Source organism: Magnolia sinica, chromosome 13 (genome assembly GCF_029962835.1).
Source record: "Magnolia sinica isolate HGM2019 chromosome 13, MsV1, whole genome shotgun sequence".
NCBI lineage: Eukaryota > Viridiplantae > Streptophyta > Magnoliopsida > Magnoliales > Magnoliaceae > Magnolia > Magnolia sinica.
In genome coordinates, this window is record NC_080585.1 from 66,209,391 (window position 1) to 66,281,479 (window position 72,089).

Consider the following 72,089-nt stretch of genomic DNA (forward strand, 5'->3'; position numbering starts at 1 on the left):
AGGTCCGATCCAAAACTTCCAAAAATTCTCCGGAACAACTGGATTTAGCGATGGATCCCAGATTTCAGAGCAACATAGCGCTAACTAATCTACAAGTTTAGAGCCATGTAGATACAATTTAAAGTGATTGATGCGAATTTCACAAGCAATCGAGTATAGCGCTAATTACCCCAAAAACAACTACTTAAGGAAAAATTAGCACAAAATTTCCAAGGTCGTTACAATTCCTCCTATGGTCAGTTACACTTTCCGCGTGATAGACCAGTTCGGTTTTCCCCACAACAAATCCTTTGTTGAATTTTTAGCAATTCATTAACCATGGGTTGTGATCAAGTCATCAATATAGATCAATGGTACTGAGATATAGTCTCAACCTAATAATCAACTCTCATGGTTGAATAAGACTTGTCCTTAGAGTTTCAACCAATGAGAATCTCACACCGTCGAATATCACATACCAACATCACGTTTCTCAACAGACCTCTCGATAAAAACCTAAAACTATTTTATTGATTTATTCCCATATATAATCGGTGAAACAGACTAACAAAGATACCTTCATTATCATAGCTTGCGTGAGAGTCAGGTCACCACCAGTACCTTGTTGACATGGACCCAGCTTTGTCAGTATGGTGTACATGGTACAGCTACACCCAAAGGTCCATTCCCATATTGTCAATCATGCTAACTCCCTCAGACTCCTCATTGAGGGCCCTCACCAATTTTGGGGAACTCTTCGAGCTTGTATTAGTCCAATGTTACGAGGTTTCTGTCAACTACAAAACTTTGTTGTTATCATTGTACACTACCTCATTCTCAGCATTGTCATCATGACAATCATATATCAGATCCCCAAACTTCAATCGCCTTTAGCCTTCTGCATACAACGAATGTGATCCACCACATCACCCGACCTTTGGATCGGGTTGTCAGCAACTTAATAAGATGCTTCTCCAATATTTCATTGGATTTCAAGATCCATTTTACCACCTCAAACCATTCTTCATACCCTTTGGCATTGATTCCGTGAAACTTCCGGATGTCATCCTCTTTTATCTTGATTGCATAATTCCTTGATCCGCCATTGTAGAAATTCAATCTCTTTATCTTTTGCATCAAGTCTGTATCTTTTGTAGCCTCTAACTCAAGGCACCAAAAAGATGTACAGTGATACATTTGGGATGGGAAATTGTGATGGAAGTTCTTAATGGTCATTTTAAATGGTTATTGAATGAAATCAAGTGGAAAGGGATAGGAAGACTTTGTTGTGGTTGTTGTAGTGTGTCATGATATGGTTGTAATTAAGTAAAGAACGAGCAGGATGGGGATGGCATCATAGAGTTTTTTTTTTATGAAAAGGAAATGAAAACGAAGGTAGGCAGATGATGATACCTTCAATCGAGAAAGATAATGTTTCAAAGCCTCAATGGACTCTTTTAACAAGCAAGACGTGGATTTGGCAATTTGTAGACACTCGTGAACAAGTTCGCATCGATCTCTTTATGCCTTTAAATCAGAGGATCCTTGAGCGTCTCGAGCTCAACTGTATATTTATAAAAACAAGTCGTGTCTCAAGCATCAATCTTCATTCTCAACTAATTAAAATTAACTCTAATACTTATTCTAACTTCCTAATTAAAAACTAACAAGTAAAGGAAATGACAAAAATAATCTACAAAAGCTCAAAATTACAAAGAACACAAAATTCTCCAAAATAAAGATGATGTGTATGGCTCTTCCTCTCTATTTCAGCCCTCGAGATAAGTGAGACCCACCTTTCCTATATCACTCCCCAATTGGGGACAACTTATCCTCAAGTTGCCACAATCATCTCTACTCATAGAGTCACTACCGCGGAGGACGGGAGAATTGATGAACTTGACATGTGGGTGAACATGAATAAAGAAATAGAGTTAAGTCTAGGTGCTTATATGTAGATGCATGGAGCACATGATCTCTTCCGGTTGGGAGCTATGGCGGAGTAGTGAGAAAAATGTTCAAGAAAGTAGAAAGAAAGAAATGCAATCGGGAAATCGGAAGATCAAGCAGGATGCCAACCTGTCACATACAAGAAGACGACTAATAGGGAACGAGGGAGAAGTATCAGAATACGTGACCCTCTCATCGAATCCTTTCCACTAATTAGGTCACTGGTAAATTTTGAGACGATTTTCGAGGGTTTTGTTCTAGTAATGGAGGTTGTCGTGCCGCAAGATAGAATCTCTAAGTCCCCACATCACATGGTTCCACATGACACAATCCACCAGCCTCACATAGGCCGCCCACCCCGAGTGTGCCCCCGTATCCCACAGGCCACCTCACTCAAACTTGGTGTGAAAATGCCCCTGCATTAATAAGAGTTCAAAAAGCAAAGTACAGCCTAGAGAGAGAATAAAGAACAGAAGGTTGCTACCAAAATCAAGAATCTGAAAGCAAAATGTATGTCTACGAAGGGGAATACAGAGACAGAGATGCCTATGCTAGTGTCAACGTTAAACTGATCGAGGGGGAAGATGGGAGACAGATCATATAAGGATGTGGTGTCTTCTTCATCAGATATGAAAGACAATCACACGGAGTTCCTGCCAAAACAAGAAGAAAGGTGGGTTTGGATGGATCGGTTAGTCGATGGACCAGTGTTAATGGTACATGAAAAGGTGTTACAAGAATCCCTTACTGTAACGCCCCGAATCCATAGCCCGAGTATACTACTTGTTTTCTGAAATCCCGAGTATTAACCTTAAAGTTGAAAGTCTTAATTCAACAATCTAATCAACATTCAGAGTTGGCAACAATTACTAACAGAGTAAACCATGCATTGAGTAAAAGTTTCCAATCCAACATCATAACGAAAATCCAAATGCAGTGCCCAGAAAGGACTTATACAAATCAAATATCAAAGGTTCACTAAAAGCATAAATGAAAATCTATTAACTAATGATGAAGCCCAATATGCTCCACTGGGACCTCACCTAACTCCTCAACTACCTGATCCTTTCCAGCAACCAGGTAAATAGCGTCGATTCTCTCTACACATGCATCAACCGATATGTTTTGATAGTGTTAATGGCTATCGCAGTGAGGAATACCCTCCAAGATTACAAACTTAACATTCATAATCAAGTATAGTTCACAAGACATAGAAATGGATATACTCAACAAAGAAATTTTAACTGATGAACGTAAACACAAGGGTATATCGAACTAACATAATTCCACCAGGGTCCATCTTGAAAATTAATCAGATGGATGACTTGATCTATGGACGAAAAGTGTTCTTAATGGTTAGATTGATACATGATTGAGTTTATAAGCTAATCTCAACATTGATTGCATGATTGGCCTTATTTCATGGTTACAATGAAGATTGTTCATGTTGGTTTAGGACCAAAATAGAGGGATTGGTTTATCTTTGTACCTAGATCAATCTGAGGTGTTTAAGTGAGATATAACATGCCTCAACAGCCAAATTTAGTTTGTGGGTTGAATAGTCATTAATGATGTAACCTTACGTTGAGAAGTCAAGGGTTAATCAATGGGTATATTGATCTCAAACTTTTCGGTTGCACTATGGGTTGTCACTACCCAAGATCAAGTGGTTGAGATGGGCGAGTTAATGGATTATTAGGCATGGTGTGCAAAGTACATCTTGTGTGCTCCCACACACACACACACATATACTAAATAAATTTCTAAGGTAACACCCAAGTACTGAAAAATACGGGGTGTTACACTTACCTCTTTCAAGTCTAGCCTCATTGCAATAGTTAAAGTGGAGGTATTAGAAGATGTGTGGCTGCTTGATTTACTGAAAAATGCAATGGGGTAGCAGAGGAGGACATTGTCGTAAAAAGGTTCCACTCTGATAGGGTGCACTCATTTCGTTTGAAAACAAAGAACATGCTGATAAGGTATATGCAATCTGTAAAGAGGTGCAGGATGATTCCATATGGGAGATTCAAAGATGGGAGGAATGGTCCATGTTCGGTTGGGAAGAATGTTGGTATCACTTGTGGAATATACCACTCAAGCTGTGGATAGATGATATAGTCAGAACCCTAGGAGCTTGTATTGGTGAAGTGGTGGAAACAAAGGAAGTTACAGAGTATATCGATGTTATGTAGTTCGCCTGGTTGAAAATTAAGAAGAAAAAGGCCCTTCAAGCTCTAAATAAGTTATGACTTAGGGTTGGTGATGTGGAAATACCTATTCCAGAAATGTAGGAGAGGAAAAAGTCCCTTTGTATAAAAGACGATAATCGGATAATGTTTCTCGGAGCTGCTTGTAATGAAGGAGCACCAATTACAAACTCCTGCGCCATTCCAGATGTTGCTCTAGGGAGCTGTCATGCAAAGATTGGTTATGTAAAAGGGCTTGCAGTGGAATCATCTCCTTGAGAGATGCATGGGGCTGCTTCTCTCCTTATTGTGATAGGTGTCGATCGTTTGGAGGAGTCTGCCGGTTTTTCTCATTAAAGGATCGAGAGGACAAGTGTTGATTCGGGAGTGTCTAACATGGTAGCTTCTTCGATTTTCATTGGGAGGGAGGAGGCGGGTCTCTCTTGTCACTCAACAGGTGGCGAGGCATTACATGGGAGGGAGGAGGCGAGTCTCTCTCTTCTTTTGACAAGTGGCGAGGCATTTAAAGAGAGAGAGAGAGAGAGGAGGCAATTACAGAAGTGGGACTATCGGTCGAATGTGTGGCTCGTGCGAATGGTGAGTCTCTTTTTGTGCATACGGTTCATATGGCGCTCCTTCTGCACGTCTTTGTTGGGGCACAAAAAAAAATCAATGTTCGCACACGATGGTTGTGTTGCGCGGTCACGCAACAGAGATGGGTTGCACAACCACGCAATTGAAGACAAATTGCTAGGAAGGCTAGCGAAGAGTAAAGCTGACCAATTCACAAAAAAAATGTTGATTGTGTGACCGTGCAACAAGGATATGTTGCGCAGGATTTGGTAGCTTACACGTGTGAAGGCCTATAAATGTCCCTTCTCCCTCTCATTTGGGACACTAGAGATAAAGGAACATCAAAGAGATTAGAGAAATATATGGAAGCTTTTAGAGTCAAGAGTTGCAGTATTCAGGTATCCCGCGGGATGTAGTACGGGAGAGGAAGGAAGAAGATTCAAGGATGCAGAAGACTGGCCTATTGTGCGACCACGCAATAGGACCTGCTTGTGCGACTGCACAATAGGGGTCCCCAGTAGCTTATATGTTATATGACTTTGCAAATTCATCATGGATTAGTTATCCCATGCGCATGTCTTATGCATACTGGCGCGAAGCAAGGGTTTCAAACCCGCACAAATCTTCTATCATTACAACGGCGCTATACAAGCCAAAATATTGCCAAAATCATTATTGAATTATTTTTAATTACACTGATTAATTGTAATTTGTTTTATAATCAAGGGCAATGTGGGGGATGTAATAAGGATTCAGATTAATGAAATAAAATGATGATGATTATTCTTGGACCTTTCTTTTGTTATTATTTAATATAGATATTCCAATCTCCAACACATGTTTTTGGTCGAAAAAGTCTTCCCATCTAAGTCGTCACATGTGTGCATCAGAAGTATTCAATCCACTTTAGCTAGTTGTGCCGAATAGAGTTTTCGCTCCCGATTTCTCGCTGAAAGAACGCGATATGTAAAAGGAGTTGGACAACTCGTACGATCAGCCAAACATTGATGCATCTTAGCTCAATCTTCTTCTCTGCAGTGATAAGAATAGCAATGCGTCACCTCAAATGGCGCCTCTTGAAGGCCCATTAAAGGATGGACCTCAAAATGAGTTGTACAAAAGACATAGCCTCTTAGTATTAGGGAGTGCGATAGATGTAGAGTGTGAAAATTGTAGAAGCTTATCTCAGTTGCCAGAACTGGGAGATGCTCAAGTTATAAGCCCGCTAACGGTTCTCAGTGATAACAGATGTTTCGGTAAAGGTAATCGCCATCTCGAAGGCAGCTAGGGTAAGGTCAGGAAGAGGTACAACTTCGAGGAGAGGCAATATGAAAAAGATGTCTATGGCTCAGGGAATGAAGAATGTTAAGAAGGTGGCAAAATACATTGCTCGGCTTGTAGGGGTGTCTTTCGAAGATGATCCAGAAGATTATAAGGCTCTCTTGAGTGGGTGGAAGACAAATGGCAACAAAATATGGCACGAGCCCAACCGGATATGGCTATTGGGGAGGTTGTAGAGGGAACTAAACTAATTGAGGCCCCTTGACAGTAGTTTCAAGCTTTTAGGGTAGCTAGGTATTCTTGATTTATTTATGAAGATTGTCAATTGGAACGTTCGTGGGCTGGGATGCTCCTAAAAATGGCTTCAAATCAGGGAACCATGTAAGAATTATAAAGCACAGCTGGTGGCCTTTCAGGAAACTAAATTGTAGGGGGTTGATGGCAGGTTGATAGACTTGTTGTGGGGAGGCCAAAATAAAGCATGGGAGTCGCTAGATGCAGTCGGCTCCTCAGGGGGAATTTTGGTGATCTGGAATACTCAAATATAGAGTGTCATTAATTGTTTTAAGGGTCAGTTCTCTTTATAGTTGGTGATTAAAGAATCTTCCTCGAGATTTATATGGTCATTAATGGTGTTTTATGGTCTAAATAAACCTAGTTTGAGGTAGATATTTTGGACGGAGCTAAATGTTTACAGAAGTAAGTGATCATACCCTTAGTGTGTGGGAGGAAATTTTAATGTAATTAGATTCCAATATGAAAATTTTAATTGGGGTAGAATAAATCGGAGTATGTATGACTTTTCGGATTGGATACCTACAAATGACTTGGTAGATTTGCTGATGGGGTGGCAAGGTTTATATGGTCAAACGGGCAAGATCGTCTTATTCAATCCAAGATAGATAGATTTCTTCTGTTGCCACATTTGCTGGGCAAGTCCCGTTGGTGCATCAAAGGGGGCTGTCGAGACCTTTGGCCAATCATTTTCTAATTTTAAAAGAGTTAGATGAGGAGGATTTGGGCCTGGGGCTGTTAAGATTTGAGTTCTTGTGGCTGAAGGTAGAAAGTTTTTTGGACTTAATTAAAAAGTGGTGGGCGTCTTTTCTGGATCGCGGGGGAGTAGATTTTAACTTATTTTAGAAATTGAAGCTCTTAAAGGGCAAGATCAATACATGGAAAAAAATAAGTTCAAGTGTGTAGGAAAAGGAATACTTGGTCATTCTATTAGAAATTCGGAGACTAGATATAAAGGAAGAAAATTGTGAGCTGTTAGATGAAGAAAGAGCTGGAGGAAAGTCCATTCGGGGAAGTACCATGCTAGACTAAGGGAGGATGAAATCAAATGGAGGCAAAAGTCAAGGACTTTATGGCTAAAAGAGGGCGACAAGAATACCAAGTTTTTCCATAATATGGCAAGTGCGTGAGCAAGAGTAAATAAAATAAAGTCAATTGTGGTGGAGGGTGAAAGACTAGAAGGGAATCGCATGGTTTGGGCTAAAACTTTTCTTTTTATAAGAATCTATTAAAAAGGGAAGGGTGGTCTCAACCGAATCTAGACAATCTATCTTTTGATAAAATCTCATCGAAGGCCCCGGATAATTTGGAAAAAGCTTTTTGAAGAAGAAATCAAAAGTGCTACGAGTGACCTGGGAAGTGAAAAGGCACCTAGCCCGGACGGTTTTCCGATCTTGTTCTATCAACTACTCTGGGAGGTTGTGAAAAAGGAAGTGCTTGATTTTATTAACGAATTTTTTCTTTCAGGTTAAATCTCATCAGAGTTAGGTGCATTGTTCATAGTGTTGATTCCAAAAAAAAGGTGCGGAAAGCTAAAAGGACTACAGGCCTATAAGTCTTTTGGGTGGGCCATATAAAATCCTAGCTAAGATTTTGGCATCGAGATTCAAAGAAGCAATTGGTGGTGTTATTTTCAAGTCCCAATGCGCATTCATAGCAAGGAGGCAGATTGTAGACAACATCTTGGTGGCATATGAAAGTATAGATGCTTGCCATAGGAGAAAGGAAAGGGGTGATGTACAAGTTGGATATCGAAAAGGCGTACAACCACGTGGATTGGGTTTTCTTGGATTACACGTTAAGTCGTTTCAGTTGTAGAGAGAAATGGCGTGCTTGGATGAGAGTGCGTAGCGTCAGCAAAGTTCTTGGTGTTGATTAATGGTTCACCGAACGGTTTTTTCTCTACATCTAGAGGCTTGCGACAAGGAAATCCCTTATCTCCATCTCTATGGTGGTGATGGAAGCTTTGAGCAGAATAATTAATAATGGGGCAAAGGAAAGGTTGGTGAGGGGTTTTGCCGTTGATAACTCCGACTATCACTTGACGCACCTCCAATATGTGGACAATACGCTTTTGCTTTGTGCGGCAGATGAAGACTTGGTATATAATTTGCAGCTGATTCAAATATGTTTTGAAGTAGTTTCGAGGGTCCGTATTAATATTACTAAGAGTGAACTATTATGAGTGGGAATATCAAATGTCAAAGTGGCTTCCTTTGCAACCTTATTTGGTTGGAAGGCGGGTTCTTTTCCGTCCACTTATCTTGGGCTTCCTTTGTATATAGGTAAGCCCCCCAATTGTGTTCGGGACAAGGTGATTGAACATTTTCAATAGAAGCTTTTGCAATGGCAGACGAGATCTCTATCATTAGGGGGGAGGCTCACGTTCATCAAGGCAACAATGTCAATTTTACCGGTATACTTCGCGTCTCTTTTCAAATGCCCGAAATCGATTGTCGAGAGGCTAGAGAAAATCAGGGGAGATTTCTTGTGGAAGGGAGCGGAAGACACGCAGAAGTTTCATCTTATGAAGTGGGCTGATGTGTGCAAACCTTGGGACCAAGGGAGTGCTGGATTGAGGTGTTTGGAGATTATTAATGATGCGTTAATGGGTAAATGGGTTTGGAGGTTTGGGGTGGAAGAAGCTTCCTTATGAAGGGAGGTAGTGGGAAGAAAGTATGGTGTTGATGACAGGGTTGGTGGACTTTTTGTTCTTCATTATATAGGACTCTTTGCTCTTCATTATATAGATACTCCTCAGTATGGAAAGGGTTGGCATGGATTAGGAGTTAGGTGTGGGAAGGCATTCATCTCTCTTTAGGAAACGGGCTGAGGATCAAGTTTTGAGATGATGTTTGGGTGGGAGATTGGGATTTGAGGGAGGCTTTTCTGCTAGTAGCTAGGCCAGCATCAGGGGTGGGGAATGTGCTGGCAAATTGTTTCTCGATCATAGATGATGAAGTGATCTGGGCTCCGCCATGTAAAAGGTATTTGGCCGAGGGTGAGGCCGATGAACTTGCGAATTTGTTGTCCCTTCTTGCTCATGTGAGGCCAGAGGTATCCATTCAAGATTCGTTGGTGTGGTCGAACGAGAGGTTCGGTAAATTCTCAATTAGATCCTCCTATAAGTTGTTGGAGGGAGGTGATTCTAGTGATGGGAGAAGTCCGACGGCTTTTGTATGATGCTATGGAGCACCCTCTTAGGTGGCGGCATTTGCTTGGCTAGTTGGGAGTGGCAAGGTAGTTGCAGTTGATAATCTCAGGAAAATGAAGATGATTCTCTCTAATGTCTGCATGATGTGCTTTCAAGAAGAGGAAATGGTGGATCACCTTTTCACCCATCGTGCGTATGCGAGGCAGTTGTAGCATAAATTCTTCAACCTTTTTGGTGTTTTGTGGGTCTCACCAAGCTCTATCGGCTAGTTTTTTCTCGTGGCACAAAGGAATGCACACAAAGGCGGGTCAAAAAAGTTTGGCAGCTTGTGATGTTGGCCGGCCTTTAGTTCCTTCGGAGAGAGATGAACAAAAATCAATCAGGGCAAGTAGAGGAAGTCTTTCAGGTAGTGAAAAGGAATGTAATTGATTGGGCCGTGGCCTGGAAGGTTGTAGTCCGTTCCCCACAAAGTTAGGCGGTCCTGTAAGGGCTTCTAGGCTGTTGTATTATTTTTTCTTTTGTTGTTTTGTCTGGCTTTGGCCTTTTTTCGTAATAAAATTTTTTCGTTGTTCAAAAAAAATAAAAAATAAAAATAATATTCTAACCTCTCAAGTTGAATATGACAACACTTGTCAAATTTTTGGCAATCCAGTCCAATTGGTCATGATCAGAACATCGACATGGATAAAACGGAGGCCGGTTTTTACCATAAAACTCTCTAATCTTGATGAGTGAAAGCAACTCATGGTGCATGGAAATGAGATGGGTGACAATATGGGACGTGATCTTGCTAGTCAAGGTAATGAAATCATCCTTGAAGCTAGCATCAGCAATCGCCCGATGTATGACCATTATGTTAATGACATTGGTGTTTGAGAACCACTGAAGAACATGCCCGGTCATCAAAGCCAATCCAGTCCCCCCCATCAGGTATTCCGCATGTCTACACCGAATATATGTCATTGGTGATTATCAGCCCCACGTAAATTAGTCCCAATATTGGACACACATGCCATGTTATTAGGCACACCACAAATTATTTCTTGCACATCTTTTACGAGTCTCTATAGCATTCATCCTGTGTATGGTTCTTGAAAAGGATGCAGCTACATCAATAGTATCTAGTTAAACTACATCTCTAGTAGGGCCTACAAATGATAGGCCAAGATCTCCTAAATGGCCACATGATCATAACTTTGAATCTCATTTATTTGGTGTTTTATACAGACAGTACCTTCTCTAAACCCACTTGGTGGCATTGACCCATTGTAGTTTCTCAATTGTTATTGCATTCTCTGACTCTTTACAGCAATTCATCAACCATCTCCAACCATACATTGTAAACATCATCTGAGAACAGAACAAAATGCACCTACCAACAACATTTACAAAGGTTAAGTATATATTTTTTTTTCTATGATGGCAATCTCATTCCATTAGAAAGCAGAATATACAAGAGGAAGTTATATCATTAAACATGCCTTGAAGTGCAAGTTTGTGTGTGCATGTTGTACACAGGTGTTAATATAGAACCTCAGGCATTGGGTTTTGTCCAAGTGGTCTCAGAATTGGAGATTTAAACCATTGATCTGATAGACCCACCATGGATGGACCATAACTAAAAATCTCAGTTTTGAAGATCCAAGCAATCCAAGACTACACTTTTCCAATCGAATGTGGACTGTAGATGTATTTCTTCCTGACCTCACTGACCAAAGTGTTGGGACTTGAGGAGTGTCCCCTGGGGGGGTTTTTAGGGCATGGTCAGATCTTTTGTCAGGACAATTAGTTCGAGAATGTGAGTAACCAAACCATGGGCCCTATTACAAGGGACATGCCAATACAATCATATCAGGAGCTGGGGTCAGGTCGACCCCTGGGCCAAGACACCTCAGGCCAAATTATGCTGGGCATCCAGTCAGTCAAGTAAAAAATGCGGCCCATCGAAGTATGCTCGGGTTGACTTCTGCCAACCCTACTCCCCCATTACTATATTAATTAAGAGAAATGGTCCAAGTATTCTCCTAGTTTTACATTGACACTTGGACAGTCCAAGAAGTGGATCCGGGTAGGTTTGAAACACAATTCCTGAGGTACCGTGAAAATATCAAATTGATTGGATGGCTCGATCCATCCATTTTCTAACCCAGTGATGGGATGGCAAAGATTGCCGAATAAGATTGATTCTTTGGAAACATACTCAAACCATGATGGACTGGACCCAATAAAATATTGTTCAAATTGTTGATTGGAGTTCTTTATTTATAAACACCTTGACTCTACATTTTATAGGCTACTAATTGGATGGTTGGAATCATCTGCGGTCAATGTGACCTTTGCATGGCAGCCCATGAAAAATGTGCCACAGCTAATCAGATCAATTAATTGGATTGTCTGAAAAGATTGGACCTGGGACCACTATAACCTATAGTGCTAGGAGATCACTGGATTCTCATTTATATAGAAGTAATTAAGCATTTTAGAGAATTGGGTGTTTGTTTTATGTGTAAAGATTTGCAACATGTATCAAAGGTCCTCCCCAACTTTTTATAAGTAGGTCGAGAAGGGCCAGGCTGGGCCGGTTTAGAATCACCCCCATGAATATGATTATGCAGAAAAAGAATCTGACATTTTCAGTCAAGACCCATCTCAATCATAGAAATAACTCGGACATGTATTATGTCTGCAGTTTCAAGCTTCCAACACTTTGAATTAATATTTTGAATACTTAACATACTCAGGACCAAAAGCCCTCTGCTGACAGGTGCATTCTCTTCCAACACTCACAGCAGATTGAATGCTAACTTACAACATTTTAATCTCTTGAGTAATTCTGAATGTATCGAATCAGATTCAAAAGTAGGAGTTAATGGAGAAGGTATCAAGAATAATAGCTAACAGAAAAAATCCCTAAATTTGAAATCCTAGAATTTTCCGAATTCCCCAATTTCCACGCCAACTTTGAATCCAAACTCCCTGATTTCCTATAGCCTTTGGAATCTGAAACCCATGATCCGTACATTCATTTTGTAGCCCAACCAATTGTCTTTCCAACGTAGAAATTGGGGAATTTTCCGAATTCCCCAATTTCCACACCAACTTTGAATCCAAACTCCCTGATTTCCCATAGCTTTTGGAATCTGAAACCCATGATCCGTACATTCATTTTGTAGCCCAACCAATTGTCTTTCCAACGAGCCTACCATCATGACAATCTGATCTACAGGCATGAAGTTATGATCAAAATACCAGAGTGTGCATGATTGGTTGGCTGTTGCACAAGGAATCTGCAACTCATGGGCCCACATCTCCCTAACCACTAGGAATTTGTCCCTAAAATCCCATCAGGTCAACTTTTCAACAAGCTATAGATCACCCAAATCTGACGCCCAAACACCAACTTGCGAACGAAAAACTGAGAGGTACGCATGCTGGACTGTGTACAGAAAACAAACCAACTACCTTATATAATGAAATTGCACAACTACCCCTCCTTCAAGCCACAATATTCACCCAAGTGTTTTAAGCTCCACCATTCATTCCCCAACTCTAGAAAACCAAATTACCCGTCAAATCTCTGCAAATTACACTCTAACCACCCAATCAATCTCATAGGTCATGCCACCCATCAAATCCCAATCTTCCTACCATTTAACATACTCCTAACCTTCTCTCAATTTACAACGTCGCCACCCCTCTCCTCTATAAATAGGCCTTCTGCTAGAAGAGAGTGGTCTTGCCTCTCCAAAATCTGTGTCCCATAGCTAGCACCGAAGAGAAGTTCTAATACTTACAAAATTTCTGCAAGACCTATGGAGAAGTGAGAAAATGAGAAGGGGATCAAGAGCTTGGGAATTCCTTCATACCCAAGGCCATGGAGTATAACTCTACTCCTAGGAGTGGTGAGCAAAGGCTGTGGCAACCTTCAGGGTCAGAATAATTCTGATGGGGACATCATGCGCACGCGCACACGCACACGCACACCACCACCCTTACGCACGTATAAACGCAGAAGGATGACCCCACCATCAATCTGTCTCGATGACGATGTCCAGGGAGGGCCTACGAAGTAGAAGACAAGTTTTGGTTCAAAAAAAGTGGGCCCGATAGTCAAGAAAAGCCCATCATGAGATCTCATGATTGTGGCCCACTCGTCAGATTGATTTCATATTTTAGCTTTTGCTTATTGTTATTATTTAGAACATCGTGAACGCTTTAGATTTTTTTTATTTGGTTTTTATTTTAGTTTACTTCATCGCCAAGTAATAGGTTGCGCACATGGTGCGAGTTTTTGGGATATAGGGTTTTCCCTATAAATAGACACCCCTTGTAATTCTTTTCATTCATTCAAGTTTAATAAAAATTCCTGCTTTATTTTTTTGCTCTCTTCATAAGTTGTGGAAGAATTCAAAAGTGGGTGCGAAGCCCTCCCTTCTTCGAAGGGCTAACTATCGTGGTGCGAAGCCACATCTATCCCCATCCACCTCTACCCTCTTCCATCCATATCTTTCATCTTCTATCATTATTATTGCTTTGAATTTCCCAGCTTTTGCAACTATTCATCCCCCTACAGCCAATTTCTAAAATCTGGACCTATAGGAGAGCTGAAACTTCGGCGGAGCACTACGCCTCGACCTTAAGTCGGATCGTCGTCAAACTTGGAGGGATTAGAGGTCTCCCCCGGCCGACCAAGGCCTAGGTGTCACTTTGGGGAGGCGGGCTTCCATCACACGTGCGGCCAGCCCACCCGCGCACATGTGTCAACTCCGGGTCACCATCTGCGCCCAAGAGCTTTCTTCGAGTCAGGTTTTCCTCTTTTCATTCCTATTTCCTAGACCCTACCCTTAGTTTGCATTAGCCCTAATTTATTTGCCCAATTTTTTCACCCTAAGGTTCCTTGAATTGAGATTGGGGAATCCCTTGGATTAGGGACTGATTCTTATTCATGTGTGGTTGATTTCTATTTCCCTTTGAGATCGTTTGGGTTATAATTTTTATTGGTCCAGCTCTAACCTATGTCGGCCTGGACCCGCATAGATTCCCATTTAATTGAATGTTTGGATTTTCATGTGGGATGTGGAATTTGTATAATTGTTTCTGAATTGGTATGATCTAAAGCCTGAAATCTTGCATATCATATTTAAATCTCATGTCCTGCATCAAATTTGGTATCAGAGCTTAGGGTTCTTATAGGGGAATACATTACATGTTTAGGATTAGTTTGTTTGAGTCCATCATGCATTCAGTTCATCATATGTAGCTTTTAGGAGTCCATAGTCCCTGATATTAGTTACTGAAATTTCTGTTAGCAGGAAGTTACCAATTTACATTGCTGTAACTTTCTGTTATTCCTTTATTTTGACAACTATATTGTTGGATTTTAGTAGCACTGCGTAATTTCCCTCATATAGAGTCTCATAGGATCATTTAGTCTCATATAGTAGTCGTAGAAAGTCCTTAGGTGGAGTTGCAAGTTGTACGTCCAACACGTACGAGTTATGGTTTTGGCTAGCACCCTACACTAAACATGGAACAACTGCTAGAGTCACTAAACAAGCTGTCACAGCAAATCGAGTCTTGGGGTAAGCATTTGGAACAAGACATAGATCAACGCCTTGACCAAATAGAGGCCTCCCTCAGGACAAACTCCACCATTAGGAAAGATGGCCAATCTCAGGCAGGTGGCCAGGAGGATAGACCAATGAATGGAGGTGGCCGAGGAATCAGTCATGAGCATGCACCCGTACCCCTACCCCATGAAGGACATCAAGACCATAATTTTGAGGGGTACAACATGTGCGGCCTCGTGGCTAGAGAGAGTGCACCAGAGGCTATTGTAGAGTTACCTCCTGAGGCCATTCCGGTAGTGAATGAGTTTCATGATGTCTTTCCTAATGATCTACCAGATGAGTTTCCCCCTAAGAGGGATATACAACACGTCATTGATTCAATCCCTGGGGCAACTCTAGCAAACCTCCCTTATTACAGAATGAATCCAAAGGAGCATGCAGAGTTGAAGAGGTAAGTTGATGAGCTCCTGGATCACTGTCCCATAGGCCGTTAGAGCCTGCAGAGTCTTTTGTGCATCACATTCATTCATGGCATCAAGAAATCAGGCAGAAGATCACTATTAGTAATGAACATTACAAATTTTTTGCAGACCAGTATAAATGTTTCAAAGAATTCAATATAAGGGACTCTGTGATGGTCCGCATCAAGCCCGAGCGGTATCCTCCAGGGTCTGTTCGTAAGTTACACGCATGTAGCGTTGGACCCGTCAAAATTATAAAACGAAATGGTCTCAATGCGTATGTGGCAAATCTTCCACCCTCCATGGAAATTAGTTCCACATTCAATGTGGAGGATCTAGTTGCATTTCAATGGGTCATTGATGCATTGTCCAGCCTTTCGCCTAACCATTCTGATTCATCAGACCTTTTCCTTGATCCATGGCCCCCTCTCAACCCATTTTCCCAGCCTCTACCTCTCATACCTGCCTGTCCTGACCCATCTTCCCAGCTACTACGTCTCATACCTACCCTTCCTAAACCATTTTCTCAGCCTCTACCTCACATACCTACCCTTCCCACACCTAGAGAGGAAATAGAGGATATTCTGAACCATCAGATAATATCCACGTCGGACGGCGGGTTTCAAAAGTACCTGGTTAAATGGAAGTCACGCCCAGCTTCAGACAGCACGTGGCTCACTGAGGAAGAGTTTCAAAGATTTGATCCTGACATCCTGGATCGGTTCAAGACTTTTATTTCGCCAGTGGCGAAATCTTCGTAGCCAGGGAGAATTAATGGGGACATCATGCGCACACGCGCACGCACACAACCACCCCTACGCACATACGTACGCAGAAGGATAACTCCACCATCGATCTGGCTCGATGATGACCTACAGGGAGGGCCTCCTAGCTAGAAAAGTTTTTGTTCAAAAAAGTGGACCCGATAGTTAAGAAAAGCCCATCATGGGATCTCATTATTGTGGCCCACTCGTGGGATTGATTTCATATTTTAGCTTTTGCTTATTGTTATTATTTAAAACATCGTGAACGCTTTAGATTTCTTTGTTTGGTTTTTATTTTAGTTTACTTCATCGCCAAGTAATAGGTTGCGCACATGGTGCAAGTTTTTGGGTATAGGGTTTTCCCTATAAATAGGCACCCCTTGTAGTTCTTTTCATTCATTCAAGTTTAATAAAAATTCCTGCTTTATTTTTCTGCTCTCTTCGTGAGTTGTGGAAGAATACAAAAGTGGGTGCGAAGCCCTCCCTTCTTCGAAAGGCTAACTATCGTGGTGCGAAGCCACATCTATCCCCATCCGCCCCTACCCTCTTCCATCCATATCTCTTATCTTTTATTATTATTATTGCTTTGAATTTCCTAGCTTTTGCAGCTATTCATCCCCTTATAGCCAATTTCCAAAATCTGGACCTGTAGGAGGGTTGAAACTTCGGCGGAGCACTACGCTTCGACCTTACGTCAGATCGTCATCAAACCTGGAGGAATTGGAGGTCTTCCCCTCCGACTAAGGCTTAGGTGCACTTTGGGGAGGTGGGTTTCCATCACAAGTGCGGCCAGCCCACCCACGCACGTGCATCAGCTCCGAGTCATCATCTACACGCAGGAGCTTTCTCCAAGTCAGGTTTTTCTCTTTTCATTCCTATTTCCTAAACCCTAGCCTTAGTTTGCATTAACCCTAATTTATTTGCTCTTTTTTTTTTACCCTAGGGTTCCTTGAATTGAAATTGGGGAATCCCTTGGATTAGGGACTGATTCTTATGCATGTGTGGTTGATTTCTATTTCTCTTTGACATCGTTTAGCTTATAATTTTTATTGGTCCAACCCTAGCCTGTGTCGGCCTGGACCCGCATAGATTCCCCTTTCATTGAATGTTTGGACTATCATATGGGATGTGGAATTTGTGTAACTGTTTCTGAATTGGTATGATCTAAAGCCTGAATTCTTGCACATCATACTTGAATATCATGTCCTACATCAAATCCACATGTTCTTCCTCCTCCCTCATTTCTCTTTGGAGACTATAAAGGTCAAAACCCTCCTTCCACAATCACGTTGAAATTCATTACAAGGAGAACCAGTTCAAGCATTAAGAACTTTGAAGATCAAGCTCACCTAAGCCAAGAGGAGATGTTTCAAGTGCCCAAATCACTACATTCCCCTCTTTCTAGCTTCTTTTTTTTTTTAGAAAGGTCCACACTTTCTAGCTTCCTTTCTCTAACCCTCGAACATTCTTATTTTTCTACTTTCTATTCTTTTTGGGGACCCAATCAACTGTTTGTTGAAATTCCAATTGTTGGAATCTTATTCTCCTCAGATAGAGACCGTTATATTGTAGGTAGAGTGGGGAGACTAACCCCTTACTCACCCGTGATCCATACTAAGGATTTTGGTGAAAACGCCTCCATGGAGTCTCCTTCTTAGAAATAGAAGGAATTATTGCCATCCGATTCTGGGTTACAAAAAAGGATTCTAGCCATCCTTGAAATATACAATGAAAGGCTGGTGGTGACTCCAAATCCGACCCCATGTAGGCTCTACCAGACCCCATAGACATTTGTCATTATGTCGACAAATACTCGAGGCCCTAAACCCAATTCTTGACTTTTTTCCCTGAAATTATAATGAGGATGTAGAGCCGAGGAGACCTTTAAGTTTCTCGTACAGTTGAGTGAGAAGTTTTCTTTATGAAGCTATGATAAAGTGAAACTTGTTATTCGTCATGATTGTAACCAATGTTTTAAATATCGACAATATCGGCCAATAAATCTTGTATCCCACCTATGTGATACAAAACGCATAGGTAGTGTTAATTTATCCCACATGTTTGATCCGGTGAGCATTTTCAATTTTTGATCCTTTTTTTGTTGAAATTATGTTAAATCAGTGTCAAATGGTTACAAATCGATTGGTTCTTCATAGTTTCCTTGAAAAATCATGGAGTTGGTTCTTCATGTTCTCTCTGTTTTTTTCAAGATTTTCCTTTAACTAGTCGTCAATTGAAACTAATTTCGAAGTATTTAGTAGTATTTGATGAAATGATCATCACATACACTCTAATTTCGAAATTTGAGAGTAGGTGGTCCAATTTAGGAAAATTTTGGAAAAATTCGAAATTTCCCCAATTCCTCCTAAATTGCTTACAATCTTGCACTCCAAACATGAAATCAAGTATGTATGAGGGTTGATCTACTGATTCGTTAAGTCCTTGCCAATTTTCAGAAAATAAAAATCATTTTTCCAGTAAAAATTAATAATAATAAATTATTAAAATATTTATTAAAAAAATCAAATTTTCCCTTCAACTAGCTGTTAATTGAGACTAATTTCGAAGTATTTATGAGTGTTCGATGAAATGATCATTACATACACTCTAAATGTTATGCATTTAATTTGAAAATAGTTTGCATTAGTTCAGTCAGACGGCACATAACTTAAGACCATATACAAAGGAAATCTGTTATGTGCACTTTTTGGGGGGGATGTTATGATTTAAAAGACAAAGCATAGATTAGGACCCTACTCCACTCCCGATGGATGCACTCAACCCATGAGGGTACCAGATTTCACTATTGGAGGTTTTAAATCAAATTCATATCTAACCTTTATAATCCTACAGAAGGCTCGGCTCCCTCAAAGACTTACGTGGTTTTCTATAGGCTAGCCACGAACCTCGGTCTTACACAAGAACCTACACGTACGCACGTGTTAGTGGCCTACACAATGACTTGATTTAGGTCCTATACAAGAACCTAATCGAGTTTGGCAATCAAACTCTTACACTCAATCCTACACAAGAAATGAGTGTACATAGACTCTACAAATGACAACCTTGTCGGATTGAAACCTGTTGACGTGCCTTCTTGATATGCTTCTTCAATGCTCTCCTGTGCCTTGAATCAGCTTCTCGATTGCTCCCCTGATCATTGATGCCAATACTTTGCCAAAGCTTCAGCTCCAAGATCAAACACCTTGCATGTAATGGTCCATTGAGGTGACCAAGGTAATGGGAGATGAGTGAATCTCCTACAACTAATGATAGGATTGGGTTCCTAGTTGGGATTCACATAGATGACCATTTTAGAGGTTGTTTAGACAAAGGATACACCTATTGGGTTTAGTCTAGCCTTTAGAGAATGTGAGATGCCAAGTTCTTACACGAATGGAGCATATGAATGCCCATAGAGTGATGAACCACTTGGAAGAGGAAATGGATCTCAATGGGTGAGAGCCTAGAAGGATTTGGAAGTATTAGGACACTCTAGGATCTTTTCTCACTCAAAACCATCCTCTCCACAAAGATCTGGTTGCTAGATTTATAAGAAAAAAGGCTCCAACGAATCTATAATGGCTAGTCTTCAGTCAGACTGAATATAGTCTTCGGTCGGACAAAACATGGTATTCGGTCGGACCGAATATGGCATTCAGTTGCGGCCGAAATACCTTGGATTTCAAGGCATGCTTGCTCTCCTGTTTTGATCATTTTCAGTCAGACCGAAGGTGGATTTGGTGGGACCAAATATGCCTGAAATTCCTCTAAAGCCTAACTAATCATGTTCAAATGAATTCCTAAGGCTTTTAATGAGCAAACAAGATTTTCTTATTATGAATGGATCATCTAGAGGTATGTTGTTTTGGACCTAAAGGGTTCTAAGGTTAGGATACACCAAGGCACTGCATGTTTACCTATTTCTTCACTCATTGATGCTCCATGCCTTCATGTGTCTTCAGTCTTCAGCTCCCAAGGGCTCAACCGACTCCCCAACACACAGACGCACGTGATTGACAAATAATGTGCACAAATAAGTGCACTAACATAATTGGTTGGTGGCTTAATTTTTGAGAAAGTGCAAAGGTTCTTAAAACAATAACAATAGAAGCTTTAAGCCAAATAACTTCTAACCCTAGCTGCAAGATGAAATTAGGCTATTTTGTGTTGATCCATTCAAAGCAAAGAAATAGATTATAGGCTAAGACATAATTAACTTGCATACACGTATTATAACACAAAGTTGAGAATACGAAATGCAAAATAGGAAACCAAATTCAAGAAGGGAACTACTATCCAATAAATTTAGACTATATTTATGACGAAGATGGTCCACTTCTACCTTGGTTGGAACCAAAGGAGCAGCAAGTAGAAGAAGAAAATGAGAAAGTTGAGGTGAATGACCCAGAATTATGCATGTGCCAACAACGGAGTCACTCAGCTATTCTGGAGAGGGTTACTGAAGATTTAAATTAAGAAAATGGTAGCAGCGAACCAAAGATGGATGATGATGATGATGATGCATATGGTCCTATTGTTAATGTCGTGCAGTACACGAGAATACGTTCGTCCATACAATCTGAGCCTGATGAGCATCAAGGGAGCAAAGGAGGCTGCAATTATACGTGTACTAATTCACAATATAACCAACTAGAGGAGGAGCATGATGGGCAAGCCCGGTCCCAGTGGCACTGGAGGAGATGGAGCATGAAAAAAACAGAAGGCGACTTAAGAATATGATTTTGAACAGTTTAGGGAGGCTCCTGCTGAAGCACTTTCTTGTTGGACTAGTCTTGGATATGCTCCATATGAAGATATGGAGGTTATAAATATCCAGATTTGGATCCAAGCCATTTGTCGTTCACAATCGCAGTCTCAGTACTAGTATGGATATAGGTCTACCTTTGGCACCTATTTGAATTCAACACGGTGGTAGTGATGATCATTATCAGTCATCCTTGTCTTTCATTGATATGGTTTTCCCCTTTGGCTATTATGCATATCGGCGCTATGCCACAACCAAATGACGACGATATTGAAGTTGAGCAGCCACAGGCAAGAAAATTTTCTTCCGGGTGGTTAAGTAATGGTTAGTAATGTTAATGCATTTAATTGTTTACTACTAGACAGACAATCTCTTTCTGATTTCTATTTATAACTTTATCTTCATCATGATACGCACATTATTTATAGTTGTGGTTGCATCATCATAGTTTATATAATTTTGTCATCACACATCACCAGTCAACTCATCATTATGCATATAGTCAACTAATAAGATATAAACTTATAATCTTATTTACATATTGATATTAGATATTTAGAATATTAAATTTAGGAGTTTTAGAGTTAGTCTCGGCCTCTCAGGTTAATAGTATTATTAAGCAGCCAAGACAACATTCATGACAATCTAAGACAGGTCACTATTCTCAAGAGCAATAAAATCTGTAACAAATCGAGTCACAATAGGTCGAAGTAACCCTATCCCATTCGTGAACATTCCCACCATGGTCAGTGTTTTCAGTATTGATGATATTGGCTGATATATCTCATGATATAGTGTGTGCCCCACCTAGGCAATACGAAAACCAAGTTAGTATATGAAATTCTTCGTATCGCAAAAGATATCGCATGATATCTCAATGTGTCACATAATATCAAAGATATCACAAAATATTGCAAGATGCGTTGACCAATCCCTTTATGAAATTCTCGATATCAACTGATATCGCAAAGAAACGTGAGAAGTTCAGGGCTTTCTTCAGAAAATTCGGAAAAAAAAAACTCATTCTAAATCACTCTCTTTATTCCTCTCCACTTCTAACTAGATCTATTGTGGATTTTGACTCTCCCTCTTGAATCCCTTAGAAGAAAAACACAAATTTCGAGTCGAAATCAAGATCCAAGCCAATTTGGGGCCATTTTCGATACGGCAAGCATTTTCGAGTTTCAATGTTTTTTTCTTCTTTTTTGTAAAATCATGTGAAATTAGTGTCAGATTGTTAGAAATCCATGATTTTTCATTTTATGCATTAAAAATCTTGGATTTGGAGCTTCAATTTTGAGATTTGGGAGAGATGGGCCAATTTGCAAAAAATTGAGGAAAAATCAAAATTTCCCTAATTTCTCCCAAATCAGTTGCAATCTTAGGTCCAAACACGAAATCAAACATGCATGTAACCTGGTTTAGTGATTCTTGGTAATTTGTGGATTTTTTTGGAAAAAAAAAATGATTTTTAATTTTATATATAAATATATATTATTTTTTTCAAAATTGCACTTCGATTAGCAGTCAATTGGCCCCCATTTCAAAGGGGTTTTTTTTTTTTATTATCAAAATTCCACTCTTAATGTATGCACGACTTTATGTGGGGTTTAAGCCACAACTACACACATCATTCATAGATATATTTCTAGTTTTCTACTTCTTTTGCTTTTGAATGTATTGCTTGTGTTTCCATACATTTCTTGCATTTGTAAATTATATGAATTGGCTTTGAATATACTTACATCAATTCAGTCAAACAACGCATAGATTAGGACCTTATACAAAGGAAACTTATTATGTGCACTTGTCTTTTGTGATGTTTTGATTTCTAAGGAGTCGTTTGGCATCTCTACTAATAAGAGCTTATATTTTTATTCTATTATTTTTTTAAAAAATTAAAAAAAAAAAAAAAAAAAAAAAAAAAAAAAAAAAAAACCCTCTTATTTTAAAAATAGACCATTTGGTAAAGCTCTAATTTTACCACTTAATATTTAGAAACTAGCAAAAAAGCACTTAAAAAAATAAGTGATGAAGAAGTCACTTTTTTTAAGAACTAATTTGGCTCAGGCGGGTAGACATGTTTTGCTAATTTTTGGACAAGTTTGTCCTTAAGCTTTTTAAGTAATTCCCATCGTGCGCCTTCTTCTCCTCTTTACAATTCTCTAAGGTGGGCCCACATGATGAACAACCCATATTGAAGGTTTGGCACCACATGATGAAGGTCCACACATAATGTACAGTCACGTCAAAGGTGGGCACCATATGATGGAAGACCCACATCAAAGTGTGGCCCCACATGATGGACAGTCCACATCAATGGTGAGACCCACATGATAGCTAGTGGACATTGTAGGTGGGACCAAATGATGGAAGGTTGACATCAAAGTTGGGCCCACATGATGAACGACCCATATTGAAGGTTGGGCCCCACATGATGAATGGTACACACATAATGCACAGTCACGTCAAAGGTGGACACCATATATTGGATGACCCACATCAAAGTGTGGCCCCACATGATGGACAGTCCACATCAAAGGTGGGACCCACATGATAGATAGTGGACATTAAAGGTGGGACCACATGATGGAGGGTTGACATCAAAGGTGGGCCCACATGATGAACGACCCATATTGAAGGTTGGGCCCCACATGATGGACGGTCCACAGCAAAGGTGGGTCCCACATGATAGATGGTGGACACCAAAGGTGTGTCCCACATGATGGATGGTCCACATCAAAATGTGGCCCCACATGATGGACTATCCACATCAAGTGGGGCCCTACATTATGGACAATCTACAACAAAGGCGGGACCCACATGATGGATGTTGGACATCAAAGGTGAGCCCATATGATGAACGACTCATATTGAAGGTGGGCCCCACATGATGAACGGTCCACATCAAGGTGGTCCCACATAATGCACAATTCACATCAAAGGTGGGCCCCACATGATGGATGGCCCACATCAAAGTGTGGCCCAGCATGATGGACCATCCACATCAAAGGTGGGACCTACATGATGGATGATGGACATTGAAGGTGGGCCCACATGATGAACAACCCATATCGAAGGAGGGGCCCCATATAATGAATGGTCCACATTAAGGTGGGCCCACATAATGGATGGAGTGGGCCTCACATGTGGATGGCCCACATTAAAGTGTGGCCTCTTGTGATGGACAAACACATCAAGTGAGTGGCCCACCTAATGGACAGTCCACATCCAAGGTCATGCATGATGACCAACCCATAACCAAAGTGGCCCAACATGATGGATGATCCACATAGAAGGTGAGCCCCACACAATGGATGGTGGACATCAAAAGTGGGCCCCACATGATAGGCAACCCACTTCAAAGGTGGGCCCACATGATGGACATATCAAATGTGGACTCCATGTGATGTGTAGTGGACATTGAGGGGCCCCACATAAAGGATAATTAGCATTGATGGTGGGCCCCACATGATGGATGACCTACATCAATGTGGGCCCCACATAATGAACGGTCCATGTCAAAGGTCAGCCCCTAATGACGAACGCCACATCCAAGACAGGCCTCTCATGATGGACAGTCCACTTTGAAGGTTTAGCTTACATGATGGACAGTCCACATCAAAGGTGGGCTACAATATGATGGATAATCCACATTCAATGTCCGACATAATGGACAGCCCAAATGTCTTAAAACATGAAGATCACGGCCATCCATTATTTTGCCGTTTGGGGCACGGTCCATCTATGGTGAGATCCACCAAAACAACCATATGGATTGCTCTTATAATGGAGTTGTTGCAATCATTAAAAATAACATCAACTACCCCTAAATAAGAGCTTTTTTTTTTTTTTTTTTGAAAAAGTGATTTTACCAAACGATCTTATTTTGGCGAACGGCTAGCGTCATGGGTTTGCTCCCCAGTCCCCATAGATGGGAGATTGATTCTCCTCCCTATGCTTTACCCAATGCACGTGGTTTACGGGTGATTGTATACATCCACAGGGATTAGTCTCGCCTTTAAAAGGAGTGGAGACACCATGTCGTCATTAAAGAGAGAGAGAGAGAGAGAGAGAGAGAGAGAGAGCTTATTAGAGAAGCTCTAATTGGAGAGTAGAGATGCCAAACAAGCCCTAAGTGTGTATTGATGTCTGTTTTAATATTCATTGAAAAATTCGATCAATTTCTCATTGTTTCCCCATACATTATGCGAAGCAACCGATGATCCCACGCGATAACCGATATGCATCCATATACCAAGGGTGCAATACATTACGTTATAACGATATAGAAAACATTGACTCTAGCAACTATTTGGTTACGATTATAGATGTAAGTAGTGATTTACCTTGCCTCTTCAACTAATTTTAACTATATTTTTCTTCTTTACTATCTTCAACTAAATTTACTATATTGTTACAAAAATAGGTATTTACACTTCTCCATCGACATTCTTCCAACTGCTTTGTAGCTTGTCCCATTGGAAGAAACAACTCGCACAATAATCTGCTCCCCAATTTCATCTACCGTCATATCTATAAGACCAAAAATATTAACCGATTCTTTCACTTCCGCGGATGCATCAAGGGTATTTCGTACGCTATTCCCAAGTCACAATTACCCATTAAGTGTATCATGCTCATCTGGTTAGGTCACTCCAACCATCGCACATGATAGTGCATCTAGTATGACATATATCGATTTTAAAAATGGCCACATACGCCCTAACATCTATATCCATTTCTCCCTTATCTCATGGCATGTGGACGCACGAACCCTTTCGCCTACCTCTGTTGTTGCATCTATTACCACTGTTTCAACTTCTACTTTGTCGTCTCATTTCTAAATAAAATGAATTACATGGTCGCCTAGCTTCATATTTGCATCATCCAAGTCCTCAACATGAGCTCCACCTCCTTCAGTTGGAGCAAACGAAGGTTGTCGTTGGCTAAAGGCATGTCATAGACCATCGAAGATGCCATGACTCCCACTCCCAGTCCTAGTCCCACCCCTCCCCACTAACACTCCCATTCTCACTCCCACCCCTCCCCAACTAACACTACCAGTCCCAATCCCACTTCCATTACCTACCCCTGCCATATTTTTCTACTCATGATCACAAACAATACGTACAAGTACCACCACCACAATCCTCACCAAAGCACCAACCAACAACTCCAACTCTCCAATTCTCAAACTAACAACCCTTGGTCGTAACCTTAAGTGACTCAAGTCGTTAAACCCACACTCCTAAAATATAAACATATAATGTTAAAACTGCATTATCTTAAAAAATATAAAAGAAAAATTGAAAGAAAAATCAGATGAGAGCACTTGCTGTTTACGGATACACGCAACCACAAGAGAGCACTTACTTTTACGAGTATGGAGGACATATTCGGGGTATCCATCGTATGATTGGGCTCAGTTCTATCTAGGAGTCAAAGTTGGAGTCAATCCATTTCCTTAAGACCCTAATCAGCCACAATCGGTTACCATCACGCAGTACCCACATCTAAGCTTACTCATACAGTTCGAAGAGGATGAGTACCAGAGACACCTGAGAGACTATCTCCATTGGTACAACCAGATGATTATCATGCACAGTACCACCAACCTGTGGAGCAACAATATTATGGATGTTTAAGACAACGACTTCGAATCACATCGTAACTCCATATGAATATGAGGGATGGTCAGATAGATATGTTTTTCCGTTCCTTTAGTTTTTGGATGTCGTAGTTATTATTTATTAACAGCATTTGTATGATATGAGCCCATTTTGGTTATTATTGCACTGATTTTTTTTTTATGACAACACATGTTTCAAGCCCCTATTAAATGGAAACTTACTAATGTATGCTTCTTTTTTGCAATTTTTTTTATTCATCAATATGTAAATATGTGTATTTTAGCATTCTCCTAAAGTTTCATTGAAATATCCACTGTTTTCCCCATGTTTCCCCAATGTTCCCCTCAGTCGGCAATACATTTCCTGGTATGCGTCTGTGATAATATTGGCAATATCGATATATGTTTCCATATTCCCGATCAACACTACATATAATGATACCGATACTATGAACATTAGGCCCACTTGGATGGTGTTATGGTGGAGGGATGGACAGTTTGTGACATTATATGGAAAAGCTTGGATTTGTGTGAAGACTGCTTTAGATAATAGTTCTCATAGCACCAATGGCATCCCTAGTAATTAAGTGGGGGCCTTGGGGCTTTTACCCAAAGAAGCTCTATAAATAGCCCGCAAAGATCCCTGCCCAAACATTCCAGTAACTCCTCTATTCGTAAGTTTTCTAGGGTTCTGAGGAGAGGATGAGGCCATCATCCTCCGTGAGGAATTACTCTGGGATGAAGTTGGTGAGAGACTTTAGAGATCAGAGTTTGGAGTTTGCAGCTATTTAGATCTTCAACCTTAGATTTGCTTCCCTAAAGAAGGTAAGAGCTTCCCCTTTGCTTATGAAATCTAACTTTTATGTTTATGCTCTTGAATCACATGAAAACAACCCCAACGCATTTGAGCTGGGAGGCTTCAATCATACATAAGCCTACAAATACATCTTTTCAAGGACCCTTTCATCTTCGCCACCCACCACATGACCTCCCTAAGTACCATATCAATTGCCTTCTCTGGATCTACAAAAACCATGTGTAAATTCTTCCTCTTCTTTCCATACTTTTCCATCCTTGTGTAAGTATGAAACTACTTCAAATCATTGATATCACTGATATGGAGTCAAAACTGATTCTTTAATATCCCCATTTCTTTTCATAGTCTTGGCTACCTACACAACAATTGCAGTAAAATTAAATGCATAACATCTATACTGCAATTAAATGTTTCAATTTTATATTTCATAATTATTTTAGGCTTTTAATTTCCTTAATTTTAACTGAGGTCGTTCAAACAACAGAGGATTAGTCAAATAGAATCACATTAAAGAGAAGAAATCCTATTGGAATTCTGAAAGATGATCAGCAAAAGCTTAGCTTTTGGCTTGTTGAGTTTGAATTGGCAAAGTCATTTGTTAGATTTCAAGACCCTTATCTATGCATGGTGTGCCGTAATGGCTGTTATGGGGCCTTAAAGGCCATTATGTAAAGGTAACGATGGCAACCGTTGCACGTTTCAGGGTCATAATGGTGTAATGGAAAAAATGACCTGTAACGGCCATTATAGCCCCAGTAATGGCCTGTTACGCCCCATAAAGGCCGAAACGGTCTATTACAGGGCCGATATAAGTTTTTCGGATATTTCTTCAATAAAAAGAAAACACACACACACACACACACACAGAGACCATAATGGCCGTTACGGGGACCATAATGGCCGTTACGGGGACCATAATGGCCGCTACGGGGGCCGTTACGGCCATTACAGCCCGTATTGGAAAGGTAACGGTGGGGGCCTTTACTGCCACCGTTACCGTTACAGAATACCTTGTATCCATGGCTTCAAGATTCAGTTGAGTCAGTTGCAACCAATGTTACCTAGATCTCTACATACATCTTTCGATCTAGACCACCCGATCCAATTCATGGATCATCTGCAGTCTCCAGACTGCAATTTCTAGCAGAGCTCTCCTATCTCACAGTATTGGTTGAGTTGGGAATCAGAATCAAGAAATTATGCTTAGACTTATGTAGTAAAGTATAACATTCTTATCTTTCAAGAAGAAGAAGAAGAAGAAGAACATGATGCATGCAGTATCTATAGTAATAATATCCATCATTTAATATACTAATCATAGGTCAACATCAATCTGTGCATAAAATTATCATTCATACTTGGTAGTTTGTATTGGAACGACTCGAAAAAGAGTCCCCACTGCACCGCAATCTAGAGGAAGTAGAATACCCCGCATACAAGTGACACTTAAACATGTTCCATATAACCTTGGCTGTGACTCAACAAAGACAACAAATTTTCAAATAACTGATACGAGACATCTATGTAACTGGTGGTTAGTAACCAACCTACATGACTTAGCCAATACTTCCATGTATTGCCCAATACAATCTATAAATAGATGTAATTATCGAGCCGCTCTTGCAACTCGACCAGTACGCACATGGGTGTTTACTAGTTTTCATTTTTGTTTTCCTTTTTTCTGAGAAATTTTCCCCAAGTTTCGAATCTTTTGGATTTTTCCTTCAAAAATATTCAACGTTGACGTTGGGGTTGGGGACTGAATATTGTGTCCTAAACCTTCCCTTGCCCTCAGCTGTCCAGCACATCTTTAAATTACCAGGAAATGACAATATTATTTAAATTTGTATAAAGAACCATAGAAAGAGCTAAAATCCAAAAAAAGAAGAAAGAAAAAGAAACTCATATCATATGCAATGAACCAATGGCATAGCACAGGAGATAAAAACAAAAAACAAACAAAATTGTTATACAACACTCTGAGGTTAAGCACATATAGAACAATGATACCTCTTTGAAGTCATTTGCAAACTCCTTCACTGTAGATATAGCAATTCTAGAAGCGTCCTTAAGAGGATAGCTGCAAAAACATGAACCTCTATAAATTTGGAAGAAATCAAAGGCCTAGTACAAGCCAATAACACAAATTAATAGACAATTTAAGGGTTTGTCATGATGCATTATCACATGCATTGTCACTATCAGTCTAATATAAAATGGAAAAAGAAAAATCATGATCTCCTTCCCTTGAATTCACATTCAGGGTCTGAGGTCCAAAGTGCAATTAGGTTACTTTCAAGTTGGACTCAAAAGAAACGAAAAAGCTTTTTTTTTTTTTTTAAATCAATAAAATCACAACATTTTGATGGCTACTTGCAATTATGAATACTAGGAAGCATCATCATTAATTCTCGTCATCTTTTCTGGATTGAACTGAATGTTTGCAATGCAATTCATTTGTGCATCCGAGCACAGGTTCAATCTATATGGATTCAGGAATACAAAAATGTCACTTCTTTGAAAAGGAAAAAACAAAAGAAAAAAAACAAAAAACTTACCCATAAAGACCACATGATATGGCAGGGAAAGCAACATATTGAATGTTGTTTTCTTTTGCAAGACTTAAGCTGTTTCTGTAGCAAAAGATGAGTAAACAAGTGTTTCAGGACCATACTGATTGCAATACGCATTTCACCAACCACCTTTAATAGTAGTATATTTTCGAAATTACCTATATGCACTTTGTAGAGAAACCTCAGGGTGATCATCAGTGTCATATATGGGTCCCACAGTGGGAATAACACAAGAAACAGGTAATCGGAAAGCTCTGCACATCTGAAATCTTTCAGAGCGTCGAAACATTTGGAACAAGAAGCGGCTATATGGGAAGGGCAAATTATCAGAAACATAACAGAAAACTGCTAGAAGCACCTACGGGGTAATCCTTGCTTCCCCAGTGGGACACCGAACACCACGCCGGACCTCTGGGACATCCCAGCAAGCTGCTCGGAGTTCTGGACCAGCAGCTCTATGTATAGCTGAGACAAACATTTGCAACCTTAGGATGGACTCGTTTATTAATCATTTCTAAGAGGCATTTATTAACAATTACAACCATTTACATGTAGATTTAAAAAAAAAAAAAATAGTAAATACATAAAATGGGGAATGACACTAGAAAAGCACTTCATCAAAGTTTAACGAAGCACAGTCCTTAAAATACATCTGGCAAATGTGTTGACATTGGGAGTGTTAATATGGTGGACCACTACTTGATGGGCCATAACCTGAAAATAGCATTGACTGGAGAATCATAATTCATAACCATTCAATTGATGTGAGAATTTGCTTAATTTCTGTTCAACTTTGTGTAGAACATCCATTTGCAGGATAGCTACCATAGTCTTGTCGCCTGGATTTCAGGTTATAACCCATACACACAATGCCCCATCAAATTCTTGTTCTTTTTTCTTTTTTTTTTTTAAATCGCCACAAGCAAATCCAAAATTTACGGTGAGCATGTTTTGGTCCTCCTTCATGGATGCAGCATCATAGGAGCATTTCTCTAAATGAAATACCTCCATCTACACCACCACCTCCAAGCATCATCTCGTTAGCTGCATTCACCTGCAAAAGAATAAATAAATAAATATAAAATAACATCTATAAATATACAATGATGCAATTGTTCATTAAAAAAATTCAGGAACTAAAGGTTGTCGTGTTATTCTACACACCCAGCTGAAAGAGTTTTTTTTTTTTTTTTCTTTTATTTTTTTTTTTTTTGGGGGGGGGGGGGGGTACACTGGAGTGGTCCTATGTCGATGGAGAGTGTGGCAGGGCTTGTGGAGATACATGTAACTGTGTTTGTGTGTGTGTGTTTTATACTCCCATAGAGCATTGTATGTCTCTTTCAAGTTAATATGTGTGTGTTAGTCAAAAGACTAACACACAACACAAGTTGCCTCTCTCTCTCTCTCTCTCTCTCTCTCTCTCTCTCTCTCTAATCAACTTCAACTTGGTATTAGAGCATACGAAAGTCGAGATCTGATCACAGACTCCGATAGTGGGGCCACTACTGACATCATTCGTACATACGGATGACGTCAATAATGTACGGCCAAGTAGTCCTTTTGAAGCAGAAAATTATGGGATCTAAAAGAAAATGATTTTAGAAGAATAATGGTGATTTTTCTGCTCTCTTTTTTTTTGTAAAAGTTTTTTGTGGTGCTTCAGCGAAATAGAGAATTTTTGGAAAAAGTTCAAATTTCAATTTTCTTGTCGTGCTGGTTTTCTTGTTGTGCTGGTTTTTTTTTTAGAGAGTTAATAGTGAAATTATTAGAAAGCACGCCCAAAGGGCAAGGAAAGAATACAAAGAAAAAAAACCCCCAAAACGACAACCAAAAAACAATCTAGGCTGATTTTACATAGACAACCCATTCTGAGACGAGGTTCTCAATTCTACTAATTATGTCCTCAAAAACTACCAAGGTATTATGAAAACAACAAGCATTCCTAGCTCCCCAAACTACCCACAAGATGGCCATAATGAATAACCTCCACCTAGCTGTCTCAGAATTCCCACTCCTTCCACCATGCCACGCCCATAAAAGGTCCTCCACCGCTTACGGCATCGCCCACTTCAGAGAAAAGAGACCCAAAACATAAACTCAAATCTTCTATACAAACGGGCAATGAAATAAAAAATTAATAAAATAAATAAAATAAAAGATTCAGCATCTTGCATACACATCAAACATATGTTCGGCAAAACAAGTGATCTTCTTTGAAGATTATCGATGGTGAGGATCAACTAACTTCCCACCAACCAAATGAAGACTGCCACATGGGGGGGCCGTAAATGGGTGGGGAGTCAAGCGAGAGGGGATGGCCCCATATATTAAACCCAACCAAATCAAAGAATCCGCTTCTTGACTTGAAGGCATCACATGTTTAAGGCAGTTGAGCAAACCCAAGAAATCATCACCTTCAACATCTATCAAATTCATACGGCAATGGGGGGACCAAATGATAGCTCCTCCGTAGACAAAGAAGCATTCCGCTACAGATATCAACCGGTCAGTAGCAATTCGAGCTAGCCTAGGGAACTTATCTTGGAGGGACGCATCTCCACACCAAATATCCACCCAAAATCTAATCTGACGACCATTTCCAAGAGAGTACACAATCCCTTGTTGGACTAGAGGCTCAGAAGCCGCAATCGCTTTCCAGACTTAAGAGGCTCTATACAAAGAGGATCTTTTGACAAACCATCCACCAAATTGAGTGACGTACTTACTTGCGATGAGCTTCCTCCACATCCTTCCTAATTTAGTACTAAAGCTCCATATCCATTTACCGAGAAGAGCCATGTTCATTAACTCCAAAGATTTGATACCCGCACCCCCCTGATTAATCGGTCTAAAAACCTCCTCCCATTTAAGAAGATGGATCTTGTGACCCTCCATATTACCTCTCCAAAAGAAATTCCTTTATCTTTTCTAGCTTCTGCAATATCAATTTCAGGCATTTAAACATCGCATATTAGTTAAAGTTGTCTTTATGAGCAATAGGCAACCTCCGTATGATAAAAACCGAGACTGCCAACTTTTTAGTTTCCCATCAATTCTTTACAACACCTTGTCCCAAATATGCGTGGGAGGCTTGCCAATACAAAGCGGAAGGCCCAAATAGGTTGTTAGGAAGTCCCCTGTTTTACACTTGAAGGAGCATGCGAGCTGAAATAACGTGTCGATAGTGACATGTATACCTAACATTTCTGATTTGGCCAGATTCATCTTAAGACCCGAAACCGCCTCGAAGCAGATGATGATTTTCCGCAAATTGTCAACTAAAATTAAATCGGCATCGCAAAAGAGGAGAGTATTGTCTGCATACTAGAGATGGGTGAAGGATATAGAGTCATTAGGTACTTTGAACCCATTAATCAAGCTATTTTCCTCCCCCCTTTCAGGAAACCAAGCTTCAAGACGTGGACGGAGGTCTACTTGACTCTGTCTGGGGGTCTAAAAACAAGGAATGGGCAATCTTGCTTGCAAATGGCACTGCTAGAGGTATTTTAGTAGCTTGGAACACCAACATTTGGAATATGGTGGACTCTTTCTCTAGGGAGTTCTTTGTTTCTATTTTATTATGGGAGATTTCTTCCGATTTCCAATGGGTATTTACAACAGTTTATGGGCCTTGTTCCTACAGATTACGTGAATCCTTATGGGAAGAACTCAACATTGTCAGATAGAGATGGTCTGAACCTTGGTGCGTCAACGGGGACTTCAATGTCGTCAAGTTTAGTCATGAGAAATCTTCAAGTGGTCGCCTAACCCGTAGTATGTTGAACTTCGATGCTTGGGTGGACCGGCATGACTTGGTGAATCTTCCTCTCGAAGGGGCTAAATTCACCTGAACCAACGAACAACAATTGACGGTTCTTTCTAGGCTTGACAGATTTTTTGTGTCCGCAGAATGGATTCAAAAGTTCCCCTTTGTCTCTCAACGAACATTGCCAAGAATAGTGTCGGACCATTGCCTGATTACTTTGGTTGTTCCTATTGAGAACTGGGGATCGAAACCCTTCAGATTTGAGGTGGCTTGGCTCGAAGTAGAGGAATTCAAACAGTTGATTTCTGATTGGTGGAATTCTTTTTTTGTGGAAGGATATGTGGGGTTTAAACTTACCAGAAAACCGAAACTCCTGAAAAACAATTTAAATATCTGGAAGAAGGAAACTCGTGGGATAAGAGATGTAGAGTTTGACAAGTTCTTAGAATAAATTCACGATCTCGGTACTTTGGAAGAGAACAGATCTTTATTTATGGCAGATAGAGAGAGAAGGAAAGACTTACAATTGCAATATGCGAAACGCCTTCCCAGCAAGCAGATAAGAGAGTTATCGCCTTCATCTGAACCTGATCCATAAGCATCGCTTTCGTCATCCCATCCACTTGATGCGTTTTTAGTTTCATATACGATAGAAAATATGTTTGCAGATCCAGAGGTGTTATCTTCTCCTAGGTAATTGTTTACTTCTTCTGAATCAAAAGGTGGTGAAACTTCACCATCATGTTCCTGTATACATTTAGCTAACTTTTTCAATCCTTCTTTATGAGCCAACATCTTATAGAATGAGGAGAGCCTAGAGAGAAACTTTGATGTTTTATGGCTCTTCTTAGTTTCCATGTTTGGCCCTGCCTCGGCGTTATGTTGTCTTAGAGGGCATCGATATCCAGATGCCTCTGCCTCTTCATATTTATCTTCATAGTAAGTTCCAATTGTTCTTCTTCCAAAGCTTTTAATCTGGCATTTTCCTCTTTTTCTTTCTTACTAATTCGTTGCACTCTCTCTATTTCTGAATATTCATCTATCATAATAGGCTTGTTATTATATTTTTTGTGGCTAATTGAATTTGGTGTGGAGGGGGTGGGCTTTTTCTTATTTGAGTCCAAGAGAGCCTGGAATAGAATTCGTACTTCCTACGAGGCATTGGGACATGGTTTTGCATCTCCTCCCCGACCAGATAAGTGTATTCTTAGCCGATTTGTTTTGTTCACGAATTTTTCTCCACACAAACGACATTTAATCTTCATTCTTCCAGATGTTGGGGAGTAGACTTGGGTACTGTAATCCCAAATGTCGGTGGATGGGTCATTAGACGGCATTCCTGCACAAAGACTTTTGTTAATAGAGAATTACATTTTTAGGCAAGGTCATGAAGCCAATATAATTTATAAGAAATAAATTATAGTACGTTCAAAATTTAAATGTCAATGTCAAGTCACTTCAAAAATAACATAAATTAAACTCTTACAGAACAAAATATGAATTATAACAAGTAACAAGATCAAGATGTGTTAAAAATTAAAAACAACGTTTAAACTTTAAACGGATGAAGGTGCAGTCTCGTCTAGACTCTCAGCCTCGTTCTCTTCATCATTCTCTTCATTAAATGAACTACCACCCTAAACTGGACGCAACCAATCTGGTGTACAAACGAGCGCTTCAATTGTTTTAGGTGCAAGAGAGGTTTTATACTTGTTCACCACCCTACTACCGATGTTAAATGCAGACTCTGATGCCACTGTTGTAATCGGAATTGATAAAATATTTTGAGTCAACGATGATGGTGTAGAGTATTTTCCTTCGCGAGCTTTAGTCTTCCACCAATCTAACACGTCAAAGTCTTGACTAGAGAACTTCACGACTGGCTCCTTGAGATATACATCTAATTCTGACTTGTTTGTTTACTGACTCACTTCATCTCGTTTTAAGACTGAGAAGTACTCATCGAGAAAATTGTCATCACCTACAGACGAACTACAGCAACGTCCATGCATAAGTTGTGTGTCATGTCTTGTGGTAGAATTACCCACAGAAGAAGAGTACAATTCTTCAACAGCCACATGAACACTAGACGTTTCAACTGTTGCCTTGTCAAACAAATAAATCTTCTTATAAACATAACTAACTAGTCCCATTTTGCAGCGAGGATCAAGTACAACAGCTAAAGCCATTAACAAGTAACATTCGCTCCAGTACTTTTCAAATTTCACTTGCATGCTTAGTTTCATATTCTGAATATAATTTGGACTTGTTATGACACTTCTCTGAAGAGCATCCTTAATCTTCCAAAGCTTTGGAAGAAACAGATTTGTCATTAGATATTTATTTCAAGAAAATAAGTCCTTGCAATCATAGTAAACTCAAAGAAAACTACGAACATCTTTGGCTCTTCTCCAATCATCTTCATTAGGTAACCAAGCATATGCTTTATCACAAACCGCAAATTCAAGGAATGCAATTTTCAACTCGAATGTCGCATCCAACATTTCATATGTTGAATACCAACGGGTGCACGCATCTAACTTCAATGCTTTTTTGTGATCCAACATTCAAACGTTGGAGTATATCATTTTAGATACTAAGTCTTGATGGTGACCCCCTTAAATACTCCACGCTCTCTCTTATGTTATCAATCGTTTCGTCAATTATTTTTAGCCCCTCTTGCACAATCAGATTCAAAATGTGAGCATAACATCTGACTTGGAAAACTTTTCCCCCAAAATAAAGATTCTCTGCTGTCTTGAATTGGCTCCACAAAAAAAGAAATCACAACATCATTTGCAGATGCATTATCTAGCGTGATAGAAGATATCATACTTTTGATACCTCACTCCTGAAGAAAATTGTATATACAGTCTGAAATAACCAAACCGGTATGAATGGGAGGAAGGTGACGAAAGTTTAAAATTGTCTTACGTAGATTCCAATCTGCCTCCACACAGTATGCAGTTAGTGACATGTACCCCTTCCTTTAGTTGGACGCCATCCGCAAGTCTGAAGTAAGACTTATATGTGAGACTGATGACAAAATGGCTTTCATCTTTGTCTTCTCATTCATATTCATCTCCATGCATTCTCTTTTCACCATGACCTGCGAACACTTTTCAAATTTGGGATTCAAGTATCTGTTAGATTCACTAAAAACTCTGTTCTCTATAAATCTAAATGGTTTCTCCTCAATAATAACTATTCTTGCAAACCACTCTTTCAGTTTGTCTTTTCCAATTTACGAGTGATGAAAGCAGCTTGCATGTCATAGTCACTTCCTCCAAATGTGAGAGCAATTGTTGGCCTGAACACGGGATTTTTGGGCTCTTAGTACAATTAATATTGTGTCTACAAGAATGTGAAGTTGATCCTCTAGAATACCTTGCGACTGTTGACTTGCAATGCTTACATCTAACCTTAGTAACAAGGTTTGAATCCTCTTTTACCTCAACCTCTTCAAAATCATCCCAAACTGCTAATCTTTTCTTTCCTTTATTAGAAGTATCTGAATTTAAGTTTTTCTCATATCATTCGATATCAACAACTAGAGGGGATGTGGCAAATGCACCAGCACCAGGGGTAGTAGGGACTTCCTCACTAGCCATCTTTAAATATGAAAATTAGAAAACACGCGTAAGATATGTGAATTGTGAAGTTGGAAGGTGTCATTGTAATCTGTGATTTGTAAGTAGGTATTTTCTAATGTCTCCTAAAATTTAATTTCACTTTTTATCCCATTAAGTAATATACCATGTACTCTACTCACACAATTTACATGCGAGTTGAAAATTAGACAACATCTCCCCATAATTCCCCAAATATATGTAAAAATTCTCTACTGTTTGACTGTCATCAACATTATCTGTTATTCACGGAGGGGAGGTAGTCAATCAATTGAAAACCATATATTCCGAGAATAAATTGGGTTGATGCACCAAATCTCGAACTCTATGTAAATTGTGTAAACAACATTAGGTACATGATATATTATCAAATTGTCCAACTTGGACAATTTAAGAATTCATATATATAAAGAATATCAAACCAATAATTGATTTGAATACAATTTATTGTATATAAATTCTTAAATGGGTAGGTAAATTATTAAATTCATCTGTCAAGTGTGTCAAGTGTCAAGTGGGGTCGTTCTAAATCTAATTGATTTGGGTTTAATTAAAGTATACAACTATAAATCATATATTTAATATATGATTTGCAGTTAAATACTTGAATTAAGCATAAATCAAATTCAAGTAATCAACTACGAGTCTACACAAGTTTGGAATTTCTCTAAGTAATCAAGAATTCAAATTCAAGTAATTAAGAATCCAATTCAAGTAATTTTAGAATTCAAGTAATCAAGATTCAAATTCAAGTAATTCTATATTCAAATCCAACCTTGACACAACCCAGCCCAACCCAACCCTGACCCTACCCGACACAACCCAACCATGACCCGACCCAACACAAGGAGAAAGAAATCAGAGATGTTACCTAGCTTAAAGGATTGAAGGAGAAACGAATCAGAGAAAGAGAGACTACAGAGAGAGGTGGTGGGGTCGTTCGTCAGTCATCTCCACTCGACTCGCCGAGTGGTGGGGTCGGGTGGGGTCCCTGTCGGCCTACCACTCGCTCGTGCTCAGGTAGGGTAAAACGAAAGAGTAAGAGGGAAAGTGGGGTGTCGGATAGTGTGGGGTAGATTTAGGGTTTTAACCTTTTACTTATTTTATATATATATATATATATATATATATATATATATATATATATATATAGGAAAAGGTTCTATAAGGTCGAGCTCATGGGAACTCCCCATGAGGTCGAGCTGTGTGGGCCCCACAATTATGTATGTTGAACATCTACCCCATCAGTCAGATACACCATTCCATAGTGGGACTAGGGCATAAAAATCAAGTCAGTCCGTGACTTGGATGGGCCACACCACATACAAAAGTTGAGAGGGGTTACCCTCCATTAAAATATTCATAATCATTTTTTGGGCCCACCGAGATATGGTTCACAAATCCAGCCCATCCATTATGTGTGTCCCACTTGGATGAGGGGTCATACCAAGTTTCAGACACATCCAAATTTCAGGTGGGCCCCAACAAGTGCTTTTATATGTTTTAGGCATGTCTTCGCATGATTTTAGATGGTATGGCCCAATGGAGTTCCGTATAAGGCTGATTTTTGAAATATCCCATAATTTAAAGGGGACCCATCAAATGCACGGTGTTGATGTTCGACATACATCATGGTGGGGCCCACACAATTAAACCTCATGGGGAGTTCCCATAAGCTCGACCGTATAGAACCTTTTCCATATATATATACATATATATATATATATATATAATTCGAGCGAGTCAGGTTCGAGTCGAGTTCGAGTTTCGTTTCGAGTTGAGTCGATTCGAGCTTGGTCAAGCTCAAACTCGACTCGATTTTTTTTCGAGCTATATGTTTAGGTGCTCAGCTTGACCCAAACCAGTTTGCGAGTTGGATCGAGCTCAACCAAGTCAATTCAAGCGAGTTTCTCGGGTTAGCTCAACTCGTGTACAGCTCTACTCATGTCTCTCCCATCACGTGTGATCGAAGATGGTGTTTTCTCAAATGTAGCACAACACTCAAAATAGAGAGATCAATTAGAACCTAATAAGCCCAGCAAGGTGGGGGAGCTCTTTTCTACTACAACGGATCCTTAAGTCGCAAACTCGAGCTGCTTCTTACTGCCTAGTGCAAACAATTATCTCTCAGGGGTTGCCAAAGACATTAGTTCAATGGAAGGAAACCAAGCCCTTTCAAGCTAGATCCCTGCAAGATCCATTCGTGGGTGTGGTTTGGAGAAATGCCCGCAAGAAAAGGCTATGGAAATTGAGATCTTCATTCTAGATAACAAGGTCACCAACTTCGACAAATTTGACGATGCACTCAATGTCACACCTCTACAAGCTACTAAGGAGGAGCTAAATGAGATAAGAGGAGAAATCATATAGATACTCCAAAGATGCATGTGGCTCTTAGTGACCTAATGATGCTCGATTGATGTCAGTGAAAATGATGGAATGATACAAGGACATGCTAGAGCATGTGGGCAAGTCGGTTGGCCCATCTTTTGGTGCAGGTGATGACAATGTCCATGCTTTTATCCAGTTTGTCAAGGAAAGGAGGAAACCGAAAGCTTAGAGAAGCATAGGTGTAGAGGGCAAAGAAGATTCCAAAAGGCTAGAGAAAGTTGTTGAATCCGGAGTGCTTAATAAATTACAACTGGAATAGTAAAACTAGCGGTGGGAAGGTCAAAAGAAGGGCTTGAACAAGTTTCTGATGAAGGTACTTAGTTGGAATGTGAGAGGGCTGGGGAGCAAGGAAAAAAGAGGCCACGTTAGGGAGGTATGATACAAGGTTCAAATATTAATTATTATCACTTTAGGAAATGAAGTCGAAGACATTTGATAAGAAGTTATTTGAATCAATTTGGGGAGTTAAGAACCAGGGCTAGATTGCATTGAATGCAGAAGGTTCTACAAGAGGGATATTGGTGACCTAGAATAGGAATCTATGGAAATTGGAAGAAAGCTCGATCAGATCGTTCTCAATCTCAATCTCCTTCAAGGAGATATCATTAGATTTTAGATGGTTGTTTACAGTAGTCTACGGCCTATGTCTTCCGGATCGAATGCACCTCTTCTGGGCATAATTAAACTTGATAGTGCAAGATTTAGTTTACCATGGTGCATAGGAGGCGATTTCAATGTCATCAGATTTACGCATGAGAGGTCGAACTGAAGCTGAGTAATTAAGAGCATTAGGAGTTCTGAGTGGGTGAGCCATAACAAAATGGTTGATACACCAATATGAGGGGCTAAGTTCACATGGACCAACGAGAGGAAAGAGCCAGTGATGTCCTGGTTGTATTGTAACGCCCCAAAATTCCAGGTGTTAACTTGAATATGTCAGGGTATAAAAACTCTGCATGTTCTTTACAATCATTATAATTCATATTTTCATAGCAATCATGGCATAAATGATAGGAAAATAAATCTCATTCCATTTTAAATAACTATTCTAAGTTCCATTCACCAAAGTCCAATCAAGCACGAAAATAAAATTCGATATTTGTCCTCCCATGAGGGGACTTATTACAATTTGAATTTAACTAAACTACCACTAAAGGAGAACAAAAATAAACACATCATAGTTGAGCCACCTCAGCTTCATCGCCTGCCATCTGTTGCCATGATCCAGTGTACTCCTCTCCCTAGAGCTCTTCTATGGGATCGTCAATTGCAAAGCATATAGTTTTTCCACAAGAGGAATGAGTTGCCTAGGTTCAACTCAATGAGGGAGTCCCTCCAAGATTAACCCACAACAATCACATAACCAACATGTGTATAATTCATCCGAAACATCCATATAGAATCTTTTTAATACAATGCATGATAAGCATGCTCTGATGGGGGTACCCGACTAGATGAAACAGGGATGCCCACGCTTTCCCCAAAACAGGATCCCCATACTTTTGGCGGAAACAGGAGTTCCACGCTTTCACATAATCACTAGCCACAAGAGGTTTCGAACCCACCAGTGAGACGGTGACCCCATCACTCTCACAAGCTCCACAAAACCCAACTAATGCAACAGGATCCCCACACTTTCACTAGATAGCGTACAACTAAAGGAGCCGGAATAGCCAACACTTTCTCCATTGTAACACTCAGAGGGGTTGACCCAACTCCTGGATCTCAACGAATGCATGAATTAAGTCCAATCCTTTGGTTAGTACAATTTAACCTCCAACCGATTTAAGATGCGCATACTATCCAAGTTGCCACCACATCCACCAGATTCCAAAATCTCATGGTCCACCATACCCTAAGATGGCCATTACCCTTCGCATGACACTTAACATGAAGGAACGGTTACACCTAGTCATAGTGCTACCCATGACTCAAAACCATAATTATCTGCACATGAATCCATAACCAAAAATAATACAAATCACTTGCATTCTCCCAAAACCGTAACAATATTATCACACGTGGATGTGTGGGTCCTTGAGTTGTGGCATTCCGATCACATGCCCCACATGAAATCACAGCCTATACAAACATACCAAGTCCATTCCCATATAATTCCATCATGTAACATCTCTAAACATATCATAGTTGCATACAGTGTTTGAAATATCGGTATCGCGTTACGTATCGCACCCTTGGGATACGGATACGTATCAGTTATCGCATGGGATATATCAATTATATCGCGTAATATATCGTTGTTGTTGGAAACATGGGGAAACATTGGAAATTAGTCGAATTTTTCAATGAAATTTCAGTGATTGTTAAAAAAGACATCAATACACACTTACAAATCAAAACATTACAAAAAACAAGTGCACATGATAGGTTTTCTTTGTTTAGGGTCCTAATCTATGTGTTGTCTAACTGAATTGATGCAAGTATATTCAAAGTTAATGCATATAATTTATAAATGTAAGAAGACGTGTAAACACAAGAAATACATTCAAAAGCAAAAGAAGAATCACTAGATTAGGTTACACATGTTTGATTTTGATTTTGATTTTTTTTTCAATTTTCTGCAACTCGGTTCTTCTCGTCCAAATCTCGAAATTGAAGCTCCCAATCCATGATTTTTCATGCAAAACATGAAAAATCATGTATTTGTAACAATTTGACACTGATTTAACATAATTTATAGAAAAAATGATCGAAATTTAAAAAAAAAAAATGCTCACCGGATTGAACATGTGGGATATATCCCAATACTTCTGTGTTTCGTATCGCACAGGTGGGATACAAGATATAACGTGGGATATATTGGCCAATATCGTTGATATTTAAAACACCGATTGCATATACAGCTTGTAACAATTCCAAAAAAAAAAAATCATATTCGCCAGTTCACAAACACATAAATAGAGCTGGGCGGAAATCGACCCGATCCGGCGGATCCAACCCGATTCAAACCAAACCAAAGGCCTGGATCGGTGCGGTTCAAGTAGGATCAATCAGATCCAATCGTTCATTGGATCGAGTTCGAATCGTGGTCAATCCAGACCAATCCAATCTGATCCGATCCGACCCGATCCGGATCTATTATAAAGTATATATATATTTTAAATATTTTTACTCTTTTTACCCTAAGTATATATATATATATATATATATATATATATATATATATATATATATATATATATATATATATATATATATAGTTTTATTTTATCTCTTTTACTTTTAACACTACCCAGCAGCACCTGCACCCGAACCATAAATCCCCAAAATCCCTAAAATCCCTCGCTCAAATCTCTCCCTCTCTCTTTCTCTACCCGAACGAGCAGCCATCTCGATCCGACTACTTTCATCTGTCTCTACCCGAACGAGCGCCGCACCCGGCCATCTTGATCCGGCCACTCAGCAGCCCGGCCTACTCATCATCTCCATTCATCAGGTAGGTACATACGTTTCATATATATATATATATATATATATATATATATATATATATATATATATATATATATATATATATATAATTTTAGCCTGTACATTTTGGACTATTTTGGAGCGGTGGGCCACCATTTTTATTTAAAATTTTTCAAAAAAAAATAAAAATAGGACCGATCCGAACCGTACCCAATCCGATCTGACTCGGTTTCCCTGGCCGAGTCGGACTCAAATCGGATCAGGCCAGCAGTGGTCCGGATCGGATCGAGTCAGATGACCTGGACTTGGTCCCGGATCGGATCGAGTTCGAGTCAGGCCATGTAAATTTCGGACCGAGTCAAGTTGGACCCAATCTGATCCAACTCGGTCCGATGCCCAACTCTACACACAAACATCATATTCCACAAAATTTCCAGCAACATAACTACGCATAAACACCACGATAACCATTATCAAATAAAGCACAAACATACTCAAAGATAAGCTAACCCAACCTACGTTGTATGAGGTTCATTCGAACTAGTTTGGTGGGCGAAGTGAGTTGACTCGGCGGGTTAACTTGATATAACGAGTTGACTCGCTGAGTTACACCTCCCCATATGTATTACAATCATGAAACACCATTCACAACATTTGATCAACACAAGCATGCAAACTATGTGATTTCCAACACCGTACGATCATTAAACATGAACCCACGTATAAGTAGTTTGAATCCCTAACCTAACGTTGTTCAATCTCTAATCCAAACACATCCATTCATGTAATTAATCACTCAAGACATGATTCACAACATTAATTCATCACAAATCAGGGATTTAGCATAAGGGATTTGAATCAAAACAATCAATCAATCAACAATTGAAAACAACCTGCAACTACATGAAGGTTAAACTAGTATTGAGGACAAGACAGAAGGGATCCTCACTTTGGCCTATGAAACAAACTAGGATGATGATGATCCCAAGCACAAGAGGTTCAACACGCTGGACGGTCCAAGGAAATGGACAGTTTGTGTTGGCGGCCGGTCCTCTCTCTCTCTCTCTCTCTCTCTCTCTCTCTCTCTCTCTCTCTCTCTCAAGGTGAGACGTGTCGGGGGTAGGGTTGATAGAGTTGCGCTAGGGTTTTGAGGAAATAACAATAAGGAGAGAGGGTTTCATCTATATAACATGAGGGAGGCAAGAGTTGGGTGTCCCATGCATGGGATGGCCTTGGACGGTCAACTCTTATGGGCTCTACCATGGTGTTTTGAGAAATCAACTCCACTATTATAGTTTGGGATGAAAATGTGAGTCAGAATATGTAATTTGTTTGGGGGTCCACAACTCACAACGGTGGATCTTAAAACGAGGCTTGATGGACTGTCATGGCATCACAATCAGGTCCACACCTTCCACCAAAACTTGTAGTCTTGTTAGATAAATCATCATTCAAGTTTTCATCCTTGATGGATGGTGGGAACATACTTAACTAAGGGCCCACTCCATTGAAATTAGGCTCAAATTAGGAAATTCTCTCTTTAATTTGAATTTAGAAGCTAGTTTCCTATTTTGAGTAGGATGAACCTTGCATGATGAGAGCTCTCAATTAGTCAGTGATCCTTGAGATCTAAGACACTCATTAGATAGGAAATAAATGACTACAAATGGTGGTTGAGCTTTCCCTCACGATGGACACCAAAATCAAGGGTTTAGAGTATGTTTCGCTAGATGGGCCACTGCTACTAGGATTTAAGGGCTGAAAATTGACATATACGGTTCATTTATAATAGATAAGCATGGGATATAATCTCAGGTCGAATGGATCATGGGAACCATGTGATCTATAAATCAAGGGTCTAGGTTAATGGCAAAATCGTAAATATTTCTGATCTTAGCCTTTTGGATAAACTAATGGTTTTACATGGTTCTAGGCATGTTTCTAGGCAAATCTTACAAAAGGAAGCCTATCCAAATCTCTACAGACAATTAGCTATTCACAAAACAAGTTAAGACTCTCCAATCCGGTCGGGCACTTGGTGAAAAAGAATTCATTTCTTTATTGTCGAGTGGGCCTCCATTGTATTTCATTTAAAGGATTGTAGCTTGTTTGCGTTTTGATCGGTGATTGATCCACTAACTCAGCAGGTTGATTTCCTCTTTTGTAATCCTTTTTATTTTAATATAAGTCTTCTGTTATCTCTCAAAAAAAAAAAAACACCAAGGGAAAATACACATGCAAAGCAACATACCAAACATGAACTAGAACGAAAACATCTGAGGTGTTACATGGATAGATTTTTCTTGTCTGTTGATTGGGTTAGAAAGTATACATGTGTTAACTTGCAAGGTCTCCCTAGGCCTATATCTAATCACTGGCCTATATTATTGGAAGTTGAGGAAGAAAGTTGGGGGCAAGGTGTTCCATAACGGTAACGGTGGTTGTAACGGCCACCACCATTACAATTATGATACGAGCCATTATGGCATTTTATTTTTTTTTAACCTGTTTCGGAACCATTACAGGTCCATTATGGGGCCGTTACAGGCAGTTTTTTCTGTAACGGCCGTTACAGCCCCTTAACCCGTAACGGTTATGGCAATTACCGTTATGGCCGTTACATAACTGTTTTTGTATACCATGGCTGGGGGCGTAAGCCCTTTAGATTGAACTTATGTGGTTGGAAGTGGAAGGTTTGATTGATGTCTTTAATAGTAGAAATCCTTCAAGATTAAAGGCACAGTGGTTTTATATTGACTCAAAAGTTCAAATTACTCAAGTGTAGATTGAATATCTAGAAAAATGAGGTGTTAACCAAAAGAAATGTTGTAGCGGAAAGCATGTTATGTGGAATACATGGGCTGGACATCAAGGAGGAGGGGGGACAAAGGATTGAAAGAAGAACCAAATTTGCCCAGCCATTGTGCACTTCTACATGAAGCTATTATCTAGTGACGGGTGGAGAAGACCTAGGGTGGACAATTTGTTGTTTGATAAATTCTCGATCTCATAAAGGGAATCCATTAAAAAGCCAATGTCAGAAGAAGAAATCAAAGGCATAGTAGACTCTGTGGGCAAAGATAAAGCCACATGTCCAAACAGTTATCCTATGACATTTTATTAAGTTTATGGGATGTACTTAAAGGGGCGTGGCAGGTTTCATAAAAGAGTTACATTAAGAAAGGTCGGCTAATTGCGGGGATGGGGGGCCTCTTTTATACCCATTCTTCCAAAGAAAGAAAAAGCAGATTCATTAAAAGATTTCAAGCCTATCGGCTTAATTGACAGCCCCTACGAGATCCTAGCAAAAATCCAAGCATCCTAATTCAAGATGGTTTTAACAAACGTCATCTCCAAAAACCAAGGAGCATTAGTGGCAAATAAACAAATTTTAGATAGTGCTCTTATTACTCATGAATGCATAGACTCAAGGCACAAAGAAGACAAGAAAAGAGTGGCTTGCAAGCTAGACATCAAGAAGGTATATGACCACATCAACTGGGATTTCTCAAATATGTGTTGGAAGAATAGGGTGTGGGAACAAATGGATAAAGTGGATGCATCAATGTGTCTCATCAGCCTCTTTTTCAATTCTAGTTAACGGCTCACCGAACGGTGTCTTTAAAGCTTCAAGGGGCTTAAGGCAAGGAACCCGCTCTCACCTTTTTGGTTTGTGGTGGTAACGGAACTCTTAGGCAAAATATTAGCAAAAGGTCAAGAGGCGGGTCTAACTGTGGGCTTCAAAGGATCATAAGGAGGGGACCAGATATCCCGCTTGCAAATTAAGGATGATTGAATTTTATTTTGTGATGCAAAAATATCAATGGTGGACAACTTGAGGGAAATACTAAGGTGTTACGAGGAGGTCTCAAGATTAAAGGTGAATGTCAAGAAAAGTGAAATGCTAGGCATTATCTTGTCAAAGGAGGAAACATCAGCATTATCTTGTCAATGGAGGAAACATCAGGTTGTGCAGATGCATTCGGGTGTGGAATCAAGCCGTTTTCATCCACTTATTTGGGTATTCCGTTATGTTTTGGTAAACTTGTGAAACATTTGTAGGGTAAAGTAGTTGAAAGATTTGAGAGGAAGTTATCAAGTTGGAAGAGTTGTCATCTATCGATAAGAGGGTGAATTACGCTTATCAAAGCGACACTATCTAACCTCCCACTCTACTTCACGTCCTTGTTTAAATGCCCGAAATCAAATTTGGATATGTTGGAAAAGTTAAGGCGTGCGTTCTTATGAAGACGGGCGGAAGAAAAGCACAAGTTTCATCTACTCACGTAGGAAAAGGTATACAAACCAATAATTGATGGAGGTGCGGGTATTAGAGTGTTGAAGTTTATGAACATGGTCTTGCTAGGGAAGTTGCAATGGAGATTTGGCAGCGAAGAGGGCAAGTTATGGAGCAAGATTATAGCATCCAAATATGGCATCCATCCGGAGGGTGGGAGGTAAAGAAAAGTTTGCATTATCGAGCTTCGAGTAAATGGAAGGTCATTAACTAATAGCTCTCTCGTTTAAGGCTGGGATGGGCTTCTCTCTTGGTGATGGAAATCATATTCGTTTTTTTGGAGGACTCTTGGCACAGGAATAGATCTTTGGAACTAGAATTCCCAATGCTAGCAAGATTAACCCCCTCGAAAAACATAACAGTAGCCAAATTGTTTCTCCCTCATCGACGTGCATACATCGAGGTAGGCCTTATGATCAAGGTTCCACCCACGTAGATTATTTCGGGGCGCAGCGAAGCTGCACTCCTAAAAACCAAGACATGACCCTGGATCCAACAAGGTGGGTGGGATCTAATCGTGGGGCCCACCTCAATGCATGAGTTGTATATGTAGGTCGTCCATCCATTTTGAAAGATCAATTTAGGACATGAGCCAGAAAAAAAAAAAAAAAAAAAAAAGCGGCAGATCCAAATCTCAGGTGGACCACACCATAGGAAACAATGGTCATTGAATAGTCACCATTAAAAACTCCTTATGGCCACAAAATTTTTTTATCCAGCTGAGATTTGTGGTTCCCTTCATCCAGGTCTGTTTGACCCAATCAAGAAGTTGGATGGCAAATAAACATTACAGTGGGACCTAAGAAGTTTTTAACGGTAAGCGTTTCCTTTGGTGTGGTCCTCCTAAGATGTGGATCTGACTCATTTTTTGGGCCCATGCCCTAAAACGATCTCACAAAATTGATGGATGACGTAGATAAACAGATTACATCATGATGGAGCCCACAGAACACTAAAGGTAAACCACTCCCTAGCCATGACTTGCTGTCACGAGACTATTGGCATCCTCTCATAAAAAAAGGCCACCAACAATATTTGGGTAAAGAGTTCCAAAACCCTAGATTTGAAAACCTCCAGATCCTATTTAAAATCCACCAAATTTCCCAAAAGATTTGCCAAAATCCCTCTTCCTTCTAAAACCTATCATATAATCGAAGAAAAAAAAAATCAGAGAGAAAGTTGGAGGCTTTTCCATACCTATGGAAGACCGGCCTACAGCTGTCAATCAATCTAGTATTGGCCCACCAAATTATGTTTCAGATGAACCAATCCTCTTGTACAAGTACCGAAAATCACTCTCTCACAAATCTTTAAAATAAATTGAAATGATTTTTTTCCATTTTTTATTTTTTACGTATTTGTGTTGTCACGGAAATTCGTCTGTCGCCGAAAACCCATTTTATCTTGGAAAATGAAAAAATCGTCGAATTTTCGACAACATTTGAAAGAGATACGACATTAGTGAATTTCGGTGTCACCACACCGGCGACAACACCGAAATTATCGGCAATAATATCATTTTCTTACCGACAACCAAAACACTCATCACAATAATATGGGAAGAACATAATAGGCGATGCTTCCTCAACAAACAAGGAAAGTGGGAAGAGTTAGTTTGGAAGTCCAAAAGAGATGTGTAATGTGTTAGATTGGGTATCCAAGGTAAAGTATGTAAAAGCTTGTAAATTTATGTCTTTGCTCAGGGTGTAATGTTGGGGTTGTATTCCTTTCCGCAATGACTTTTGTCATAGCAGCTCATAAATAAAATTAAATCAATTATCCTTTTTAAAAAAATAACAACACCCTATATACAACCTACACATATGGTCCACCGTCCACCTAATTACTACACAATCTAGCTTTAGGGAAAAGGAAAATTCAGTTGAGCCTCAACTCCCACATGGGACATATTATAGCACATGCCGATATCGCTTTAGAAGTTTTCTATTTAATGAATTGACAGGAGGTGCTGGTAATTTTTGTTTTGGAAGGACGATGGATTTTTGGTAATTGTTTTAAGATTGAATTTTGAGTAGTTTCAAGGTTTTACAAGAAGCTTAGCCTAAAGAAAAACCACATCAAATAACTCTAAGAATCCTATTTCAGTCCACCACCATTTTAAACAGTGGTAACTCATCCACCGTACACATTGAATAGTTGTATGGCAATCTAGATCATCCAAATCGATGACCCTGTTGTGGATGGAGCATAACCCAAAAAACACACTGAGGAGATCATAGTAATCATCTGGTTCTAACCATTGAATTGGACCATGCATCGTTTTACTGTTAACCGTCCATTGTAAGATGGTTATGATTGCTCGATCAGCATGATTTTCAAGCTATGAGCCATCGACACAAAGAGGAAAAGTTCCGCCCCTCGTATTCTCCTCGAATAACAGATTTTGCATCGGACTCAGAAAGCCGGATAAAAACTCAGAGCTGAAATGAAAAGGAGAGAATAAGAACGAAGTTAGGAAACTTACGATGGCGTCGGACACACCATCAACGGACCATTTGGTGATATCACCCTTCTGGATCAGGAGAAAGCTTGACGGAGACAACACGAAGCGCCCAATCCGGCGGCCCGCATCTCCGCCGTTGGATGATGCGACGGGCGCGGCCCCAGTGGATCCGACAGTGCTGCGGGTTTCCGACATCCGAGATGAGACAGGCGAGGTTTTTAGGGTTTTGAGATAACGTTTAGGGTTTGTATGAAGAACGAGTTTTGGGGAAATGAGAAGATTTCTGAGGGCTCCGGGAGAAGATTTGGAGAAGAGAGAAGAGATACTCGTCATGTCAATCCAAGTGTCCACTCCATGCTGGTATGTTTCTGAAATTTGGGTGACCCTCCGGTACCGACGTCGATGTTGAAATCGGATTGTATACTGAGTTACTCAGTACGCTGTTATCGTACTGAGTAAACTCAATTGAGCCCACCGCGAATGCATGTGGTTTATCCACGCCGTACATTCGTTTTTCCATATCATTTTATGGGTTCAACCCAAAATTGATGAATATACAATGCTCAAATGGGCCATACCACTGGAAAAAGTGAAACTATTAATTTCAACCGTTGAAAATTATCTAAGGCCTGCAGTGATGCCTATTTGTCATCCAACCTGTTCATAAGATCAGAAGGACATGGATGAAGGGAAAACACAAATATCAGCTTAAACGAAAACCTCTCTTTTCCCCAAGAATTTTTCAATGGTGGATGTTCAATTTACACAATATCTGGTGGTGTGGTCCATTTGAGGTTTGGATATACTCCATTTTTTGGATGAATCACTAAAATTATGTGTTAAAAGAGATGGAAGGAGTGGATATAATGCATGAATGACACAGGGGCCCACGGAGTTTACTCAGTACGCTTACCGTACTGAGTTACTCAGTACGCAATCCACTTCCATGTTGAAATCGGATTGTGTACTGAGTTAGTCAGTACGCTCTCATCGTACTGAGTAAACTCAGTTGGGCCCACCGCAAATGCGTGTGGTTTATCCACGCCGTACATTCATTTTTCCAAATCATTTTATGGGTTCAACCCAAAATTGATGAATATACAATGCTCAAGTGGGCCATACCAATGGAAAAAGTGGAACAATTGATTTCAACCGTTGAAAATTTTCTAAGGCCCACAGCGATGTTTATTTGTCATCCAACCTGTTCATAAGATCAGAAGGACATGGATGAAGGGAAAACACAAATATCAGCTTCATCTAAAACCTCTGTTTTCCCCAAGAATTTTTCAATGGTGGATGTTCAATTCACACAATTTCTGGTGGTGTGGTCCATTTGAGGTTTGAATATACTCCATTTTCTGGATGAATCATTAAAATTATGTGTTAAAAGAGATGGAAGGAGTGGATATAATGCATGAATGACACAGGGGCCCACGGAGTTTACTCAGTACGCTTACCGTACTGAGTTACTCAGTACGCAATCCGCTTTCATGTTGAAATCGGATTGTGTACTGAGTTACTCAGTACGCTCTTATCGTACTGAGTAAACTCAGTTGGGCCCACCGCAAATGCATGTGGTTTATCCACGCCGTACATTCGTTTTTCCAGATCATTTTATGGGTTCAACCCAAAATTGATGAATATACAATGCTCAAGTGGGCCATACCACTGGAAAAAGTGGAACTATTGATTTCAACCGTTGAAAATTTTCTAAGGCCCGCAGTGATGTTTATTTGTCATCCAACCTGTTCATAAGATCAGAAGGACATGGATGAAGGGAAAACACAAATATCAGCTTGATCTAAAACCTCTGTTTTCCCCAAGAATTTTTCAATGGTGGATGTTCAATTCACACAATTTCTGGTGGTGTGGTCCATTTGAGGTTTGGATATACTCCATTTTTTGGATGAATCACTAAAATTATGTGTTAAAAGAGATGGAAGGAGTGGATATAATGCATGAATGACACAGGGGCCCACGGAGTTTACTCAGTACGCTTACCGTACTGAGTTACTCAGTATGCAATCCGCTTCCATGTTGAAATCGGATTGTGTACTGAGTTACTCAGCACGCTCTTATCGTACTGAGTAAACTCAGTTGGGCCAACCGCGAATGCGTGTGGTTTATCCACGCCGTACATTCATTTTTCCAGATCATTTTACGGGTTCAACCCAAAATTGATGAATATACAATGCTCAAGTGGGCCATACCACTGGAAAAAGTGGAACAATTGATTTCAACCGTTGAAAATTTTCTAAGGCACGTAGTGATGTTTATTTGTCATCCAACCTGTTTATAAGATCAGAAGGACATGGATGAAGGGAAAACACAAATATCAGCTTCATCTAAAACCTCTGTTTTCCCCAAGAATTTTTCAATGGTGGATGTTCAATTCACACAATTTTTGGTGGTGTGGTCCATTTGAGGTTTGGATATACTCCATTTTTTGGATGAATCACTAAAATTATGTGTTAAAAGAGATGGAAGGAGTGGATATAATGCATGAATGACACAGGGGTCCACGGAGTTTACTCAGTACGCTTACCGTACTGTGTTACTCAGTACGCAATCCACTTCCATGTTGAAATCGGATTGTGTACTGAGTTACACAGTACGCTCTTATCGTACTGAGTAAACTCAGTTGGGCCCACCGCGAATGCATGTGGTTTATCCACGCCGTACATTCGTTTTTCCAGATCATTTTACGGGTTCAACCCAAAATTGATGAAGATACAATGCTCAAGTGGGCCATACCACTGGAAAAAGTGGAACTATTGATTTCAACCGTTGAAAATTTTCTAAGGCCCGCAGTGATGTTTATTTGTCATCCAACCTGTTCATAAGATCAGAAGGACTTGGATGAAGGGAAAACACAAATATCAGCTTCATCTAAAACCTCTATTTTCCCCAAGAATTTTTCAATGGTGGATGTTCAATTCACACAATTTCTGGTGGTGTGGTCCATTTGAGGTTTGGATATACTCCATTTTTTGGATGAATCACTAAAATTATGTGTTAAAAGAGATGGAAGGAGTGGATATAATGCATGAATGACACAGGGGTCCACGGAGTTTACTCAGTACGCTTACCGTACTGAGTTACTCAGTACGCAATCCGCTTCCATGTTGAAATCGGATTGTGTACTGAGTTACTCAGCACGCTCTTATCGTACTGAGTAAACTCAGTTGGGCCAACCGCGAATGCGTGTGGTTTATCCACGCCGTACATTCGTTTTTCCAGATCATTTTATGTGTTCAACCCAAAATTGATGAATATACAATGCTCAAGTGGGCCATACCACTGGAAAAAGTGGAACTATTGATTTCAACCGTTGAAAATTTTCTAAGGCCCGCAGTGATGTTTATTTGTCATCCAACCTGTTCATAAGATCAGAAGGACATGGATGAAGGGAAAACACAAATATCAGCTTGATCTAAAACCTCTGTTTTCCCCAAGAATTTTTCAATGGTGGATGTTCAATTCACACAATTTCTGGTGGTGTGGTCCATTTGAGGTTTGGATATACTCCATTTTTTGGATGAATCACTAAAATTATGTGTTAAAAGAGATGGAAGGAGTGGATATAATGCATGAATGACACAGGGGCCCACGGAGTTTACTCAGTACGCTTACCGTACTGAGTTACTCAGTATGCAATCCGCTTCCATGTTGAAATCGGATTGTGTACTGAGTTACTCAGCACGCTCTTATCGTACTGAGTAAACTCAGTTGGGCCAACCGCGAATGCGTGTGGTTTATCCACGCCGTACATTCATTTTTCCAGATCATTTTACGGGTTCAACCCAAAATTGATGAATATATAATGCTCAAGTGGGCCATACCACTAGAAAAAGTGGAACTATTGATTTCAACCGTTGAAAATTTTCTAAGGCACGCAGTGACGTTTATTTGTCGTCCAACCTGTTTATAAGATCAGAAGGACATGGATGAAGGGAAAACAAAAATATCAACTTGATCTAAAACCTCTATTTCCCCAAGAATTTTTCAATGGTGGATGTTCAATTCACACAATTTCTGGTGGTGTGGTCCATTTGAGGTTTGGATATACTCCATTTTTTGGATGAATCACTAAAATTATGTGTTAAAAGAGATGGAAGGAGTGGATATAATGCATGAATGACACAGGGGCCCACGGAGTTTACTCAGTACGCTTACCGTATTGAGTTACTCAGTATGCAATCCGCTTCCATGTTGAAATCGGATTGTGTACTGAGTTACTCAGCACGCTCTTATCGTACTGAGTAAACTCAGTTGGGCCCACCGCGAATGCGTGTGGTTTATCCACGCCGTACATTCATTTTTCCAAATCATTTTACGGGTTCAACCCAAAATTGATGAATATACAATGCTCAAGTGGGCCATACCACTGGAAAAAGTGGAGCTATTGATTTCAACCGTTGAAAATTTTCTAAGGCCCGCAGTGATGTTTATTTGTCATCCAACCTGTTCATAAGATCAGAAGGACTTGGATGAAGGGAAAACACAAATATCAGCTTGATCTAAAACCTCTGTTTTCCCCAAGAATTTTTCAATGGTGGATGTTCAATTCACACAATTTCTGGTGGTGTGGTCCATTTGAGGTTTGGATATACTCCATTTTTTGGATGAATCACTAAAATTATGTGTTAAAAGAGATGGAAGGAGTGGATATAATGCATGAATGACACAGGGGCCCACGGAGTTTACTCAGTACGCTTACCGTACTGAGTTACTCAGTACGCAATCCGCTTCCATGTTGAAATCGGATTGTGTACTGAGTTACTCAGTACGCTCTTATCGTACTGAGTAAACTCAGTTGGGCCCACCGTGAATGCATGTGGTTTATCCACGCCGTACATTAGTTTTTCCAGATCATTTTATGTGTTCAACCCAAAATTGATGAATATACAATGCTCAAGTGGGCCATACCACTGGAAAAAGTGGAACTATTGATTTTAACCGTTGAAAATTTTCTAAGGCCCGCAGTGATGTTTATTTGTCATCCAACCTGTTCATAAGATCAGAAGGACATGGATGAAGGGAAAACACAAATATCTGCTTGATCTAAAACCTCTGTTTTCCCCAAGAATTTTTCAATGGTGGATGTTCAATTCACACAATTTCTGGTGGTGTGGTCCATTTGCGGTTTGGATATACTCCATTTTTTGGATGAATCACTAAAATTATGTGTTAAAAGAGATGGAAGGAGTGGATATAATGCATGAAGGACACAGGGGCCCACGGAGTTTACTCACTACGCTTACCGTACTGAGTTACTCAGTACGCAATCCGCTTCCATGTTGAAATCGGATTGTGTACTGAGTTACTCGGTACGCTCTTATTGTACTGAGTAAACTCAGTTGGGCCCACCGCGAATGCATGTGGTTTATCCACGCCGTACATTCGTTTCTCTAGATCATTTTATGGGTTCAACCCAAAATTGATGAATATACAATCCTCAAGTGGGCCATACCACTGGAAAAAGTGGAACAATTGATTTCAACCGTTGAAAATTTTCTAAGGCCCGCAGTGATGTTTATTTGTCATCCAACCTGTTCATAAGATCAGAGGGACATGGATGAAGGGAAAACACAAATATCAGCTTGATCTAAAACCTCTGTTTTCCCCAAGAATTTTTCAATGGTGGATGTTCAATTCACATAATTTCTGGTGGTGTGGTCCATTTGAGGTTTGGATATACTCCATTTTTTGCATGAATCACTAAAATTATGTGTTAAAAGAGATGGAAGGAGTGGATATAATGCATGAATGACACAGGGGCCCACGGAGTTTACTCAGTACGCTTACCGTACTGTGTTACTCAGTACGCAATCCGCTTCCATGGTGAAATCGGATTGTGTACTGAGTTACTTAGTACGCTCTTATCGTACCGAGTAAACTCAGTTGGGCCCACCGCAAATACATGTAGTATATCCACGCCGTCCATTCATTTTTCCAGATCATTTTATAGGTTCAACCCAAAATTGATGCATATAAAAAGCTCAAGTGGGCCATACCACTGGAAAAAGTGGAACTATTGATTTCAACCGTTGAAAATTTTCTAAGGCCCCCATTGATGTTTATTTGTCATCCAACTTGTTCATAAGATCAGAAGGACATGGATGAAGGGAAAACACAAATATCAGCTTGATCTAAAACCTCTGTTTTCCCCAAGAATTTTTCAATGGTGGATGTTCAATTCACACAATTTTTGGTGGTGTGGTCCATTTGAGGTTTGGATATACTCCATTTTTTGGATGAATCACTAAAATTATGTGTTAAAAGAGATGGAAGGAGTGGATATAATGCATGAATGACACAGGGGCCCACGGAGTTTACTCAGTACGCTTACCGTACTGAGTTACTCAGTATGCAATCCGCTTCCATGTTGAAATCGGATTGTGTACTGAGTTACTCAGTACGCTCTTATCGTACCGAGTAAACTCAGTTGGGCCCACCGCAAATGCGTGTGGTTTATCCACGCCGTACATTCGTTTTTCCAGATCATTTTATAGGTTCAACCCAAAATTGATGAATATACAATGCTCAAGTGGGCCATACCACTGGAAAAAGTGGAACTATTGATTTCAACTGTTGAAAATTTTCTAAGGCCCGCAGTGATGTTTATTTGTCATCCAACCTGTTCATAAGATCAGAAGGACATGGATGAAGGGAAAACACAAATATCAGCTTGATCTAAAACCTCTGTTTTCTCCAAGAATTTTTCAATGGTGGATGTTCAATTTACACAATTTCTGGTGGTGTGGTCCATTTTAGGTTTGGATATACTCCATTTTTTGGATGAATCACTAAAATTATGTGTTAAAAGAGATGGAAGGAGTGGATATAATGCATGAATGACACAGGGGCCCACGGAGTTTACTCAGTACGCTTACCGTACTGTGTTACTCAGTACGCAATCCGCTTCCGTCGATGTTGATCGGTGTTGGAAAAGCTCATGGACCCACCATGATTTGTGTGTTTTATCCACGCCGTCCGTTCATTTTGCCAGATCATTTTAGGGCTCACCAGAGGACGGTGGGATCCTGCCTGCAGGGCGCACGAACATCTACGCTCTCCAACCATTTTGACACCTCATTTTAGAGCATGATTATTATGATGAAGGGATGTCCGTTGGAATGGACTTGATTGCATTTTTCCACTTAGTTGTCCTTTCCTAGATCTTTGCGTTGTGGTTGATTTGATTAAATTTGGCCATATTAGTTACAAAACTAACTTTTCATCTTTACAATGGTCTACACTCTAAAATTATTAGAGTAGAGAGATCTAAAGTTTTCTGGTCATTAGAGTGATTATTTGGTTATACAATTAAATATTCTGACTAAGGGACCACAGTTACAAAGAGGAAAAGTATTAGTCACATAATCTGCCCATATAGATGTGCAATCTCTACTTTACTAGATTTTGACTGTTCTCGAAGGTTAGGATTCAATTATCTTATATGAATATGTGTGATGCTTGTGACAAAATGTAAAGTAATTGACATGTTTTCTGTTGGGCATGATCCAATTAAATCAACAAGCCTCAAAGCATGCTTCCAAGCCAATTTGGTGTAAAGTGTGTCGAATGATTAGATGAATGTTGCATTATACAAACATTATGGGTAGATGTTTGATTAAAAATAGTTGAGTGAACGGTAATGTCGCAAGAATTGTATTGAGTGGTTTAGATTAAAATTGGGTTAGGCTCAAAAGGCTAGTGTTAGGGTTGGACCTAGGCCCGACTCTCTTCCTCACTCTCTCTCTTTGGTGGGATGGATGCTTGATAGTGAATTTATGAAATGTGAAAGGAATATGGGTATTTATAGCCCTCAATCCTAGTTTTCTAGTAATTCCTACAAAGCTTGAGGTTAAAAGGGCTTGAATGGTTGGGATTTGAAATTGCCATGTTGCAAAATCTCATGTGTTGGTTTTGCTATGGGAAAAATGGACCGACTAATGACAAAAGGTCAGGTCGGGACCCCACACATCTCGCCAGATTGGATGACAATGAACACAACTAATTATCCAACCTCTGATCCCATACCGAAAAAGAAATGAGGTCGAGCTCAGTATCTCTTCAGCAGGTTGGAAGATCCACTGATCCCAGATCGAGTAAGAGACAAGGTTAAGCTCCGTATCTCGACCGCAAGTCTGAAGTTTCGCTGGTCTACCCAGCACCGAAAGAAGCTCAACTGCTCGCTAGACGGGACAGAACGCCACAGTTCCAGATTGACATAGCTCCAAGTCGGCATGATCCACCTTCTGTCAATTTCGACCTAATCCTAACCATGTTTATTCGAAACCATAGCCGAAGATCTAGGAATTCGACCACAATCTGGATCTACCCGAGATTCAAGTCAAGAATTTAGGGAAACACTCACTTGTGTAGGATTTGAATCCTACTGCAACACATCCATGCTAAATAGGGATGTCCCTCCTACGCCATCGCCTCTCCTCACCTATAAATAGGAGCATCTCCAATGGTGAAATGTACGCAGAATCTCTCACCCAAACCCCTCGATACTACCAGACCTAGATTCCTAGCCGGACTTTGGCATCGAAGGGTCCCCTGCTCTAGCCAGGGTCTCATTTGTCTTCTTCCTGTGCATGTACTCGAAGGTCTAAAAAGGGTGGATCAGATTTTTACATTAACATGTTTGAATGTCATAAGGTATAATTTTGGCTTAAGGGAGGGGCATCAAAGTTATTTCAAAGATTTACATATGCATGAAATAGGCAGGGAGGACAACTACACACGAGTGGGCAGCTGGCCAAAGTACGGCCAGTGCCACTTGGTGAGTGGCACCTAGCCACTAATCCTTTTTTTTTTTTTTTACTTCAGCTTTAAAGGAAGGTTTGTCTTGTACACATCGACAACTTTGGTCCTCAAAAGTTTCCTTATTGTCTCCCCTTCCCTCCAATTTGGGCCTTGGAATGGGCTTGGGTCAAAATGGGTTTATGAACTTAGCTTGGCAATGTGAGTTTGACTGGGTAGGCTATGTGGGTTGACTCAGTGGGTTAACTCAAGAGTTGACTTTATAGGTCATGTTTTTCCTAGAGTTTGGGTTCGGGACCAGGTTTAGGGCTCTGTCAGGTTACTATGATTGAGTTAATTGGGTTTTTGGGTTTATAGGGTCTGGGTTTGGCTTAAGGTTAAGGATATAGAGTGGGGTTTAACTTAGAGTTAAGGGTATGGATTGGGGTTTTTGTTCAATGAAGCTTATCAGCCCGAGGTAGGGTGTCTACAAATGCCCCTCTTTGGCCAACCGAATGTCGGAGCAAGTGGACACCCCACCTTTCGTAGTTAGATTAAAATGAGGTCTAAATTTGTTACATGCCTTTATATTTGAGTCAGTTGATTGTTCAAAAGTAGATAACTTGCTCATATCATGGGGCTTTAGGGAAAACATTGCAATTGTCCTTGCGCTTTTTGCGGCTCTTCAGGTAACCAATCGTAACATTTTTTTCTCCTAATCGGTACTAGCATAGGAAGAACGTAGTACAGTAGAGCCCTTGCACTTTTTTACGACCTTACGAGGATACTGTCTAAAATTGGAATGTCCATTGCTTCCCAGATTACCCCAGGAGTACTTGTTTCATTTGATCATCAAAGTGGTTAGCTTACCCTGCACTTTCTGCGTCCTTATGGGGATCTCACTATGCCAACTTGGACTCAATCAAGGTATATCCAGAACTATGTATGTGCAGGTGATCATTTTTTGTGCAATCTATTGGTTTTGATACTTAGGTTACAATTTGTCTTTTCTAGCTTTTCGAATGGTTTTTTTGGACTAGGAGTTGGCCTATCATCCATTCATAGCGTTAACATTTAGTGTGGCCTTTCTTTCACTCTGAGTTTAGACTGACCGTGCTTTGTACGCATGTGGATCCAACGGTTCTGGAGAAATCAAGAATTGTCATATCTTATTTACTTTTGCGTTAGCCCCCGCCCAAAAATATAGAAGATCTCTTAGTGCCTCGGAAGCTTGACGCTCTTTTTTGAAGTTTTCTGATAACATTCACTCCACACTAGGGAGTGATACTTGGTGGGGGGTTTTATCGCAAATGTTTTTTGGTAAATATGATCTAGTCCGCATGATTATCTCAACTAGAGATGCATCTGGGATTTTTAGTGAACTAGTTTTTATTGAGAACATGCAAAGGACCGATCCGTCTTCCCATGGTCACGCGGTTGAGTTAGATCTATTGGGGATGATAACTAGGATATAACAATTCAATTTGCTTTCCTCTAGTCCCGACCATGATCAAGATTAGTTGGGCAATCATGATCAAGATTCCAATATACGGTCAATCGATTCCATCATCTCAATGCTGTAGTGTGACTTATTGGGCATAATTAAGGTTTAGAACTTCATTGGGAATTTTCCTGAACCTTTCATGGGCGCTTTATTGGGGGTATGTTTTGGAATGTTTTTTTTAAAAAAAGATCTGATTCATTGAATTTGCGAACTTGACGTTCGCGATTGATACCGGTTTTTATCAGAGTATTTTTGTGCTTTTTTTAAAGATGATCTAGTCCATCAGATTGTGCGATTGACGGTTGCGAACAATGCTAGTTTTTATTGAAATATTTTTGAACTTGATCCAGTCCATCGGATCGCAAAATCGACGGTCGTGATTGATGCTGGCTTTTATTAAAATATTTTTGTCATTTTTTAAAGATGATCCAGTCCATCGATTCACAAAAATTGATGGTCGCGATCGATGTTGGTTTTTATTATAATATTTTTATGATTTTTTAGGATGATTAAGTCCATTGGATCACAAAATCAATGGTCATGATCGACGCTGGCTTTTATTAAAATATTTTTGTGATTTTTTGAAGATGATCTAGTCCATCGGATCGCAAAATTGACAGTTGCGATCGATGCTGGTCTTTATTAGAATATTTTTTGTGATTTTTTAAAGATGATCTAGTCCATTGAAATGTGAAATTGATGGTTGTGATCGATGCTAGTTTTTATTGGAATATTTTTAAGTTTTTTTGAAGATGATCTAGTCCATTAGATTACGAGATCGACGGTCACGATCAATGTTAGTTTTTATTGAAATATTTTTGAAAATTTTCGAAGATGATCTAGTCCATCGAATTGCGAGATCGATGGTCATGATCAATGTTGGTTTTTATTGAAATATTTTTATAATTTTGGAAATTCGAAAAGTTTTTCTCTCCCTTCCAACTTCTCCTCAATTTCTCATTTAATTTCTCATGAGAAATTCAGATTTGAATTTATTTTGAATTTTTCCTACATTTTTCGAATTTATTCCTCTCTCTCTTTATTCCATCATTTCTCTCTTCCATCTATGCAAGATTCTCTTACAAAAATCCTTCCCAAAGCTCTACTCTTCCCAAGGGGAGAGGACTATGCCCAATCCCATAATCTAGAAAATGACGAGCGGCCCACTGGCCTTCGCTCGTCCTCCCTTTGTCCATTGATTTTTTTTCCAGGTCGTGGTTAATGGGGTGTCATGTCCATTTCTATATAAGGTGGGCCAAGAGGTGGCCACCCCGGCATCTGTTTCAAGTTCCCCATTCTCTTTCCCTCATTTTGTATCTCCCTTCTTCATTCCGCTCTTGTTTCCCTTAGCTTTAGATTTTTTCTTTCTGGTGGTGGCTCTTTTGGAAGCTCTTGGAAAACAAGATTGTGTGGGTAAGCTTCCCCCTTCCGTTCCTTTTTTTTTTTTTTGCTTTTTCTTTCCATCATTTTCATGCTTTTTCTTCCCTCTTCTTGTCTCCATAGGTGGTGTTCGGATCAATCAAAGGAGACCAAGTGCAGTAAGTTCAAGTGCTTCTTAAGATACCAAGGTGGTCCATGGACATGGAGTTGAAGTTATCTTTCTTTCCTCTTTCTTTCATTTTTCATTTTTATTTTTCTCTCCCATTTGTACAAATATCATTCTTTTCATGTATGCCAAGTGTACATGGGAGAATTTCATGTTTTGGGAAGAGACTTTTTCATGTAGGAAATTGTTCCAAAGTGAACTTTTGGGCCCCATGTATACTTTGGCAGGCTTATGGTTCATTTTCGCTCATTTTTCTCTTTTCTTTATATGCGCTTTTCTTTTCTCTCTCCTCTTCCTTTTCTTTTGTTCCTTGAAGATGGTTGGGCCCACATTAAATTTTTGATTGCCAAGACCTTGTGAAAGAGCCCTAGTTTGCCTATGAAAATAAGAGATTGGCACATGACTCATTGGGCCATATCATGTCTCAAGTAGGCCTCAAAATTTGTCGGGCCCATGTGGAGATGGACATATAGGCAATCCACTTTCATGAACCTTTCTTTGAACTACTTTGTTGAGCTCTCGTGGTTTGATTTAGGGCAATAATTTCCCTTTTTCTTGATTTCAGACTCAAGTGGGCCTTGAATTGCTTTTGAGGCCCATGTGAGTGTAAATGAAAGGATTTGGTTTTCTAAACCTTGCATAACTCATCACAAGCCTTGATGAATGCTTGAAAGAGAGGCTTGCCTATTTACATATCTTTATGGGCTTTGGCCCGTTTCCATGGGCCAAGACATGAGATGGTCAACCCTTAAGTGCCTTGTGGGGGACTTTAAGACTTTCAAAATTTGCTTGAATGTGGGTTATGGGTCACTCTCTTTAATCCATTATGTTGGGATCCTTGAATGCTTAGCTTTTGGGAATCTTCTCTAGCTCTTAAAGATTAATTATTAACTAGAGTAGATCAAACCAAACTCTAACCCAACAACCTCAATACCCTCGATTGGAGCATTTATAAGCGGTTGCGGTTTAAGGGAGTTGAAGACTCTTCATCAATACGAAGATCTTCATCGACATGTGCTAAAATGGGGCTCACTCACTTACAAATATGGGTGTACATCAAGTCAAACCGAGTCGAGCTAGCCTCAGCTCGACTCGGCTCGGCCACTAGCTAACCCTAGCTCAAACTCGGCTCAACTCGATCCTCGAGCCTGACTGGCCAGCTCGGCTCGGTTTGGTCAGTAGCTCGGGCCATTTCAAGCCGAGTTCGAGCCAAGTTTGAGTCGAGTTCGCCTGTGCAACATTTTCACAAACACATGGACTGCACCTTTAAAATCTCACTATATGTAAAACGACAACAGTGGTTTTACAGGTATTTTATCAAACACCTTCTAAGAAACATAAAAAATCAAGAAACAATGATATTTGTTTCATATACATACCTTCCTTACCACCAGCCACACTTCGTTGAGTCATTTCATCAAACACTTGGTGAGCAACATCAATATCAAAGTAACCGAGTCACTGAATTGGTTTGATCCGAGTTCGATTCGAGTTGGGTTCAATCGGAGTCAAGTCGAGTTGGGGCCAGCTTGAACTCGGCTTGAACTTATTTTTGAACTTAAAAAATTAGCTCGACTCGGCTCTGTAAGACCTGTATCTTAGACCGTACCATTCTGTAGGCTTCTGCGGTCCTCCCGGTCGAATTCCGGTAACCCTCGACCTGTATTTGATGTTTGCGCGTGATCGTAAGCCGAGTCCTGCATACCGAAGTTGGCTCGAACCGAAACCTATACCTTAGCGACTGTGAAATATCGCGACTCACGCATCGATCCGATACTCGGGCCAGGAGATGTGGGCCCGCATTCATTCCGAAGAAACGTCACACGTTGCGAATTCTGAGAGAATCTCTACGACTCGTCACATCAAATTAAGTACACCACCATACCCCATGCCACCTCACTCTATCCCAAGTACAAATACCCACTCCCTCTTTTTCCACAAGTCAAGTCTCTCTCTCCCTAACCATCCCTCTTTTACCAAAATTTCCAACAAACCCATACCTCTCCTTACAACACCCATTCCACCCATCCCATATCAATCCATCACCTCTCTTTCTCTCTTATTCTCTAAGCAATCTTCCAACTTCCATGAGAGCTTCCAACATCTAAGCTCTCTCTCCCAAAAGCAAGTGTGACCCACTTTCCCACTCTCTCACCTCCCATCTCAACCATCAAAACCTCATCATCTTCCATTGAGATCGAAGCTAAGGCAACTACCTTTCCAAGGAGCTAAAGAAGGAGGCTGATAGGTGGGTGATCTACTGTCGATTTGCATTTGAGGGCCCACTTATACGTGGTACCCATTATGATATATGTGTTGTAATCATAAGGGGCCCATAGTGGCGGGGTCCCTCCATCATCGTCTCTCTCTCTCTCTCTCTTTCTCTCTCTTCCCTTGTATGGTGATGATGACGATGAGGCATGTGGACCCACCTGAAATCACACTGGCTGGTGCAGAACTGATGATCAGGTGGAGCACCTCACACCCAGGTGGATAGACGTCAGCAAGTTTTGCTGATCCCACCGAGATGTGTGTTATATCTTACACCATCCATCCATCCATCCATTTTTTTGGGCATGTGGGTCCCACCCCACACGTGCTGCATGTGTGGGATGCGACCCACCTGGACGTTACATCTGAACATCCAAACCGTCCAGTAGACAGCTGTCCATCCTCTAGACGTTACAAGGTATGTAGAAATAATAATAATAATAATAATGATAATGATAATAATAATATTATAATAATAAAAATAAATTATATAATACAATACATATAGAAGTGGTGGCCATCCACGTGGGGCCCACCTAATGTATAGATCTCACACTGTCCATCTGTTCACTAACCAGATCCACCATCTGATGGACGGTGGGCCAGCCCCATGTTGAAGTGACGTCAACCAAGCCTGAGGGTCCCATGCATAAGGTATGTGGTGTGTCTAAACCGTCCACCTGGCTAGACGGTGGGACCCACATGTGTGGAGTCCAACACCGTCCAGCAGGGACGGAGGACCCCACCGTGACTTGGTGTTTTCACCAATGCCGTCCATCTCTGGACCGCATATCTACGGGGCCCGTACATGATGTATGTGTTATATCTACACCATCTATCAGTGGGTCCCACCACTGCTGTAGCTACGTCAACAAGTTCGGTGGGAACCACCTTGGTGTATGTGTTGTAAATCTACCCATCCATCTGTATGGTGGATATGAGGCCACCTTGACCAAACCGTCCATCCATCTGACACACTAGCCACCCCATGGATGCATGTGTTGCATCTATATCGCCCACCGATGGGCCCCATGACACCAGTAATTCTGTAGGGCCCGCTGGTGTATGTGTTACATCTCAACCATTCATCTATTTGGAGTAACGTCTCAAGGCTTGAGAATAAAAATAAGACAGATCTAGTGATCAGGTGGACCACACTGCAAAAAACAGTGGAGATTGAACGTCGACCATCGAAACCCTTTTTGGGTCACAGAGGTTTTTGGATTAATATGATATTTGTTTTCCCCCTTAATCCAGGTCTTTGTGACCTTATGATCAGATTGGATGGGGAATAAACTTTATGGTGGGCCCCGTGATTAGTTTAATAGTGAGAACCATTATCTCCATAGTTATTAGTGGTATGGCCCAAATGATCTCCCGTTATGATTCATTTGGATAACACCCTAAAATGATCTCTAAAAATAGATGTATGGTGTAGGTTGCTTACCTAGAACGGTGGGCCCAATTTGACGTTAATGAGGCCCACCTTGATGTATTCTGTGGCCCATCTCTGAGGCCCGCCTTAATATAATTGTAGCCACTTAAGGCCTATTGGTGTGGCTCATCCATGAGGCCCATGATGTATATTTGAGACCCATGTGATACGGCCCACTAGATGTGCATGAGGCCTGTTGGTGCAGCCCATTGATACGACCCATAGTAATTGTATGAGGCCTTTGTGTGAAGCCATGGGCACACTTTACGTTTGACTCTATGTGGGCCACTCCTTGGGAACAATGATGGTTAAATGTCCATATTGATGGGCAATGACGGTTTAATGTCCACATTGCGATCTTCCCTTAGGCCTTGTTTGGCCCATTCTCATCGAGGCCGATTCCGATTTGTCGAGGCCGATTATCGAGGTTGAGTATCGAGACCGATTCCGATTTGTCGAGGTCGATTCCGATTTGTCGAGGCCGATTATCGAGGTTGAGTATCGAAACCAATTCTGATTTGTCGAGGTCAATTGCATAGGCCGATTCTGATTGTCGAGGCCGAGTATCGAGGACGATTTTGATTTGCTGAGGCCGATTGTATAGGCCGATTCTGATTGTTGAGGCCAAGTATTGAGGCCGATTGTATAGGCCGATTCCAATTGTCGAGGCCGATTCTGATTTGTCGAGGCTGATTGTATATACTGATTCTAATTATTGAGGCCGAGTATCGAGGCCAATTCTGATTTGTCGAGGCTGATTGTATAGGCCGATTCCGATTGTCGAGGCTAAGTATCGAGGCCGATTGTATAGGCCGATTCCGATTGTTGAGGTCGAGTATCGAGGCCGATTCTGATTTGTTGAGGCCGATTGTATAGGCCGATTTCGATTGTCGAGGCTGAGTATCGAGGCTGATTCTGATTTATCGAGGCCGATTCTGATTTGTTGAGGCCGATTGTGTAAGTCAATTCTAATTGTCGAGGCCGAGTGTCGAGGCTGATTCCGATTGTCGAGGCGAGTATCGAGGCCGATTTCGATTTGTCGAGGCCGATTCTGATTATCAAGGCCAAGTGTCGAGGCCGATTCCGGTTGTCGAGGCCGAGTATCGAGGCCGATTCCAATTTGTCGAGGCCGATTGTATAGGCCAATTCCGATTTGTTAAGGCTGATTCTGATTGTCGAGGCCGATTCCGATTGTCGAGGCCGAGTATCGAGGTGATTCCGATTTGTCGAGACCGATTGTATAGGCCGATTCTAATTTGTCGGGGCCGAGTATCGAGGCCGATTCCTATTTGTCAAAGCCGATTGTATAGGCTGATTCCGATTTGTCGAGGCCAATTCCAATTATCGAGGCCGAGTATCAAGGCCGATTCCGATTATTGAGACCGATTCTGACTATTGAGGCCGATTCCGATTATTATCAAGGCTGATTTTGATTATTGAGGTCGATTCTGATCGTTGAGGCCGACTCCGATTGTCAAGGTCGAATATTGAGGCCCATTATGATGTATATGCGGCTCGTATTTGAGGCCCATTCTAATGAGCATTCTGCTTCGGCTTGATGCATTTGAGGCCAATGTAATGTATGTGAGGCCTATGTGATGAGGCCCATTGTGGTGCATTTGAGGGTCAGGCGATGGAGCCCATCGTGTTGTATATTAAGCCCATGTGAGAGGCCGATCGTGATGTATATTAAGCTCTTGAGTGAGGCCTATGGTGTTGTATATTTGGCCCTTATATGAGGCCATGGGTCCACTATATGTTAGGCTTTATGTGGGCTATTCCTTAGGGCCAATGTTAGTTAAATGTCTACATTGTCGAGGTCGATTATCGATGCTAGTTATTGATACCGATTATGAGTATGTGACAACATAGCATCATGATACATGCCCATACGCATTATCTGCATGTTTATTATAAGATGTGGTTGACCATTACATATATCATTGGGCAGGTTGTTATGAGACTCCCTGATAGGCGGAGGTTATCTCACATGAGCGCATGATATGCGAAGGATTGATGCATGACTGGATTGTATGACTCATGCATCTTACATTGTGTGTTGTGATTACTATACGCCCTAACGACATCAGGGTCGTAGCCTCCACAGGCATATCCTGGATGGCTAGATGGGACATCAAAAATCTGTTATTATCATCGGGCTGTATTAGATGGCCCTGGGTGAAAATCCCTAAACCCTCTTTGTACCAAAGGACGCCCCAACGTCGAGACCGAGGGGATATATATGAGCGCATGAGAGCCGTATACCAGTAGGCCATGTCTCCTACTATGTCGTGGTCGATTGAGAGGGGGTGTGGCCTTACCCGCTTGAGGGAGTAAGCATAGCTAGGCTGAGTTTGACTAGCTCGCGAATGGGTCCGCTATCGACGTGCTGGGTAGATATTGGTTGACTACTAGCCAGGTAGATAGTGAGGTCATTTCCACTTCCCAGTTGTGCGCTTGATGGGGCGGTAAGCTGGTGTAGAGTGTACTAGACCTTGGTGATGATCACAGGGATGAACAGTACTAATATGTGGACTTATTGAGAGGAGTTGCATACTCATTCATTCATTCATTTACTATCTACTTGGGCTGGTGGTGTGCAACTATTTGTTATGTGTGCCTTCGCAATGGCCAGAATTTCAGTTGGGGCACTCAATTAACCTGAGATCAGGAGTTTACCACATTGAGTTTGACTATCCAAATTTAGGTATGGGACTGGTTTGGATAGAAGTCCCTTGTGATGGACTCTATAGCCTACGATACTACGTACTATCACCCCAACTTCCCACTCTAGCATGGTCATTCCATTCGCACTGCATATTGCATTACATCCACGGCATATGGTATTTTGGGTTACTGTATTTCTGCATTTATATGGTCTAGATACGGCATCTGATATTTGGTTCTTTATAACTCCTCATTTGCATAGCTGATCTGTATTGCATACTTAGATATTGATTGACTCATGGACTTATCAGTATTTCCACTTACTCTGATATCATATGATTCATGATCTTAACTATATTTCCGACACTATATGATTGTGACGTTGTATTTGTGTGCTTGGCACTCATCTTGTGCACACTCTTCCACCACCCTCTAAGCTTTTTATAAGCTTATGCACGATAGATACGTGTAGGTGATGTTAGGTTGTAGCAGCGTGGAGCTTGGAGCATGTAGCTGACTTCTGGAGTTTTGATTTTAACATATGTATTTCCCTTTCAACATTGTATTCAAATTTTTATATTAGTGGATATGTGATGATGATGTTGCCTTTATGATTTGGGCAAACTTGTGGTTATGCCTCTTACGAGATAAATGCACGTTGGAAAATCCTCCTTGTAGGATGCCAGGATCGGAACCTGGCATATGGGCGCTGGGAGCTGAGGGTGGGGTACTACAGAGGTTGTCGGCACCAGATTCGGCAATCGAAATTCCTGTGAATCCGATTTCCTGGTTTGGGGTGTGACAGGCTCAAACTCAGCTTCGAATCGAGTCGAATCGAGCTTTTTCGAGTCGAGTTGAGCGAGCTAACCGAGCTAGCTCGGTTTGTGTACACCCCTACTTTCAAATAAGTATTAGAGTCCATTGTATCTGAAGCTCTTTCCTTGTGTAGGATTCGGATTCAAAGTTTGGTTCAACAAACTCACTAAGACCTTTCGTAGGCCTTCGACAGGAGAATACGTCTAGTGTCCTTATGTAGGACATATTGCCTTGTGTATGCACCTTAGATAACCCTGTGTAGGTTGTGAAGGTTTATGGTTAACCTAATTTAAAACCACTAGATAGTAAAATTTGGTACACTTATGGGTTGAGTGCGTCTGTCGGGAGTGGAGTAGGCACGTAGTCGAACCACTATATATCGATGTGTTGTGATGCATGCTTTAGTCTATGTTGCATTGATTCGTGATATGATTAATTTCTACATACTACATGTTTGATGCAATGCAACTTTTGTATATTTCACTATCCTAGCTTTTGATTATGAATGGTTTTCTTTTAATCATGTTTGATTAGAGCTTGATTGTTAGTATTTGTTTTAAAGTAGAATTAAAGTTTAGAAAAGTCTTATTCACCCCCTTTAGGAAACTTGGACATAATCCTGTACTTCACTAATAATGATTTACCACAATTTCAATTGGTATTAGAGCGGGTTCCTCTTAAAGGGTTTAACAACTTAGGGGGAGATCCTTACTGAAGTTGGAAATATATCCAAAGGAGAGGGAACATCGGTCTCTCAACCACCAAGTTTTGATGGTTTAAACTATGCATATCGGAAAACTAAAATGAATATACTTTTGCAATCTTTAGACCATGATGTTTGGGATATTGTTGAGACTGGGCATGAGCCACCAATGGAACAAATTATACTTGAAAATGACACTACCATATCTCGACCAAAACAAATGACATTTTGGACTGACTATGAAAAACAAAGGAATGAGGTGTGACAGCTAGTCCTTAGGCCACAAGAAACAAATATCATCCGAACAAAATGAATTTTCAAGAACAAGTTCAATGAATTTGGGAATGTGGTGAGAAACAAGGCAAGACTCGTTGCACAAGGATACTTGCAAATAGAGGGCATCAATTTTGATGAAATGTTTGCCTCGGTAGCGTGTTTAGAGTCTATCAGAATACTCATGTCCATTGCATGTGTATTGAAATTTAAATTATTTCAAATGGATGTGAAAAGCGCCTTCCTCAATGGCATACTTGAGGAAGAAGTACACGTTGAGCAATTCTTGATCCCAAATATCCTTAATGTGTATACAGATTGAGTAAAATTCTTTATGATCTTAAACAAGCACCCCGAATGTGGTATGAGCATTTAACATAATTTTTTGCTAGACCACCATTTTTGTTGGGGGGGAGTGTTGATAAAACACTATTTATGCAAAAGACCGATAATGTCTTGCCAATTGCCCAGATTTATGTGGATGACATTGTTTTTGGATCCACTTGTGAAGATATGGCTCATGAATTTGCTAATCTAATGCAATTCGAATTTAAGATGAGCCTGGTTGGTGAGCTCAATTTCTAGTTTGCTAATCTAATGCAATTTGAATTTAAGATGAGCCTGGTTGGTGAGCTCAATTTCTTTCTAGGATTACAAGTGAAAAATTGCGTCATGGGATTTTTAATGGTCAAACTAAGTATGCTAAGAAATTGTTAAAATGTTTGGACTTAAATTTAGCTGTACTCATCATACTCGCATGAGCACCACACTCAAGCTCTCTAAAGATGCAAATGGCAAGAGTGTAGATCAACACTTGTATCCCGGCATGATAGGGAGCTTACTTTACCTAATAGCGAGCTGGCTAGACATTTCCTTTAGCATAGGAGAGTTCTCTAGGTTCTAGGCTGATCCCAAAGAATCACATTTGACCGCTGTTAAGAGAATCATAAGATATGGCTGGGACAATCGATTTTGGCCTTTAGTACCCATTTGACACGTCGACCATTATTGCCGGGTATTCAGATGCCGATTGGGTTGGTAATATTGATAATCACAAATCAATCAGCAGTGGTTGTTTTTACATCAACAATTGTCTTGTGTCTTGGCATAGCAAGAAACAAAACTATATATCTGTCTACTGCCGAGGCCGAATACATTACAACTAGTAGTTGTTGTGCACAACTTCTTTGGATGAAATAAATGTTGCTGGATTATGGTATTGAACAAACAAAATGACATTATTTTATGATAATACTATTGGCATTAACATTTCAAAATATCCAGTCCAACATTCTAGAATAAAGCACATTGACATCTAACACCATTTTATTCATGAGCTAGTAGAGGAAAATGTGATTGTGTTGGATTATGTGCCTACTGAGCAACAACTTGCCAATATTTTAACAAAGCCACTGGATGTCAATAGATTTAGAGATCTCCAAAAATCTATTAGAGTATGTGTGGTCTAATTTCATCATTGGCCCAATTGTTTTAATTGCTATATTTGAAGATTTTTTGCCTCATTATTCTTTTTGAATATGTGTTTTTATTTTTATTTTTTTACTTATTAATTTTATGAATTTTGATTGAGTGTACAAATGATGATTTATTGGTAAATATGTGTGTACATCTCATTGTATAGGTTAGTGTAAGTTGAACTGGTAAATCTTAACTGATAGACTGGGAATCGAATAAGTCTTCGATGACATCGAAGGTGTCTCGATGGCATCGAAACCCTTCATGCATCTTTGACCTATCTGGACACTTTTCAATGGCATCGAAGAATCACAACCTATATAAGTGGCACATGCAGGATTTTTGGATTTCACTTCTCTTTCTCACCTCCGTGCATCTATTCATCTCCCCGTCTTCCTTGGAGCTCCAGTGGTCGATTTTCTCTCATTTTTCTTCCTCCATTGGTGCTCTAGTGTGGTAAGGCATCCCATAACATCCTATATTTTCATTTTCATCATCTTAGGGTTGCCATTTTAGGGTTGTTAGGCTTCATTTGAGGTTTTCCTTGCATTTGTGCATCTCTTTAGTGTCTTTCTTGGTACATCTTGTTTCATTTTGAGATTCGCACAATGCTAAAGGATAAAGGGAAAATCATAGTCCAAGGGAAGACCTCTTGAG

General features: G+C 40.2%; 1 protein-coding gene across 3 annotated transcripts; it reads right to left on the minus strand.

Moving 5' to 3' along the window:
* Positions 1–10,407: 10,407 nt before the first annotated feature.
* LOC131223829 (uncharacterized) lies at positions 10,408–50,387 on the minus strand. Of its 3 annotated transcripts, XM_058219346.1 has the most exons (9): positions 50,006–50,387; positions 31,011–31,059; positions 30,368–30,470; positions 30,164–30,259; positions 29,991–30,065; positions 29,443–29,512; positions 26,545–26,601; positions 26,360–26,458; positions 10,408–10,792 (listed from the first exon to the last, which is right to left on the minus strand). In XM_058219346.1, the coding sequence occupies exons 1-8, from the start codon at positions 50,315–50,317 to the stop codon at positions 26,438–26,440; spliced, it is 783 nt and encodes a 260-aa protein (XP_058075329.1). In that variant the 5' UTR covers positions 50,318–50,387; the 3' UTR covers positions 10,408–10,792; positions 26,360–26,437. The 3 variants fall into 3 exon arrangements, with proteins under 3 accessions (XP_058075329.1, XP_058075330.1, XP_058075328.1); XM_058219347.1 differs by lacking the exons at positions 26,360–26,458; positions 26,545–26,601; XM_058219345.1 differs by lacking the exons at positions 10,408–10,792; positions 26,360–26,458 and having other exon boundaries at positions 26,491–26,601.
* Positions 50,388–72,089: the final 21,702 nt, after the last annotated feature.

What these genes read in the sequence shown, in the direction of transcription:
- LOC131223829 (XM_058219345.1), bottom strand. Translation starts at nt 50,317, where the DNA reads ATGACGAGTATCTCTTCTCTCTTCTCCAAATCTTCTCCCGGAGCCCTC. An exon ending in ATGGTGTGTCCGACGCCATC is followed by an intron (nt 31,060 to 50,005) that starts GTAAGTTTCCTA and finishes ATTCTTTTGCAG; the next exon opens with GTGAATGCAGCTAACGAGAT. An exon ending in ATATCATGTGGTCTTTATGG is followed by an intron (nt 29,513 to 29,990) that starts GTAAGTTTTTTG and finishes ATGTTTTTGCAG; the next exon opens with CTATCCTCTTAAGGACGCTT.